Source organism: Pristis pectinata, chromosome 5 (assembly GCF_009764475.1).
Source record: "Pristis pectinata isolate sPriPec2 chromosome 5, sPriPec2.1.pri, whole genome shotgun sequence".
In the NCBI taxonomy this organism is placed as follows: domain Eukaryota; kingdom Metazoa; phylum Chordata; class Chondrichthyes; order Rhinopristiformes; family Pristidae; genus Pristis; species Pristis pectinata.
Genome location: NC_067409.1, coordinates 47,681,497 through 47,753,585, shown reverse-complemented (window position 1 = coordinate 47,753,585; position 72,089 = coordinate 47,681,497). Strand labels below are relative to the sequence as shown.

At 39.9% G+C, this 72,089-nt stretch overlaps 1 protein-coding gene across 1 annotated transcript; it reads right to left on the bottom strand.

Moving 5' to 3' along the window:
* Positions 1–32,273: 32,273 nt before the first annotated feature.
* Positions 32,274–71,328, bottom strand: LOC127570574 (receptor activity-modifying protein 3-like). The gene is made up of 4 exons (XM_052016248.1): positions 71,118–71,328; positions 70,381–70,410; positions 69,289–69,466; positions 32,274–39,031 (listed from the first exon to the last, which is right to left on the bottom strand). Exons 1-4 carry the CDS (start codon positions 71,167–71,169, stop codon positions 38,776–38,778), a joined length of 516 nt encoding a protein of 171 aa, XP_051872208.1. The 5' UTR covers positions 71,170–71,328; the 3' UTR covers positions 32,274–38,775.
* Positions 71,329–72,089: the final 761 nt, after the last annotated feature.

The following is a 72,089-nucleotide window of genomic DNA, read 5'->3' as shown; positions in this document are numbered from 1 at the left end:
AACCACCTATTTCCTTTCATTTTCTTTTCTTGTTAGTTCCAACTGAGACGTGCCCTTCCTGTGTCTGACAAAACTGGGAGGGTTTCCTTAAGGCAATATCCATAAGCACCATCCTGGGCATTCTCACTAACCAGGAGGCAAGGGAGGTCAACCTAGTGGATTCTCCCTTCAACAGGAAATGGGCTGAAATTGAGAGTTCAATAGGTTTGGTCATCAAAGCTGCATTTTACCATTCTGTGCCATCCTTTGATGGTTATCCAAGTGATCTTTTGAAAATAAAAGAGGATTCAAATTTGAAGTCTCAAGAAACAGACACAGAGATGAATATTGGACAAATAGCTGATAATGAGAAAAATGGTTGAACGATAAATGTATTGCAGAAATTTTTTATGTATCTGCTGCTCTCCATTAATTTACAGTAGTGTATCCTAGTACTTGACCTCTAGTATAAAACAGAAGTAGAAATGCCACCTTGTTTAAATGTACCATCCATAATTTGAATGTGCACAACTTGCATCTGCCAACGAGAAAGAAGGAAAATTAGACAGAAAACTGATCTCCACTCTTTTCATCACTGCCCTGGCCAGTAGTGACTGAAAAGCAGGCAATGTAAAGCAGAAACAATTGCCAGATGTCTCTGCCTCTGAGCCATTCAGATCAGATAACATCTTATGTTCAGTCTCCATTCTCTACCATGTCAACTAATTTAAGGTGGGATGGGATTAAGGATATTACAATTGGTTTCACCATTTTCAGATCAATGAAATTATCTATTTCTGAACCATGAAACTGTGACCCCTATTAGAAGTGCACTGAAAGGTACTGGGCAAAGAAGGAATCATTATTGATGGTATAAATACCGTCAAAACGTACTGTCAAGAATCACTGATGGAGAATGGATACCTTGGTGAGATGTTAGGAATACTCTGCAACCTTGTTTCTTATGCATTTCTTTTACCCTGTGTTCCTTGGAGTATGACATTATTGAAAAGGCTGTGTATACCTCTTCTGCACCTGTTATATCTAAGTATTGAATTTAATGTGATCCACAGAATGTTACCACAAGGAATCTGCAACTCTATTTCTGCACCAATGAACCATATACAGTACTGTTTGCTTCTTAGCAAATCTTCTATTGTTTTCTGGAAGGAGTCTGTGATAAAGTTCTGCTGTCATGAGATACAGTCCATTCCTTGAAGACATGGACCAAAATAGAAGTTACAAATCTAAATCTTCCCCACCAGTTTATGTTAGCATCTAGTGACTTGATAGAGGTGTACAAGATGATAAGAGGCATAGATCGAGTGGACAGTCAGAGACTTTTTCCCAGGGTGAAAATGGTTAACAAGAGGGGACATAATTTTAAGTTGGTTGGAGGAAGATATAAGGGGGATATCAGCGGTAAGCATTTTACACAGAGACTGGTGGGAGCGTGGAACACATTGCCTGCAGAGGTTGTGGGGGCAGATACATTAGGGACATTTAAAAGACTCTTAGATAGACACTTGAATGACAGAGAAATGGGGGGGCTATGTGGGAGGGAAGGGTTAGATAGATCTTAGAGCAGGATAAAATATCGGCACAACATTGTGGACCGAAGGTCCTGTACTGTGCTGTAATGTTCTATGTTCTATCATACATGTGAGAAGATACTTCTAATCCCTGCCTTATCTACTCTGTTCCCTCCTTTCACTATCCAAACCAACCTCAATCTCTTTCCACCTTTTTGAAGTGTGAAGGAGTGTTACTGCCCCTATATCGCATTTGCAAATACTGTATGTCCCTTCTTTATTGAGACCTCAACTACTTTCATCTATTCTGTCCTGTCCTTCCAGAATTTTAAATATCTTTCAAAATAACAAAAAAGATTTTATGCAATTCCACCTTCTCCTTGACCAGTATGTCCTGATACATTGATATCAATGTGTGAAATAAAGTAATTGAGTTCTTGCTTCAGATTGTTGTTTAGCTCTGTGTAGGGCACAGCTTTTCCACCTCAATCTGCTATCAGCCATTATTCACCCAATGTGAGCTAGGAAGCCATACATGATTGAATTGGTATGTTCTCATCATTAAGTGATATTTAAAAAGCCATTAGAAAGCAAACAAATATTGGTTCTTGTTTTCTCAATATGCAATTATCCTGAGTAATCCACTGAAGAAGTCTGGTGCACTAATAAACTAATGCACATTTACATAGAAACTCACTCACACATACAGAAAATAAAGTAGCATTTCATCCATTTTTTGTTCACTTTTAGATTCTTTGAAAATTGAATTACGAAAGGACAAATTCCAGGGAAAATAAGTACTCAGCTCTCAGTCGTCAATATTTTTACAGCACATTACTTGAAGAAGTAGAGCATTATCTTTTTTCCAATCTTCTCTATGATCATATAGCAACACATTGGGCTATTTTAAGTAGATTAAGATGGAAAATTGGCCTAGAGGAGAAAGAAAGTCTGTCACTGAAAGATTAAGAGGAAGAATGACATGTTTGTGTTTCTACTGCTGATATCTGTTGTTGATATTGTAAGATCAGCGTCATTCACTGAATTTGAACTATTTTCTATCAGATCAAAGCAATACAACTGATCCATTAAATTGCAAGTTCCCAAGGAGTAATTCCAAAAGGTAATCTATGCCAATACCAAAAATGGTAGTCATATCATGAAGAGGAAACCTATATTTAACAATATTAAATAACTGTTTTAATAGTTATTTTTATTTTTATTTTAAATTTCATAAAGCACAAAAGGAGGCCATTGGGCCCATTGGAACCAACTGCTGCCCCACTGTGCCACCCTATTAATGCTAATAGGAACCAGTAGTAATGATAGCCTTGGTGCTCAGTGCCTCAGTTACACTCCATGAAGTGCTAAAAGTTTAGCTGGATTTTAACTGAGCAGGTCTGATTGCATTGAATTCCACCACTATAAAAAGGCAAAAGGAGAGAAAAAAAACACACAGATTTCTGGTCAAATATCAAATTATGGAAAAGAGCTGGCAGTATAATCAACAGAAAATCAAGGTTTCAGAAATCATCAGGTACCACCCGCTGACATATTATGTTAACAGCGCAAATTTAACTTTTCCTCTTGCTGATGCCATACTACTGATTCAAATGAACCTAGGAACAAATGAACATATGAATAAATGAATATGAATTAAAAGCAGTAGGTCACTCAGCTCCTCAAGCCTGTTCTGCCATTTAATGAGATCGTGCTGAAATGATAATAACCTCAACTCCACATTCCCATCACTTGCAGTAACCTTTTATTTACCTCTACCATAAAAACAACACAAGTGGAGAGGGTGGTAAGGAAGGTGTATGGCGTGCTTGCCTTCATTCGTCGGGGCATTGGTTATAAAGTTGGGGAGTCATGTTGCAGCCGTATAAAACTTTGATTAGGTCACATTTGGGGTATTGTGTACAGTTGTGCTCACCACGTTTTAGGAAGGATGTAGAGGCTTTGGAGAGGGTGCAGAAGAGGTTCACCAGGATGCTGCCTGGATTGGAGCGTATAACCATGAAGAGGGGTCGGACAAACGTGGATTGTTTTCCCTGGAGCATCAGAGAGTGAGGGACAACCTGATAGAAGCATATAAAGTTATAATAAGCACAGGTAGAGTAGATTGTAGAATCTTTTTCCCAAAGTGAAAATGTTAAATAGTAGAGAGCATAGCTTTAAGGTGAGGGGGAAGGGTTAAAGGAGATTTGCGAGACAAGTTCTTTTTTTACACAGAGAGTGGTAGGTACCTGGAATGTGCTGCTGGAGAGATGGCGGAAGTAGATATGATAGCAACATTTCAGATAGGCACATGAATAGGCAGGGAATAGAAGGATACACACCATGTGTAGGCAGATGGGATTAGTTTAGATTGGCATCATGGTCAGTGCAGTTAAGGTGGGCCAAAGGGCCTTGCTCCTGTGCTGTACTATTCTATGTTCAATGTTCTAAAGACATTCAAAGGCTCCACTTTGACCACCCTATGAAGAAGAAGGTTACAAAGAAGCACAATATTCTGAAAGAAAAAAGTTCACCTCACCTGTGTTTAAAATGAATAACCCTTTATCTTAAAACAGTGACCCTAATTGTAAATTCTCTCAGAAGAGGAAACACCCTTTCCACATCCACCCTGTTAAGAATCTTTTGAAATATACAGTGTTATAACCAGATTAGACGTTAGTAATGTACAAAGGTTTGTACTGTACAATGCCAAATATGCAATATAGTGTGCAGCATTAATGATTCCCTTCTTAACATCTAGAGAATGAAAAATGATGCTGGACTCTCATTGCTTGAATATTTATTAGAAAGTACAATAAGGAACATCTAGGTGTTTTTCTTCTTACAAGCTAATCAGCTTTGTGGCTGGTCTAATTGTGGAATTTCTCTATGCATTGTGGGGTGTTCTACATCTACTTGAAAAGGCTTCTGAGTCCTCTGCTTCATAACTCAGCAGAATGAATGAAGCACTTTCTTACTACTTTGTTGAAGTATTATCTTAAATAACATGTTCTGGAGTGGAGCTTTATCTCAATGAACTGAATTCTACAGCTATTAATTAAATTTTGTAATAAACACTTTACACAGATTCAGCTTGACCTGCTGAGCGTTTCCAGTATTTTCTGTTTATATGTCAGATTTCCAAGATCTGCAGTTTCATTGATTTACATTTACATATGTCTGAAAATAACCTAATTATGTCTATGAGAAAAGCTTTGGCACGATTGTTGTGGAAAGCCTAAAGTTAAGCCATGCATTGTAACATGACAAAAGCTTTTCAACAATATGTCCTGGCAAAGGATGGCATTATTATTGATATTTGAACACTTCTGTGGATGTACTCTTGCTTAATAAATTTTGGCTCACAAAAGCATCATAAGTATCCGTTTTAACAGAGATTAGGCTCTGCAAATTATCATCGTCCTGTCAGAGCATGTTGGCTATGGAGATGCCATCCTTTCCAAAATATTTTGGATAAAGGACAAGTGATGGCATCCCCCTGGTGGCGGAAAAATGTTATAAGCTACATTTATCCAAAACACAACACATAATTAAGCTGCCAGCTATGGCATAAGCCTGCCTGGACATTATACATTTTGAGCTTGTAAAATACTTACCACATACCAGATACATTCAAATATCTCCTTGAAAGGTTGACAACATTTTCACTTTGAAGAAGATGGAAAGAGATCACCTGTCAGGGTGGGGGAGCCATAACAAGAACCTCAACCTGTCACAGGATGTTGCAGAACAAAAATGTAAAGAAAAATGCTTTACTCGTGTGCTTTAGAGTTTTCAGTAAGAAGGTTTTTTATTAATATTCTCAAGGAAGATCGAATGAAAGAGATTTCAGTAGGGATGCCCTGTCAAGTTTCTACTTGTCTCTGTAAAACTACTGGGAATGTTTTCCTTCAGTGAAGTCTTCAGCTCCTCGTCATCTAGTGAAGCTTGTCCTTCTCTGCTTCCAGTAAGAATGGAAGGGAGCTGCTACTCTTGCTGTTGTTCCTGTTTTACTTGTCAGACACCAGCCACTAGAAAGACAGACTCGCTGCTGAAGACATGGGGCTAAGAAGAGTACATTAGAACGCTATCTGCTCTTGATTAATTCATTGCTGCTTGCATTTTGAAATTCAATCAAGAATCATCATTGTTTTCTGTTATCTACATTGTCACAAGATGAAAGATGGGGAACACATTAATTGGAGCTGGGATCAAGATCATTACTTACTGAGCAGGCTTGAGGGGTCATAAGGCTTCTATTCCTGATTTTATGTTCATGATTTGTGACCTTACGCCATAAAGCCATGTTTACCCCAAACATATAATGCCTCTGGTGTAGATTGCAAGCATCTAGAGGAATAATGGACATGATTATCACCATGCAACAGTTTCTAAGAGCAATACAAGAAGTAACATCAATCACTATAGTTGACCTAATGCAAGCCAAAATCCTAACCAATGGGTTCACAACAGAACCAATCTCAATGCAGACTAATGTCAAGTAAGTCGGCATCATTGTCCCAACACTCTTCTCAATCTTTCTTGCCACAATGCTGCTCTGCATGTCCAACAAGCTTCCCACTGAAGTGGAACTAATGTACAGAACTAATGGGAAATTGTTCAATCTGTACCACCTCCATTCAAGAACCAAGGTCACCTTAATGTCAGTGGCTGAGCTGCAGTATGCAGATGGAAGCTGCGTTTATACAGATTTGGAGGCCTAGCTCCTAATCATTGCCAACTTATTCACTGAAGGGTATGAAAGATCAGATTTATGCTTAATGTTCACAAAACGCAGGTCCATAATCAATCTGCCCCCAATGTACAACATCGTCCTCCAACTATAAAGATTCATGACAAGACCCTGGAAAATGTGGACTACTTCCCATACCTCAGAGGAGGTAGACGTTGATGATGAAATACATCATTGTCCAGGATGCACTGGCATGGCGTTTGTCTGACTGAGGAAAAGGGTATTTGAAGATCAAGACCTCAGACGTGGAACAAAACTCAGAGGATCTACCAGACCTGCTTTCCTATATGCTCCTCAGAATTCAACTACTTAAGCAGGCAGGTTGACACACTGGAGAGATACCACCAATGCCGTCTCCACAAAATCCTCCAAATCCAGGATAAGTTAACCAACGTCAGCATCCTCTCTGAGGCTAGCATTGTCAACATTGGGCCCTAATTACATTTAGAAGGCTATGTTGGGCAGGCCACTTCATTCACATGCCCAACATTATACTCCTTCAACAGAGACTCTGTTCAGCGCTCTATCATGGAGAGAGATTACCAGGTTGGCAAAAGAAACAAAAAATCAGGGAGATTCTCAATGCAACATTCCCACTGACTTTTGGGTTTCCCTGGCCCACAAGCACTCAAAGTGAAGAAGGAGAATTCAGGATGGCATCAAGAACCTTGAGAACCATCAGGAGCATACAGAATAAACAATAGAATGAATGCATCACCTCACAAAACTACCCATCCACCCATTCCTTCAGTCATCTCCTTTCCCTCCTGTGGCAGAGTCTGACGGTCCCACATTGGCCTTATCAGTCACCTCAGGGTCCACAAAAGCAATTTGGAAGTGAGTCAACAACAACCCTAAGAAACTGCATAAGAGAAGCAAGAATATCTTGATTAACAAAACTTCATCAATCTCAGAAATAAGATTAAGAATTGAGCTATTTGAAACAGATTTAGAAGTTTAAGGCACACTTGAAAGTCATGACAACCAAAAATGAAGTGTATCTGTGTATACGTTACTGATTAATTTACTCCATGTCCAAAGCCACTTTGGTGGTATTCTTTGTAAAGGAAGAGCAGGGGTAAAGAAAAGATGCATCTTCACAGAGGACTTAATGTTCAAGTCTATTTGTAGCAACCATTCAAGCGGTTGTTAAATGCAACACTTTTTCAACAGTGAAAGACTAAAATGCCTGTTCTAGAAACTCCCAAATGAATCACACAATTCCATAGCTGCATTTTGTCAGATGGCTTTGGGACACTTCAAGATATCTAATATTATTTGTGGAATTTTTATAGATACAGCTAATCTGTGAAATCAATAGGAAATACAAGCTAATAGGAAATTCATATTCAAGTTTTCATTATGTATCATTTCTATCTTTACAAAAACAGTAAAGGAAATTACCAAACATAGTAATAAAAAACACACAAGACTTAATGTAAAAGATGAGGTACATTATTGTTCAGAATTTGATGGAACTATAAATTTACTTTCTCATTTAGTCACACTACTATTTTTAATCACTGGAAAGATGGTATAACTTAATATACTAATTTCAGTAAAAAGGGTCAGTGTGAAAGAAGGGGAGGAAGAGGTGGAGAGCAGCCAATAGTAAGCAAAGTGCTCATGATCATCAGATCAATGTCTGGGAAACCTGTCAGGATTCCAATCTCAGCAATTATGTTATAATCATAGTTGCTAATGCACACCACACTGACTCCTCCGAACAATGGAGGCCGAAAATAGACAGCATGAAATATACAGAAAGAGTGATGGAATAAAATGTGTGCTCCCTAGGTTACATTTGTTAACCACACTTTATGTGAAGACCACACTGACTCTCCAGGAACAATGTAACAGAATTTTGACAAAAAAATGTAGCATAACTTTACAGATATTTAAATAACTTGACCACAAAATCTTCCTCCTTTTGTAGCTTTGTCATTTTTTTAACTTCCTCTCATAAATTCTTACAATATATTCATAATAAGTACAAGGATTCAACTGATCTTTGGCGTAGGCCTAAATGGAAAGTAGCAGATCACCCGCCTGTTATCTATCCTGGCAGTTTTTCCTAATCATTTGTAGCAGTGGAAGATCAGGCAAGCTACAGAATCAGCAGCTACTTCAGTTCTGCCCATTTCCATACCTTCCCAGCCTATTTTGAATTTATCCCCCCTCCGTGCCTGTAAATAATCATGTCACAGTTAAATCCTACCACCTGTGGTGATACTCTCATTTATCAATTACGAGTCTCTCAGCTCAGCCTGTACTGCAAAGAAACTCCAAAGAATTAAACCTCTGCTTCCCAACCTGTTTTAAATTTCTCCTTAATATAATATAAATTACTGGCAACAGTGTAATCACATGAATGATTGCATCCCTTCCTGTTTTTTTCCTGCTTTAAAAGGAGAATTGAAATAAATATATTAATATCTCTTATAAATAATAAAATGAGGAACATCACAAACAGCAACTTCTGCTTTATTAGATTTTGGTTGTTTTAGTTTTAAGTTTTACACAAACTAGCCATGATGTGGGTGCCCGTGAAGGGTTGAGATGGAGCTTAGAACTAGAGCAGTAACATGAGAGAAAACCTGGATAAAAAGCCAGTAATGATAAGTTTGGAGCAAGGGGCTATCATGAGGAAGGTCAAAGCAGGAAACAGTTAATGCTCCACACTTCCACAATTAAGCCCTTCAAAAGAACCAGTGCCAAACCATGTCCAGATGCTGACACAACAAATTCACTTGGGACACTCTCATTAGTGAGAAGATTTCTCCATTCACTTAACATTTCAGCTCAGTTCCCAGCAAGGATCTATTTACAGCTATCACTTCATATTGCCACCCACAAAAATGGCATTACAGAAGGGTCATTTATGCTAAAAAGGAATAGAGGTACAAAGTAGAGGCACTGCTATCGAATCACCACTAAATGTTCATGAGAATGAGTATCTTTTTCTCAGTTACGCTGCCATTTTTGACTAAATGGAAATCCAGTTAGGTTAACAATCTGACTACCAAGCAGAATAAAGCAGGGTAGGTAAAGCTATTTATGGTCCTTACTTCAATTCTGTAACTGCTTTTTCAATGTGCTCAGTTAATCCAGTCAATCACCTTGCTTTTAAACTTACAGTGATTTTGCAGTTTTATTGAGCCACCAGGAATATTAAAATTAGTCACTCTCTATGGTCATGTACAAGAATACACATCTGGAGTTCCTTTGCCAATAAACGTAGTTGTAGCTCAGGACTCCCAATTATACATCACCTTTTACCAACATTAGTAGATGTCTGATGTAGCTATGTAACTGCAACCTTCAATACATCATTCTAAATTGATGGCATATTTTCTTTATTCTAATAAAATCATAAACAGATGTGAGTTTGCAGTTGCTGCCAACAGCAATGAAACAGTACTTCACATGTGAAATATTCATTTTTTGTTTCCCTTTAACAATTTTCATGTTGAATGTTGATAATGTGGTAAAATAAATGACCGTTCAATGTGACATACATTTGACCTTGATTCTGTTGCACATGTGTAAACAGAACTTTTTTTTATTTATTCATTTTTTCCAGGATCTGAGCACTGCCGGCAAGATCAACATTTATTGCCCATCCTTAATTGTTCTTGTGAACATAAAAACATTGGGAACAGAAGCAGGAGAAGTAAAATAGCAGAGAAACAAAGGACTGCTGATGCTGGAATCTAGACGAAAAACACGATGATGCTGGAGGAACTCAGCAGGCCAGGCAGCATCTGTGGAGAAAAACAGGCGGTCAACGTTTCAGGTCAGGACTGAAGATAAGAAAAGGGGAAGCCGAATATATAGGAAGGAAAAGCAGAGCAGTGATAGGTGGACAAAAGAGAGGAGGCTGGGTGGGCACAGGGTGGTGATGGATAAACACAGGTAAGAGATAGTAATAGGCAGGTGTGGGAGAGGAGGGGAGAGCAGACCCACTCGGGGATGGGCAAAGGGTAAGAAGAGAGAGAAAAAAAAGGAGGCTAGGAAAGGGAAGAAGAGAAGAAACATGGTGGGGGGGGGGAAGGAAGAGTTGTGGGGAAGGGGTTGGGGGGGTGGGGATTACCTAAAGTGGGAAAATTCAATATTCATGATATTAGGCTGCAAGGTAAAATAGCACTTTGAGCCTATTCCACCATTCAATAATATCATGGCTGATCCGATCTTGGCCTCAGCATCACCTTCCCATTCTTCCCTCTTGCTCCTTGACTACCTAGTAGTTCAAATGTCTGTCAGCCTCTGCCCAGAATATATTCAAAGCATCTGCCTCCAGAGGTTGAGAATTCCCAAGGGTCACAATACTCTGAGAGAAGAAATTACTCCTTATCCCTGTCTTAATTGAGCAACCCTTATTCTGAAGCTATAACCCCTGTTCTACATACCCTACCAAGAAAAACATCCTCTGATTGTCTACTCTGTCAATTGCCCTCAGAATCTCATACATTTCAATAAGAGCACCTCACGTTCTTCTATCTTTCAATGATGAATTTCTGAACTCTTTATAAGAGAGGTATATCCTCCATTAAACATTGACACCAAATCTGAGCACAGTACTACAGGTGCAGCCCTATCAGTGCCCTGCAAATGCAACAGAACCTCCCTATGTTTAAACTGTATACTCCACACTCCTTGTAATAAAGGTCAGGATTCCATTAGTCTTCTTAATTACTTGCTGTTCCTGCATGTCAACCTTTTGTGTTTCATGTGCTACAACTCCCAGATGTCTTTGTACTGCATCATTTTACAGTCAAGTTAGCCAACAAAATTAGTGTAGGTAGGCAAGAAGCTTTGCTTGGAAGTGATGGGCAGAAGATCCCATTTCTGTGCTGTACAACTCTATGATTCTATGAGCCTGACAGGGTTTGTTGGTGACGAGCTGCCTTCTGGTGAAGGTGCTCCTGACAGGGAGGGAATTCCAAGATTATACCCAGCAAGGATATAGTTGCAGATCAGGATGGTGTGGAGGGAATGCTGCCGGTGATTGTGTTCCCAAATGCCTGCTGTCCTTGTCCATCTAGGATGTAGATGTGGCCAGTTGCGAAGTGCTGCCAGAGAAGGCTGGGTAACTGCAGTGCATTTTGGAGATGGTACACACTGCAGTCACTGTGAGACAGTGGTGTGGGGAGTGAATGTTTACATGGTGAATGAAGTTCCAATCAAGCAGGTTGCTATCACCAGGATGGTGTTGAAATGTTCTGACTGAACATGGTTGCAAATGTTTCAGCCTTGTCTTTAGCACTCGTGTGCCAGGCCCAACCACCATTGAGAATAGGATGTTCTTGGGGCCTTCTCCTCCTGTTAGCTGTTTAATTGTTCACCACTGAATGTTACCAAACTGCAGATCTTTGATCTGATTCACTGATTGTGATATTGGTTAATTCGATCTAATGCATGTAGCACTGTGTTACAGCTTCACTCAGATGGCACCTCATCATTTTAGGTTTGGCTAGTACTGAACACAGCTTTCTCTACAGCATTGCTCGTGGAACCAGGGTTGATCCTTCGGTTTGATAGTAAAGGCAGAGGGAGGGAATACGCCAGGGCATGAGGTTACAGATTATGGTAGTGTACATTTTTGCTGCTGATGATGGTCCACAGTGCCTCATGAATGCCTGTTTCTGAGCTGCCATATTGGTTATGAGTCCATCCCAATTAGCATGTCTTGTAACACCACACAACACAGTGGAGAGTGTCCTCAGTGTGAAAATGGGACTTTATCTCCATGAGAATAATGGAGTGATTACTTCTACAATATTATCATGGACGGGTACATCTGTCACAGGTATACTAGTGAGGAACAGGTCACGTGGGTTCATTCTTATTATAGGCTCATTTATTACCATACCATTTAGATAGTTACATACTTCAGCACATGTGAGATGCTGAGGGGAAAACACAGCGTGAACAGTGAGAAAATGATTCCCCTGGTGGGGTGTGTAGAATCACGGGTTACATTTATTTTCGATTCCTCCCTCTTCCTCTAACTTACATATGCTAGCACTGTTGTCATAGCACTAGCATATGCAAATTAGAGTGAAAGGTTCTGAAGCTTATTTTGCATTCACTTCAATTTTACTTGAACTTTGCAGCTTAGATGCCAGTATAAACCAAAGTTCCACATCAAGTCTTGATCTCTAACACAACAGCAGCTCTTTTAGTGACCAGAATGTAACTATTATTGAACTACTCCTTCATAAAACAGCTGTGGGCTTGAAATGACCTACAAAGAGAACAAGGAATTATCACCAATATTAAAAAGGGCAGCATAGCAAACAACTCCTGTTCCTTCAATGTAACTTTCAAACATATATTCAAATAAATTCAAAACAATTCCAAGAATGAAAAGAAATATGAACCATCAAAGCATGTAGTGATTTTATGTGTCAGTGTCATTTTTTCACTTAAGATAATGTTGTGAAAAGTTATGTATTTTTAATTCCTGGTGCAAAAAAGCAGATGACAGAACTGCAACTTGAAACAATAAAACACTTCACAATTTGAGAACCATCAGTACAAAACCACAACATTTCACACTAACTGCATACCTGCTTTTTGAATACTTGCAGGCACATTGGAAATCATAGCAATTGATGCTTAAATTAATTTCATTTTTTTAATCAAATATGTTTAGAGTTTATTTCAGAACCAACAAAGTAAAAGTAAGTGTACTAGGATGAAATTTCTTTGGCTACCAGAGATATGCATATTCAGGGTGTAAAGCAAATATCTCTGCATAAAGATTGAGCAACAGACGAAAAATTGAATTGTGCACATGATTACATCAAACTCAAGTTGTCTCAATATTTTGTGCCTGTCTTTCATTCTCTTCAAATGTGTCTGTGCTCATTATAATGCTTCTACTCCAGTCTAAAGAGCCTTGAATGCAAATTATACCAGATCAAATGGATGTAAAATTCTACCCAAGATTATAGGTGCAGCAGGAAACAATGTCCTTTTCCCTGGTATTTCATTGCAATTTTCAAAGCATTTTCTTTTATCTTTACTGAAGTCTGTGCAGTACTTACTGTAGATTTTAAGACAGCTTCATTTTAAGTCACATTAAAAATTGAAATGCCTCTATATTTGCAGGTACTTAAATATGTTGTGTCTAATGTGCATGAATGATGGTTAAGTGGCTTGAAACTTTAATTTTCATATTTAAATATGGAATATATGATATAATCTGGTGCTTTCCATGGCCTCTAATAGCTTACATCAAACTGAATAGGCTGGATATTTAAGAATACATTGTTATTGGCAAAATGGACACATGGAAAAGCATAATTTGAGAATTTGATTATAACTTGACAGGACAGTCAACCATAAAAAAATTAAATAGAAGAGTCCTCTCTGATTTCTATTTCACTGATACTTCAGTTGGTCAAGCTGTTTCTGCCAGAAGCAGTGTATTCATTTAAGTTGGAACCCTCAAAGGTTGGAAGATTGATCTGAGAGTCAAATGAACTGAGGCAATGCATAATTATTTATTTAAAACCTGAGCTTTCTCATATTTTCCTTACAGCACAGGAGGTTATTCAGCCCATCAAGTTTATGCCGGCTCTCAGAGCAATCCCATCAAGGCCACTCCACCACGTATCTCCCTGTAACCTATTCTCTCTCATGTTCCCATCAACTCCCCACTGATTCTCCTACCACTCACATTAGGGACAATTTACATTGGCCAATTGATCCACCAACCAGCCTGTATTTCAGATGTGACAGGAAACCAGAGCACCCAGAGGAAACTCATGCAGTCACAGGGAGAACCTACAATCTCCACACAGCACCAGAGATCAGGGTCAAGCCCAGGCTGCTGGAGCTGTGAGGCAGCAGCACTATCTGCAGTGCCACAGTGCTATAGTGAAAGCAACAAAACAGCAAAAGCAGCAGGAAATGTTAAAATAAACCCAGTAAAGGTATCTACAAGTTCTTCACTCTTCTTTAGCAGTCCTTTGTTATTAAGGATGAGTGTTTTCCACTCTAATTCTAAGCAGTGGAAGGTACCTGTACATGAATTATTTTACCACAGAGTTGCATTGCACAGCAGCCACCACAGCAGTCTTGACAAATCGAGGTCTTGGCCCAATGACAAGGAGATCTGAGATCATTTGGAGACCAGGCTCTGTTGCACAGACCTCACACATATATGTATATCAATGGACACATTAACACACACACAAAGACACACACACACACACACACACACACACACACAGAAAAACACACAGATAGACAGACAGATATAGGCAAGACACAAATACTTTTGTCTAATCCCTCTTCCTCAGCCCCTTTCATTTGCCAGCTTTCATTCCCCCTTTTTCTAACTGCCTCCCACAAACCCTCTTCATCTCTATTCCCCCTTCAATCAACCTCATTTTTAGCACCCTTCCCTTCCCTTCCCTTCCCTTACCTTACCTTCACTTACCTTCCCTGTCCTTCAGTTTCCTTTCCTTCACTTATCTCTGCCTTTGGTCTGTCATCCTCATTCAACCAGATCTGACTAATGAGTCAGATTCACCAGATTATCGGAGACAGCAAGAGTTCTGCCAGTTTAGTCCTCAGTCCACAGTCTGTTATGAAAGGATTACCAGTTCATTCTCAAAGCCCACATTACACCATTAAAAAACCACATAATGAAGGCTCCTCAGGAATTCAGATAATACAATCCAATCTGAATTTTGCTGGGTTACAAATAAAATCCTAAGGATCTAAAGAATTTGCAATTTCACTCATTTTTTATGTAAAGTTTCTGGACCATTTGTAACATTTAAAAGCAAAATCATGGTCCATACAAATTGTTCTGAATGTTGCTTAAATATTTGATGTTGTGCATACAGCTAATTTCCCTTCACCCAGAAAGAGTAGCATGTTTTTAAAAGTCTAATTCGCTTCTGCATGAGCTCCAGACTTTTGTGAAGGCTCTCGTGTTTTTCTTATTAAAGCATAAGAAACAGAAGCGGCAATAAGGTGTATGGCCCTTCAGGTCCCTCAGATAGCCCATATTCAATAAGATTATAGCTAATCCTATATCTCACCCACTTAATATCTCAGTCCCCACATTCTTTGATTAGTGTTTAAACATCTCAACCTTGACCCATTGGCTGAGCATCCATAATCTTTCCAGGGGAAAACTTAAAAGATTTAAAGCTCTGTGAGGAAACAATATCCCCCGACTTAGTTGACAATGTCTGACCTGTTACACTGAGACTATGTGCTCTAGTTCTAGACTCTCTAGCAGGAGAAAACAGCTTTACTGTATCTTCCCAGTCAATCCCTAGAAAAATCTTTAATATTCCACTGAGATCCTCTCTCATTCTTCTAAACCCCATTGAAAGTAGGCCAATTCCACACAATGGCAACCCCCAACTAACGGGATTCAATGTAGTAGAATTATACTGTCTCTCTCTCTCTTTCTCCTCCCCAGATATGTTTTCTTTTTTACCTTTTTAAAATCCTTGTTGTTACCTATTGCCTTCTGTGAATCCTACCTCAGCCTGCATGTTGTGATATCCTGCCTCATTCTCTACACCTACAATCAAGTATTCAGTTATTTGAGCAACAGTCCATCAAATATCATTCCACATCATTCTCCTCTGCTAAAACCATCCATTATCATCCAGAAGAGCAAAGATAACTCACAGCTTCAGTTAGTGCTAATCAAGAATCAGTCGTTAGTAGTCTCAACTCTGAGTCGCAAGGTTGCAAATTTATATCCCACTCCATTATAGATGTACACATAAAAATTTAGGCTGACACTTCATTGCAGTACTGGGAAAATGCTACACAGTCAGAAACCCTGAGCTTTTGGTTTTGGTATTCAACCAAGGTCACGACTTCTATCTTGGATGGACATAACAGATGCAATGAAACTGTTTCTAAGAAGAAAATGGGGCTTCTGCCAGTGTTCTAAGTGACGTTAATCACTCTAACAACATCACAAAAAACACAGATATCACATTGTTGTTTGGGGCAGCTTGCTTTATGCAAATAGAGTACCATGCTTTTTACTTTAACACCATGATTACTTCAAGAGCACTTAATTCACTGTAAAATCTTTGAGACAACCTAAAATTGTGAAAGTAGCTATAGAAATTTAAGACCTTTTTTCAACCTCCATTTCTAAAATGTTGCCACACCTGAAAAATATGTCAAGCTCTTTGCACTAACTGTGTACCAGAGTCTTGAACTGCCTGTTATCAACAAGATAATTTTTTAAAGGTAAATATGCTTGCCTGAGTGTGGAACCAGAAGGAGCAGGCAACTCCAATTTATTGAGCATGGACGTTACCATTCCCCTTCCATTATATCATATTAGTATGAGATGCTTTAATTAGTTTCCATACTGATGAAAAACTATCAGTTTCTTTAAAAGCTTCCTGCTCTTTACAACTTTTTACACAAGTTTCTACAGATTCTAGATTTGCCCTGTTCCCACTCCTCTCCTATGCCCTCAGTTTCTAATTTCTTCAATCCTCCAGAACTCTAAGTATCTGTGCACAGCCTCAATCCTGCTGGACCTCTTTCTACCTATCCCTCCATCACCCCACACACTCTGTGTCCTTCACTCCTTAGTATTGTCAATGCACTAGAAGCAGTGCAAGCTTCATTGATCTTTCCACAGGTGATTATTCATGCACATCATCCACATTGATTGATCAAGGCGACCAGTATCAAGGCTTCCTTGGTCACTCTGTTCAGCCAGACCAACTATACTCTGTGCGGACAATTTTTACTGTGTGGGCAATTTTTATGTATCAGGAGACGATTATGAACCTATTTTTCTTCTAAAGCTAAGGTGCAATATTTTTGTACTTGTTTTTCTGCTCTGAATACTGTGTTAAAAATTTCCATGAAAGAACAATACAATTAAATGTCTTGACATTTGTCAAATAAGATTAACATGTCTGTGTTAGTCTCTGTAAACAACCTATGAATCATGAATGAGGCTTGTTTGGGTGCATTAGCACATACCTAATATGTGACCTGAAAGAAGTCAGAGAAATTAGGAAATGGATTGAACAGCAGAACTTAAATGATAATAATTTAACAATCGTTCCCAGTGTCACATCCAGTGAACCAAGAATATTAAGATAAGGGAGGTAAACATGTGGCTGAAGAAATAATGGAAGAGGGAAGAGTTAAGTTGTTGGTAACAATGGACAAACTCTAGAATCGGAAGACTTATACAGATGCTTGGGCTTCATTCAAGAAACGTCGGGTGCAATGTCCTTTATTATGGCAGAGTTTAAACCAACATGGCTGCGGAGAGACACAAAAACTGAAGGAGTAGAAATGATAATGGCTTGAGAGAAATGACAAAGAAGTGAAAGGAAATAAATTCAAATACAAGTAGAGGCACGTTTGGGTTGTGTATGAAATGTATTTTGAATAATGGAGCCTGGAAGCATAAATTGCTAATGAGTGCAATATAACAGAGACATGGGTGGGGCAGAATTAGAGGCTTTGTGTTCCTGGTTACAAAATATTCAGGAGAGCTAGAGCAGTGGGAAGAAAAGGCTTCTGAGTATTAACTAAAGAAACTCACCTTGTAATATACTGCAAAATGGGTGAAACTCAAAAGGCTACTTGTTTTCATAGATTTGTTTTTCGTTATTGTTAATGGAAAACTAATTCAGATGGAATGTAAAATAAACTCCCGATTTTTTATTTCCTATTCTGTGCCAACACTCAAGGTGAGTTTCACCCAAAATATGAATCCGTTGGGTTTGAGAGAAGGGATGAGAATGTAACCCTTACTATTAGGAGTTTGTTACAGTATGATGAACAATGGAAGTGAAATGATAAGAGAAGATACTGTATCTTTATTAGTCACATGTACATCGAAACACACAGTGAAATGCATCTTTTGCATTGAGTGTTCTGGGGGCAGCCTGCAAGTGTCGCCACGCTTCCGGCGCCAACATAGCAAGCCCACAACTTCCTAACCCCTACGTCTTTGGAATGTGGGAGGAAACCGGAGCACCTGGAGGAAACCCACACAGACTCAGGGAGAACGAACAAACTCCTTACAGACAGTGGCCAGAATTGAACCCAGTAATAGCATTACATTAACTGCTATAGTACCGTGCCTGCCAATTAAAAGAGTGTGGTGATATTACCACAAGATCATAACATATAGGAGCAAAACTAGGCTGCTTGGCCCATCGAGTCTGCTCCTCCATTCCATCGTGGCTTTTTTCTCAACCCCGTTCTCCTGCCTTCTCCCTGTAACCCTTAACCTCCTTACCAGTAAGAACCTATTAATCTATTCCTTAAATACACCTAATGACTTGGCCTTCACAACCCTGCATGGCAAAGATTTCTACTGATTCACCACTCTCTGGCTGAAGAAATTCCTTCTCATCTCAGTTTTAAAGAGACATCCCTTTATTCTGGGACTGTGCCCTTGAAATCTCCTACTAATGGAAACATCTTCTCCACGTCCACTCTATCCAGGCCTTCAAGTATTTGATTCAGTATTAATTGAAATAACATCCAGTACAGGTGATGCCCACTTTATGGTGGTGAGGTGGGGTGTGGGGGAAATGGTGGGGGCGATGATTGTGGGGGGGGGGAGAAACATGTAAATAATTTCTTGAATTATGCATTCAGTCAGAATGCATTCTGAATTAGTATGCATTCAGTCTGAATTGCAGTCAGAAAAATGGGTGCCATTAATCAAGATGAACTGCCTAAAAGGAAGGACAGTGTTCCCTAATGCATCCAGGACTACTTTCTGGATTGTAACCTAGTCAGACTTAGTTCTAGGTAATGGAATGAGGCCTGAGGATGATACAAAGATAGTGGAACATATGGGAAACATTAACTGTGACATAACTGGAAAGGCAAATTGGCAAATAAGGCTGTGAAGAAATAATGTAAGCCTTTCAAATAACAGAATTAGGGTACAAAGTCAGCCTAAATTCGAAAAAAAAACAAGGAAGCATAGATAAAGAAATTATAAATGAAATTAGCTTGAATACGCAGAATTTAACAGATCTTGAAGGCTAGAATTATAAACAAAAGAGATTGGGTGACCTGAAGATGGTGTGAAGAAAGTGGCTGCTAAAATAGATGCAGAGAATTGTAGAACATTTACATTGCTGAAGGGGGCCATTCAATCTTCCATGTCCTTGCCCGTTGAAAGAGAACTACTTAGACTAATCCCACCATCCAGCATCAAGTCCATAGCTCCACAGCTCACTGCCCTCCCAGCGTAGATCAAGCACTTTTTAGATAAAGAACTACTTAGACTAATCCCACCATCCAGCATCAAGTCCATAGCTCCACAGCTCACTGCCCTCCCAGCGTAGATCAAGCACTTTTTAGATATTCTGAGGGTTTCTGCCTCTATCATCCTTTTTGTGCAGTGAGTTCCCAGAACCCTTCCATCCTCGGGCTGGAGAAACAGTTCCTCATTTCCCCTCCAATCCTTCGAACAATTACTTTAAATAGTTTTGACCCCTCTGCTACAGGAAACAAGTCCTTTCATTTTACTCCATCCAGAGCCTAATAAAACAAAATAGTAAAGGAATTGTGCAATTCTATAAATGTAAAAAAAAACATAAAAACAAAATAAATTCTTACATGGACAATGACGAAATGGCAGCATAATCAAATGAAAAGTTTGGGATTAATTTTAGAACAAATTCTCAAATGTGAAGGGCAACTGTGAAATTCCCTCATGGCACTGAGTTGAACCCTGAGCTATCTTAACTTCAGGGCTTCACCTACATATCACTGGTCAGCCAAAGGTTGAAACCAGGTGGAAAGCTGAGGCAGAGAGTGATAAGGAAGTGAGGTTATAAAGTACAAGTAGGCAGAGACCACCAGTTGGTGCTAGGGAAAGACTCACCCATGATCAGGTAACCAGTAGGCAAGGCGTCAGGTCACCCTCAACACAATCACCAGCATGGGACTTACAGGCAAATCATATTGCCTTGATTAGCATAATGTTTCCTACATTGTAACAGTATTTTACACTCAAAAAAATATAGTTCACTGTGTGAAGCATCCTGGAACATCCTGAGATCTGTGAAAAGTGTTAAGGGCAACACGAAATGGACAATAATTGTTAGCCTTTGCACCCAATGTCAGTCCTAAGAAATTGTTTTTTAAATTTTTTTTATATTCTGTGTTCCAGGATGACTGATAAAATGAGCTGCCCTCGCATTACTGCACAGGTCAGCAGGAAGCAACAACTCTAGTGTCAGAGCACTAGGAACTGATTAACAGGCCTCAACTTCCTGTGCTGCTGAAGCCAGAAGGCACTATCATTTGGAAGACGATAACAGGCTACTGTTAGTTTGGAGCGTTTGGAGCAGCACAAATAACCTTCCACCAGCTAGGGCCATGATTACTATTCTGTTTAGTGAACCAATTAGACTATTCACATTCCAGGCTTTCTTAAACTCATAATTGTTATTAAATTAAACTCATGGAAAACCACCATCATTGACAACAGCCAATAATAAGCAAAATGCTGTAAATAATCTTCCACAAATATGAACAATTAATTATTTTAGCTGCTAATGATGGCACAGTGCTAAAATGAAATGATCCTGGGGGATTGGAGCAGTGTATGGCAAATCTCCACGTTTCCAAGAAAGATCAACTATCATTCCTGTACTTGTAACAATCTTTGGATAGATAGAAAAACTCTGAGGGGAATCTACATTATACATAAATGTTGTGTGATTACAATTCAATCAAAATGGGACAATTGCAGTATTGTATTTTCCCAGCTCTACTCCATGTTTCATTTGACACTCTTGCCATTCAAATTCAGAAGCTCACAGTTTTTATGCTTAAAATGCAGCTGGACTATTTGATTGTTTTTTTTAATCTCAGAGGTCTTAGCTGGAACAACTCCAAAAAAATAAACTGCCCTTGTGGAAATTTAAACCTATGGATCTGTCAGGGACTACTTAAGTTGAATGCCTAGGAAGAATTTAGGAGCCTTCTTAGGAATTAAAAACCCAATGGGACTTGTTCTCATTTTTCCAGAGTGACTGAACGCCATGGAATGAATGGATAAGGCTGACTACCTAGACTCATCCCTTCCCTCTTCCACCCCCATATTCATTCACATCCAAGCTAGCCTGGTACAGATGTTTGGGTTCTGGGCCTTCTCAATTCCAGAAACACTGAAACATGCCAGTGTTTCTGGGAATGGGGGGCCCAGGACCCATACATCTGGATCCAGTGTATTATTGACACACTGTCCGTGCAATCTTCTGGGGGCTCTTGCCAAGTAAGACAGGGGGCAGAACTCACCTACCCAAAGATGTGATGCTTTGTAAGAGCTGTTAAATGTCTCTGACATTCAGAGACATTGAAAAATCATTAACATTTCTAAAAATTATCAAAAATAAAAGAATCAAAATCACATTAAAAATGTAATAAATATTGTAAAGTATTAAGATAATTAAAACAAATACAAAAAACATATCATTTTTTTCCTTAATCTCCTGTTCAGGAATCTCCATTCAGATGAATGGGGATTCTAATCCTACACCAGGTTTAGTCTGTGAAGTGCCAGGGGATCACAGGACGTCAGGGCGCCAGGGAGTCCAACAGTGGAGTCAATTGACAGATTTACGGTAGGGCTGTGTAATTAAATAACTGACTGCAAGTGGTTGAAGGCTGGTGGTTCACTTTGGAGCCGTTGGCACAGAGATTAATCCAGTTCAATTTCACCAGGACATGAATATTTTGTACAAAAGCAAATTACTGTAGAGGGTGTAAGTCTGAAATAATAAGAGAGAATGCTGAAAATATTCAATCTGACAGCACCTATGAAAAAAGGAACAGAGTTAATGTTTCAAATCAGTGATCTTTCCTCAGAAATTTTTGATAAGAATATTATAGAGTCATAGAGTCATAAAGTCATAGAAACACACAGAACAGAAACAGATTCCGTGGCCCAACCCTTCCACGCTGACCAAGTGGCCTATCTGAGCTGGTCCCACTTGCCTGCATTCGGCCCGTATCACTCTAAACTTTTCCTATCCACGTACCTGTCCAAATGTCCCTTAAACATCGTAGTTGCACCTGCCTCTACCACTTCTTCTGGAAGCTTGTTCCACATACTGGCCACCCTTTGAAAAAGATTCCCCTCAAATCCCTTTTAAATATTTCCCCTCACACCTTAAACCTACGTCCTTTAGTCTTAGACTCCCCTACCCTGGGAAAAAGACTGACCGTTCATCTTATTTATGCCCCTCATAATTTTATGTACCTCTATCAGGTCACCCCTTAACGTTTTATGCTAGAGGGACAAAAGCGCCAGCCTATCCAATGTTTCCTTATATTTCAAGCCCTCATGTCCTGGTAACATCCTTGTGAAGCTTTTCTGCACCCTGTCCAGCTTAATGACATCCTTCCTATAGCTGGGTGGCCAGAACTCCAAACCTACATGCAGTTATGTAGAACACAAATCCTCGTGTTAAAATCGGGCAAACATTTTATTGAAAATATAACTTTTAAATATACTTTTACCAGCTATTAAGGACCAGTAAATTGTTTCCATTTAGATGAATCCTATTGTCAGACTTACTTTGGAATCTTCCAAAAACTTCCTTAAAGTAATAGATTTTGAAATTCTTTAATACAGGGACCCATAGAATATCAGCCTATGTTGGGAATGAAAAATATTTATAAGTGAACAATGGAGGCACTGACACGGCAAATCACATCCCTTTTAGCCAATGAAGTACTTTAAAGAGGAGCCACTGCTGCAATAAAAGAAATGGCACTACTAATATTTGCAAAGCCATCTCCCACAAATACAATGCAGTAATGACCAGATAATTTGTTTTAACACTGTATGCTCAGGGTTAAAACCTGAAATATTCCAATTATATTATTCTGACAATTATTCCTGAGTTTTGGTGTAGAAGAAACAAATCAGCAACCTGTAGTTTGATGTGAACACTATATGTAAATAAGTACAATGTCACTGCATGAGGTATTGATCATGATTATTCGTATCTAGCTTAATCACATCCTTCCTATAGTGTGAGGACCAGAAATGTACACAGTATTCCAACTGTGGTCGAACCAACATTTTGTATAACTGTAACATGACGTCCCAACTCTTGTATTCAATGGCACGGCTGATGAAAGCAAGCATGGCATATGCCTTCTTCACCACTGTGTCTACCTGTGTTACCACTTTCAGGGAACTATGCACTTGTACCTCTTGGTTTCTCTGTTCAACAACACTCCCCTAAACCATTCTAGTCTGGTTTAATTTCCCAAAATGCAATTGGTGATGAGAAATGATTAAATAAGAATTGGGGCATCAAGTGGCTGAATAGATGTGGGGAAGGGAGGGAGGGAGGGAGAGAGGTCAGGATAGAAAAGGGCTGAAGCAGTTCAAGAAGGTGACACACCACCACCTTTTCAAAGGTAATTAGGGATATTTTCTTACACATCATGAGGTGAGAGGAGACCATTCAGCCTATTGAGTCCATGCCAACTCCCAGGAAGCAATCCCATTAATTCCACTCCCCTTTCTTTATTGCCATGTGCTCCTAAAAGGTCCTCCATTGAACAAAAAGCATTCAGACACAGATCAGCAAGAGGCAATAGAGAACAGTCATAGTGATCATGGATCCATACTCCAAATTACCTTCAGATGAGGAGTAAAAAGGTAACTTGTTCAAGTACAGTTGACATTGATCACTCAGATGTAATGCACATGGTCTGTAAAACTTTGCATTAATTCTAAATAAAAGCAAAAAGTCTTGGTAATACTCAGCAGTTCAGGCAGCAATTATGGAGAAAAAAATAGAGTTAACATTTCAGGACAATGATCTTTGACCTGAAACATTAACTCTGTATGATAATTGTGTTTTTTTGTTTATGTGGTTTTTTTCTTGGTTTGTGTGATGATTAATGCATTTGAGGATGATTCCAACATTGGCAGTCTGATTAATTGTGAGAAAAAGAGACTAATCTGCAGGGAGGTAATAACAGACTGACTTTATAGACTGAGGCATAGAATATAAAAGCAGAAAGGAAGGCTGGAAATGTACAAAACAATAATTAAGCCATATATTGAGTCCTGTGCAGTGTTCTGGCAATACAACTAAGTTTGTGACATCACTGGAGAGGGTGCTGAGGTGATTCATAAGGATGGAGAATTATAATTAGAGAATTGATTAACCTGGGTTGTTTTCTCTGGAACAAGTGAGACGGAGGGAAAACTTAATCAACTTGATCAAGTTACATACGATTATGAGAGTCTTAGACATGGTGAACAGGGCAATCTTCTTCCTTCAACAGGGAGGTCAATATGACAGAGACAAACTTAAGTCATTGGTTGAAGGGGTGGAGAGGAGTTGAGGAAAGCAAAATGTGGGTCTGAAACTCCATGCTTGAAAAGGCAGTGGAGGCATAAATGCTCTTCACATTTACTGTAAGAGATACTTGAATGAGCACTTGAAGTGCATAACCAAAAGGCTATGAACTGAGAGCTGGGGAGTGAGATTTTTGGTTGACATGGACACAAGGGGCTGAAGTGCCCATTCATGTGCCATAAGTATCTGGCTCTATGATTATATTGTCTATTTGCTTTATATTTATAACTTATTTGAATTAATTCTTTACATAAAATGTCTGAATAATCTCAGGCCCACATATTGAGCAGCCAAGGCACTCTGATAATTCGGACACATGAAGTGGCCACTGTTTCTCATTTGACAGATGCTGCCTGACCTGCTGAATGTTTTCTGTTTCACCCCAAACACCACAGGTACACACAGTCACAACTAAAGTCACTTGCATTAACCTCCTTCCACCCTAAAGGCTGACACTCAGAAGACACCAACCTCACTTCTTCCTCCCACTCAGGTTATGGTTATAGGTGATTTGGTTAAGAATTTTAAAAAAAAGACATGTTGTGCACATTTATTATAGGGAAGCACTGGGACAAAACATATCCTTACATGCCATCCAAAATGGGTGTAAACTCCAGAGCTGTTGCACTGGATGCCCCAGTGACTACACCAAAAATCTCAAGTCCTTTTTCCTCTGGCCATTTGTGGAAGGGTGAAAGATCATCATGCATTATGTTAAACTGTCCAGCAGCTCTGGTTGGATGGGAGGCAGCAACAGAAGGAGTAAGCAAGAGCCAGCAGAGGGTTGCATTATTTGTGTCAATCCAATAGTAGCACTCCAAATGAAAAGAGATCATTAAAGCCTTTGTGGTGTGGTCACCATTGAAAGTGACATCTGATCACCTGGTAGACCAAAAGGCAATCACAGGCCCACATGATTTTCCACTGTTTAATTCCATACTCTCACCTGAAAATTGGGGAGTTGAAAAGTCTCCCACTGAACACACTAAATGGGCTGACCATTCTTCAAGTTTCCAATGCTGAGGTAATTGAGAGGAACAGCTTTTTGTCTACGGTTGAAATCAATGGAGATCTATTTTTGGCAAGCGATCTGATACACATGAAGGAAGGAAATTAAGTTATGAAGAGGTAAGTAGAAGACAAAGGGATATAGGCACATTATGTGAGTGGGCAAAGAGCTAGCAAATGGAGTGTAGTGCAGGAAAAAGTGAAATTGTCCATTTTGGAAGGTTTTTTTAAAAAGCAAAATTGTGAAAGTTTGCACTACTCTGAAATGCAGAAGGATCTGGATATCCAATTGTATGATTACAAATGGCCAGTTTGCAGAAACAGGAAGTAACTGAGAAAATTAAAAGAACATTGGTGTTTATTGTTAGTGGAATCAAATACAAAATTAGGGAAGTCATGCTGCAGTTACAGAGGGAAATGACAAAACCACATCTAGAGTACTGTGTACACTGTTGGTCTCTGTATTTAAGAAAGGATCTTACTGAGGTGCAAGCAGTGCAGAAAAGATTTATTAGACTAATACCTGGAATGGGCAGGTTGTCTTCGGAGGAAAGGCTGAACAGGCTAGGTTTGTACCTGTTGGAGTTTAGGAGAGTGAGAGAGGACTTGATTGAAACACAAACAATCCTGAGAGGTCTAAACAGAGTGGATGTAGAGAAGTTGTTTCCCCTTGTAGCAAAATCTAAAACTGTTTAAAAATAAGGGGCCACATGTTTAAGACAGAGATGGGGCAATTGTTTTAGTTTTCTCCCAGAGGATCATGAATCATCAGAACTCTTCCACAGAAGGTAGTGGAAGCATTCCTTAAATATTTTAAAGTCAGATATAGATAGATTTTTGATAAGGAGATGAACGGTTACCATGTGTGGGTGGGAATGCAGAGTTAGGGTTAAAATCTCACCATCTAGATGATATGCTTACATTTGAGAAATCCTTTGAAATTCTTTGAGGTTGCAACTAGCAGAATAAAGAAAGACAAACTGATTGAGTTGATGTATTTGTATTTTCAGGAGGCTTTCCATAAGGCGTCCTAGAAGAGATTAGTAGAAAGAGTTGGGTATAATATAGAGGTGCAGGTTGAGGATTGGTTAATGGATAGATAACAGAGAGTAGAAACAAATGTAGTTTTTTTGGGTTGGGAAGCTGCGACCTCTGGACCGCCAAAAGGATCGATTTTGTAGCCCCAGCTGCTCATAATCGACGTCAATATTTTAGCTGAGGGAATCAGGTGTAATACATCCAAGTTTGCTGATGATACAATGATGGGCTGTGAGAAGAATGCTGAAAGGCTTCGGAGGGATAGCAACAGGTTTAGCAAAAGGGCACAAACATGTCCTGATAGAATATAATGTGGAAAAATGCAAAGTTATCAGTGACAGAAAAAAATAGAAAGGCATCATACTTTTAAAACGGTGAGAGATTGGAAGGTATTGGTGTTCACAAAGCAATGAAAGTTAATGTGCAGATACAGCCAGCAATTAGGAAGGCAAAGGATGTGCTGCCCCTTAGTGCAAGAGGACTTGATGACAAGAATATAAATAACTTACTTCAACTTACAGGGGACCTGGTGAGACTGCATCTGGAATATTGTAAACAAGTCTGATCGTATACTTGCTATCAAGAGACTGCTGTGAAAGCTCTCCATATTAGTTCTTGGATGGGAGAAGAGATTAAACAAACCAGGCCTGCACCCTTGAGTTTATAGAAATGAGAGAAGACCTCATTGAAAGTTTCAGAATGGCTTGACGTGGTAGGTGCAGAGTCGATATTTATTTCCACTGGTGTGTCTTGAACAGAGATCACTGTCTCAAAATAAGGGGTCAGACATTCAGGACAGAGAAGAAACTTCTTCACCAAGATGGAATTCACTACCAAGAGGGCTGTAGATGATCAACTGCTGAGTATATTCAAGACAGAGACCCAACAGACTTTTAGTATTAAAGGAAATCAAAGGATATTAGGTTAGTGCGGGAAAGAAGCACTTAAGTAAAAGATCAGCATGACCTTATTAAATGGTAGAACAGGCACAAGGGACTGAATGCCACACCCCTACTTCTATTTCTAATGTTTGTATGATTCTTGAATAAACAGCTGTTTCCTTGGACACCCAAATCTTCTGCCTCCTGCATTGCTGTTGTTTTCTACTTTCTCCTAAAGCTTCACCGCAAGGTCATTTTATAGGGCAAAATATTGTAGCAACTAATAATGACAATGGATGCCTTGGTTAGCTGAATTTTTTTGCTTCTCTAATCCCCTCCTTCACAAGCAGTGGACCATTAGGATAATGGCAGGTTCTAATTTGGACCATGGACATCGCAGTTGCCTTAGCTAATGTGGACAAATTGCTGATGGAGTACAGCTGCAAGGAGGTGTTAATAGCTGGAATAACAAAAAGAAGAAATAACAATGCCGTTATTTGGCCAATGTACAACACAATAAAACCAGTTTAAGGAACAGAAACTTATATGGCCAAGTCGGCTGATTACATCATCAATGGCATCATTTATTGAATTTTGTCTAAGGGCCTCCTTAACTACCTTTGAGCCTTTTGTAAGGTTAATGAATTCATGGTCTGCAGTGCACTATGTGAAACAGATGCTGAGCAACGTTCTGTCATAGGTACTTGATTATCTGGATTGCCGGCACGCAATGCAGACTGTTTGTCCAGAGCATTTTATTATTGGCATCAATTGTGTACTCCTTCTTCCAAAGTGAACACAGCAACACATTCACAAAACTCTAATGGTCCATGTTTATACCTGCAGCAGAATTATGCTAACCTGGCTATTATTACTCATTATGATGCATTAGACAATATCTACATCTAGTTAAGTCTGTACCTAATAGCAGCACTCATGATCAGATGGATAATTCACCCATCAATCATCCCAAGAGCTTGCACTGTAGTAATTGGCTGAATTTATTTTATGCATGTAATTTATATAATGTAACAGTTCACTCATTTCATTTTGTTGCAGAAATCATTTCATGGTAGACCATTGAAGCTTTGGTCATAAGTTCTGTCTGGAGCAGAAAATAAACTGCTGGAAGAACTCAGCAGGTCAACCAGTGTCTGTGTAGGACCATCCCTTTGCCTCTACAGATACTGCTTGACCAACTAAGTTCCTCCAGCAGTTTATTTTTTGCTCCAGATTCCAGTATCTGCAACCTCTTGTGTCTCCATAAGTTCTGTCTGCTTTAACAGGCAGCCTCTCTTTAAAAAGATTCTGCATGTTAATAGGTATGCAAAATGGCACTGGATGCAGAAAACAAAACGTTGGAAGAACTTAGTGGGTCAAGCAGTATCTGTGGAGGCAAAAGTTGTAAGTTGATGTTTAAGGTTGAAACCGTGCATCAGAACTGAGAGAGGAGAGGAGAGGAAAGATTGCCAGTAAATAGCAGTACGAGGAAGGTGCAGGACAGAGGCTGGTAGGTGGGACCAAATGAGGAGGGGAGGGGGAACTGATGTGCAGATGGAACCAGCTGGGGGATGGAGATGGGGGACGGGATAGGAGATGCAAACAAAGGGAGAAGACACCTAGGTGGATGGGTGAGTGTGTCTGGGAGAAGAAAAGTAGGGGCGTGAATTACCTGAAATTGGAAAATTCAGTGTTCATACCATTGGATTGTAGGCTATCCAAATGGAATACGAGGTCTTGTTCTTCCAGTTTGTGTTTGGTCTCTCTACGGTAGTGGAGAAGGCCACGGATAGACAAATCAGTGTGGAAAGGAGAGTTAAAATGACATGCAGCCAGAAGCTCGAGATGGCTGCTGTGGACAGAGCACAGGTGCTCCTCAAAATGTTCGCATAGTCTATGCTTGGCTTCTCCAATGTAGAGGAGGCCACATGGTGAGCACCGAATGCAGTAGATCAAATGCAAGAAGTGCAGGTGAACGTCTGCTTCACTTGGAAGGAATGTTTAGGTCAGTGATGAGAGAGGAGGCGAAGGGACAGGTGTTACACCTCCTACGGTTGCGGGGGAAAGTGCCAGGGGATGGGAGCGGTGAGTGGGAAGGGACAAGCAGACAAGGGAGTCATTAAGCCAGTTGTCCCTGTGAAAAGCAGGAAGGGTTGGGGGGGGGGGGGGGTGGAGGTAGTGGGAGAAGGGAAGGTGTGACTGGTGGCGGGGTCTCATTGGAGCTGGCAGAAATGGTGAAGGATGTTGCTTTGGATGTGGAAGACAATGGGGTGAAAGGCAAGGACCAAGGGAACTCTATCACTGTTCTGTTGGGGCAGTGGGTGGGTGGGAGCAGATATGCAGGAAATGGAGGAAGAGCATGTGAGGGCTCCATCAAACATGGCAAAGGGGAAAGCCATGTTTCAGGAAGAAGGACATCTCAGAAGACCTAGAGCTGAAGGCCTCGTCTTGAGAACAGGTGCGGAAGACAGAGATGTTGAGAAAAAGGGATGGCATCCTTACAGGAAGCAGGGTGGGAAGAGGTATCATTGAGATAGCTGTGGGAATTGGTGGGTTTCTGGAAAATGTCAGTGTGAGTCTATCTCCTGAGATGGAGGCTGAGAATTCCAGAAAAGGAAGAGATGTGTCAGAGATAGTCCAGGTGAATTTCAGGGCAGGGTTGAATTTGGTGGCTAAGGTGATGAAATTGATGAGTTCCAGGAAGCAGCACCGATGCAGTTGTTGATGTAATAGATAAAGAGTTGGGGGGGCGGGCTTGTGCCAGAATAGTCTTGGATCAAAGACTGTTCCACGAAGCCAACAAAAAGACAGGTGCAGCTAGGGCCGATGTGAGTGCTGATGTCTACCCCTCTGATCTTAGAAGGTAGGAGTCAAAGGGGAAGTTGTCAAAGGCAAGGACAAGCTCTACCAAGCAGATGAAAGTGTTAGTGGAGGCAAACCTTTTGGATCTTTGTTCAAGAAAGAAACAGAGGGCCCTAAGACCTTCCTGATGGGGAATGGAGGTGCGTAGAGACCGGATATCCATGGTAAAGATGAGCCAGATGGGATCAGGGAATTGGAAGGTATCAAAATGGTAGAGGGCATGTGAGGTTCCCAGATATAAGTGGGAAGGAATTGGACAAGGGGAGACAGGATGGAGTCTGGGTATGAAGACACGAGTTCAGTGCGGGCAAGAGTAGACAATGAGCCTACCAGGGCAGCCCTGTTTATGTTTCTTATGCAGGAGGAAGAAGAGGGCAATGCAGAGTTGCAGTACCATGAATTGGAGGGTGTAGAGGGGAGATCTCCTAATGTGATGAGATCTGTAATGGTCTGGGAGTCGGTGACCTAGTGCTCGTATGTGGGATCATGGTCCAGAGGGAGATGAGGTGGCAGAAAACTGGCATCTGGCCCTGCAAGGTAGAGATCAGTGCACCAGACTACAAAGGTACCCCTCTTGTCTGCAGGTTTGATGATGAGGTTGGGTCTGGTCTGAAGTGATTGGAGTGCTGCACATTCGGAGGGGGTAAGGTTGGAGTGGGTGAAGGGAGTGCAGAAGTGAAGGAGAGCAATGTAAATAATTAGAAATGCAAAGATCAAGAGAGGGTAAAAGGTCAGAAGGGAGAGTACAAGTGGAGGGGGAGTGCTACAAATGGAAGGAAGGATCATCAGTGGGGTGGGAGGGGGGGAGGCAGTGAAGATTCCTTGCTGAAAAAATAGCAGAAGAGTTCAACATTGTGTTAGGCCTGGAACTTATTGAGGTGCAACTATAGGGGTACAAAGGTGAGGCCCTGGCTGCGGACAGACCGCTCAAAGCGTTGGAGAGAGGATGTTGTTGTATGGTGAAGAATCAGCAGGGTTGGAGCTGGGGTGAGGTGTGGGGTCAGAGGAGGGGGAGTGAAGAGGCGGCTCAGGGAGGGTATTGGAGTGGGGATGAGAGGTGGTGAAAGGAGAGTGGGGAGGGGTCGGGGTAGTGCTGGGGCTCGGGTGAGTTATGGGATCAGCAGAGGATGGGACAATCAAGGTGAGATCAATGGGGCACAAAGGGAGGTGAGGTGAGGTGGAGTCAGAGAGTTGGGCAGGAGAGAGAGGAGGCCCTCACTGAGCATCAGAAGCCTGGAGCCAGGCAAGTTTTCGATCCTTAGTGCCCAACGGGAACCCAAAGACCACAAAGAATTCGATGCAGGTGGATAAGTGAATGGTAACGTATTTTCCATCCAGCCCTTCTGAAGAAAATGAAGTAGATGGAAAATGGATTAACATTTCACGGGAGGATACATATGCACTCATTGATGGACCGAATCTGAACTATATGTCTAATAGCCCTCGACCACCTTGACACAGGAGCTGCCTTTGTTATAGTAATGATAGCAGTATAATACTATTTACATGGTCAAGGGAGTAAGTAATTACATACTTCTCAGAACAATGTAGTACTTTACTGCTTGAACATGTTTCAATATAAACACAGTTGGAAACAAAATATGTGAACAGTTGGAAAGATATCCTATTTCACAATATATTGAATGGCAAGTTGTGCAACTGGGGAAAAAAACAATACCCCTCTCGACGTGAAATTTGGGTACTATTTCTTCTTAAAAATATCATACTTGGAATATTTATAACACTTTAAAACCACTTGAAATGAAAAATGCAAAATCTTTCATGTTTTCAACAATTCACATTTTATTCCAAAATTCCATTTTAAATAATAAAAAGCTGAACCAAGCCAAAGCTAGATTTTCACCATTCCATTGGACTACTTAAATTTGGGCAGTACTTTGAAATATTGAATATTAAGGATGCACAGCATCTCTTTTTACATTGTCCAGCTTTCTTATTAATTGCCAAATGCTAGGCTTCATTTCTGACCATTTATTATTTTACATACACAGAAGATAATATATACATAGATAATTTTCAAGCTTTCTTTTTAAGTTTTAATATGTTATGACCTTGAACATAATGTGCACTGTTTACACTTTATCACTTACTGGTGGTTTGTTTTGTGAACAGCGTTGTAATATATCTGAAAAATACTACTTTAATGATAATTACAAATAGACTTTTCCAAACTCTGCAAGTGGAGCAAAGCACCAGATGTTCCTGTGCTCTTTCTGAGGCAGGGGTGGAATTAAGAGATAAAGCAATGAAAATATCTTCAGCAATTTCTTGTTTTCAGGCAACTCATCATATTGTTGACACAAGAGACTGCAGATGCTGGAATTTGGAGCAACGCACAAAATGCTGGAGGAACTCAGTGGGTTAGGACTGTCGAGGGGAATGGAGAGTTGATGTTTCAGGTCGAGACCCTTCATCAGGACTGATAATTAAGGGTAAGCCACAAGTTCTGCCAGTCAAAGGAGGTTGTTAGTAAAGGAGAACAGGTTAGGTCTGGGTTTCAGAAAGAAACTGAGAGCCCCAAGGCCTTCCCGCCAGGGTATGCAAGGGTATAGGGCTGGACATCCATGGTGAAAATGAGACAGTGAGGGCCAGGGAACTGAAAGTTGTTGAAGTCACGAGGAGCATGCGAGTTGTCCCGGATGTAGGTGGGAAGTGACTGGACTGGGGGGACAAGATGGAGTCAAGGTATCAGGGGATGAGTTCAGTAGGGCAAGAGCAGGCAGAAACAATGGTCATACCAGTGCAGTCTTGTTTATGAACCTTAGGTTGGAGATAGAAACGGGCAGTGCGGGGTTGGGGAAATATCAGGTTGGAGGCTGTGGAGGGTGATCTCCAGAAGTAATGAGATCTGTGATGGTATTAGAGGCAGTGGTCTGATGATCATGGGTGGGGTCCTGGTCCAGGGGTAGATAAGCGGAGGTGTCCGCGAGCTGCCGTCTGGCCTCTGCAAAGTAGAGGTAAGTCTGCCAGACTACAACAGCACTGCCCTTGTCTGGGGGTTTGATAGCGAGGTTGGGATTGGTACGGAGAGAGGGGAGAGCAGTGCATTCAGAGGGGGTGAAGTTGGAGCGGGTGAGGGGAGTGGAAATGTCAGGACAGTTGATATTACATCGGCAGTTGGAAACAAAATGGTTGAGAGAGGGCAAAAGGTCAGAAGGAGGTGTCCAGGAGGAGGAGGGTTTGAGATGGGGGAAAGGGTCATAAGTGGGGGGGGGTGGAGAATGCTTGCCGGAAAAACAGGCATGGAGGCGGAGACAATGGAAGAAGGGCTCCACGTCATGGCAGGACATCAGAGGGGATGGTGAAAACATGGAAGGGGTTAGAGCTGGGCTCAGGTGTGGGATCAGAGAAGGACAGTGGGGTAGCGGGCTGAGGGGAGGTGAGGTGGTAGGAAGAAGGGGGCTCAGAGGAGCGAGGGGAGGAGCAAGGGAAGGGAGTAGTAGCATGATAAGAGTTGGGGGAAGAGCAGCAGGACCCAGCGGCAGCCTGGAGGCGGGTGAGCTTGCGATCCTTCGCGTACGCAAGGAAAGAACTGCCGGCTAAACACGTGAATCCAGCAGAGGACTAAGTGGAGGAGAGGTCCACGGCAAGTATTGGAAAAAGAGGCCTTGAGCTGTGGGAGAGAAAAAGGTACCAACTCATGACCGAGAGGGTAGCACATAGGATGCAGAGGGAGAAATATAGGGAGAAACAATGGATGGGGCAGAAATTCCTGAGATCCTGGCTGGGACTGACCTGGGCAGCCTGGGAAGGACAAGATAGTGGTGGAGACAAGTACTGAGGAAGGACACATGGTGCAGCACTGAGTCTGGGTGAGCACGTGGTCAAAGAGCAGGAGAGCAGCAGAAATCACAGCGGGGGAGCAGTGAGAAAGGGTCTCACAGAACCCCCATCAAACAGTGGGTGAAAATTTCTTCAAAGTGGGCATACCTTGAAGAGACTTCGCAGTGAAGCAGCAAAATGGAGCCACAAGGGACTGCAGATGAAGGTTCTCGACCCGAACATCATCTGTCCATTTCCCTCCATAGATGCTTCCTGACCCGCTGAGTTCCTCTGGCATTTTGTGTGTTCATCATGTTGTTGAGTCTATTGACAAAATTGAGGCTGGGAAGACCACTTCCAGTAGCTTTTTGGATTTTCATATTTCCTTACAACATAGATGCATTGAGTCTACAATGTATCTCACAGCAATCCTATCAGTCCCATTGTCCTACTTATTTCCCTGTAACCCATTCTTTCACACCAGATAAAGGGTCTTGATCCAAAATGTCGACTGTCCATTTCCCTCCACAGATATGGCCTGACCTGCTGAGTTCCTCCAGCAGCTTGTTTTTTTTTTGTCCCATTAATTCCCTGCTGATTCTCCCATCAGTTACCTACACCGGGGGTAGTTTACAGTAGCCAATTAACCTAACAACCAGTATGTTTTGCGGATGTGGGAGGAAACCAACACACCTGTGGAAACCCATGCAATTACATGGAGAACATGCAAACTCCAAACATGCATGACATTAAGTTGCGTAGACGATGAGAACACAAGGTTCGACTCTGCCTGTGCTGTGTTAGTTGATTTCAATCATTGCAGAGATCTGGGTGACCTCATCAGCCTCAATTCCCATGGATAAGAAATGGAAGAATCAGCCACTGTTCTTGGTCCTGGTTGCTATCCACTATTTTCTGTCAGGGTATTGTCCCATCATCAGTTAAGGGCAAAAGTGATCTAAGCTGTGATGTTTCCCTTGTGAGTTGCCATCTGATGCTCATTCTCTAAATGGGTATATGAAGAAATACCAATTGGATGAGAAACTGGTGGACTGATGACAGTTCTGGAACTATACATTGCCTTCAGATATATATAAAAAAAATAAAAAATAAGAGCTTGATGGTGATAGATTGAACTTGATTGTGCCACAGGAACAAGCTTGTTGAGTATAAACTGATTGTAGCAACAAATAATGGAATCTGGTGTGGGTTCTGACCTCAGACATGCCATAACGAAAGGATTTTGGATATAGCTTAGATGTTTCATGTAGAGGAGGTTGACTGCAAATGGCAATCATGAGCTTGACTATACGTATATGGCTTCTTATGGTCAACTACAGGTGAACCTTACTAAAGACCTGTTCTTTTTTGTTTCCAAGCATCCTGCATTTAGATTGTACATAAAATGGAAATGGTGAAGATACCAACACTCATCAGTATATACATTTAGTGAAATGAGTCCATCACCACTTAGCAGTGTTATTCTGTTAAAGACTACCTCAAAAGCTCTTTTATTGTCAGCCACAAGGAAGGATTGAAGTCAGCACAGCCCACCCTCTCCCAAATGGAACTCCTCTTCCCCTTGAAAGTATCAAGTCAGTTCTGCCTCTGACAAAATATTTTATGTCAAGATTGAAGTGGATTTTATCCCACTACTATCTTTGGGACTTCTACAGTAATGTGATACATTTACATTTTCTTGTTTGCAATGAAAGAGAGGCCAGAACCCAGCAATGGAGGAATGCATAACCACTGCAGAATTCGTAGATACATTACAATGTTGTTCATGCTGTGGATTCAAACTACTGTCAACAGCCATCATCAATCTCTGTTGAATTGAAACTTAACATTCTCATTCAGGAACAATAGAAATATTCTCAAGCATAATTTCAGTAGAGACTGGAGTACCACCAGCAGAGGTCCAGAAACAGGTGATTTATGAAGGGGATGAAGTGAGGGTCAACTAATAAAGGATAGGGAAGAAATAATTTTAGTCATGGAGGACACACAGAAGTCTCTTTCCAACTTCTCCACGACTATAACTTAAGTGAGAGTCATAAAGATGGCTGTTGTCAAATTCCCTTACCAAGTCAAGAAAATATATCTTTAACAATAATACATGCAACATATTTTGCTGTTGCCAAGATCAGAAAGTAGCACTGAATTATAATGGTAGTCCAATGTCATACATCATCTTGTTCTGTGCAACTTGGATAATTAGACATAGAAGCCAGTCAGTCCATTCTCCATGGTCAGTGAGAATTTAAAATAGTTGTTTCTTTAAAATAGAAAATAAGCTAATTCTGTTTTCGATATTTAAGGATTTCTAATCCAATATGGACTGAAGTATATTTAAATAATATTATAATGAATATTAAAAATATATTATTCTTAGGTATATTATGTTGATCTAATCTGTGGGTATTACTTTTTGAAGAAGGGAGCTTTTTGCCAAACTATGTCTTTGGAGTGGAGCACGAGAGACTCTGGCCTTCCTTCTTAATAAACCTCTGTGTCCTACTCCAAGTCAGCACAGATGGGAAAATCAAATAAAACTTAATTAATATGTCCTCACAAATAGGTATAAATGTTATTTTCCACCATTACGGATACATTTTATGACCCAAATGGTTTAAAATTTGGGACAAAAACATATAAGACCTCTTCAAAATTTTGTAAGCAGCAACCAATTTTCTCACTCATAGGACATGCATTTTTGTTTTACATGGAAGTTAGAAGCATCAAAAACCCTTGGCCCTTTGATGAAATTCCATTGCAATCATGATAGCAAGTTCAGCAGGAAATTGAAAATTAGGTGAAGTCCTTGATATTTGGGGTTCTAACCATTCCCTGATGTTTCTTATAGTCTTTATGGGATGGTAGTTCCTCCTGTTGTCTTAAACAGGAATACTGATGTAGTAGGGTAGGACCAGAGTCAGACCAGGGACTCCTTCATTGGAAGAATTCCTACATCCCAGCTGTTGTGTAAGATCCATCACTGGCAGGTCCTATCTTCTGAATGGCAGCAGTGCAGCTTGGATTATGAGAAATCTCAGTCTCCTTACAAAGGATCTGGCTGTTTGTGCAGCAATACGCAGCCTCCATTAGAAGGCAAGTACCCAAGAAGCACTCGAATGGCAGATATGTCCAATCAGAGCCATTTAAATTGGGTAACCTCTTTTATATATAATGAAGAAATCAACAGCAAAAATTACAGGTGGGTGGATTGAGAAACACTTCCTTGGTGGGTACTGATGATTTCTTTTTACAATCTTTTCCAAAGATGTCCATTCTATCTTGTTCACATGTGTTCCTTGTAACTTGCCATAATGGAGATTTTAGTAAGTTACAGATTTCGTTCATTAGACTCCTTGAGGTTCAGCTTTTTGTGTTGTTTCTACAGTAGGGTCCACAATTTCAACACACTTCTGCTGTCAGCCAATGACTTGAGTAACTAAGATCATTGAACCATAGTTTTCCGGGCAAATGCTGTTCATAAAAAAAAGCCTTACAAGTTGTTATGGTAATCACTAAACATGTCAACTCACTTGTTTTGAAGTTGCGTGAAGTTTGGGTGTCAGGGACTTGCCAAAAAGGCGTGTTTTAGCTTTAAGTGGAACACACTAATTTCCTGCCATTGTTTGACGAGGTCATCTGTTTAAAATATATACAAACTGGTGTATGTCATTTCAGACAGAAAATAGGACATCACTCAGCAACCTTCACATCTACTTGTATCACAGCGATCTCAGACTGGGCTGAAGCTATTGTATTCTGACAATTGTTCATTTTATGGTAACAATTATCCAGTTTGTAATGTCTGTTTAATACAAAGTTCCTAGTGGCATCACAATTTATTCTTGATCATTTTTCTTCCACACAAAATACACTGGGAGGGGATGAGCAGCATATTTAGTTTTAAGTCATAAAAAAGAGTTTAGGAAATGCAGAGGTCTAGTCTGTTCCCGTACCACTCCTGATGAAATTATAGTCGTCGCATTTCCTTTCATTCTTCTCCTTTGCAGGAAGCACTCTCAACATCCTTCCTGGTGCTTGCTCCACACCCAGTAACTCCAAGAAGTTATCCTATGGTGGATTGGGAAAGGTTTCTTCAACAAGTGCTAGAAACTTCTTCATACAATTATCTCAAAAAAATGTTCCTCCTGACTTGTTTACTGTAATGGAGATCTCAGCTAATTACGAGTGTCATTCATGATGCTGACTAGAGAATGTAATTTGTTGGACTGTGAGTCACTTGAATGTGCACAATGCCTGAAGCATGTACACGGGAGTCTATGGTGGAGGGGGTGGGTCAATTCTTGATTTTTCTGTAAACCAGACACAGTTGATTCCCCAGTAGGGTTCATAGTTTTAACACATATTTGTTGCAGGCCAATGATTTTATAGTTCTGTGATCATCACTGGCCCTTGTCCTCTTCCAAATGTAGTTAATGAATATTGATCGACACATTGTCAGTGCAATCGACTTAAATCACATTAACGTAAAGTAACAGCTTCGTATTGCAGTGCAATATTCTTCCTTAAGTCTACACCAGTATATCACTCCTCTTACTGCACCACACCACCACAGCTATCATTACAATAGTTAGACAGATAGGTACTGTAATGAGGATAAAGAGAATGTCGTCAGGTGGGTCCTGAAAAATTATAATTTCCGAAGTACAGTTTGAAAAAAATAATTTGTGAATATTAATTACATATTTTTCCACTTGTGGATTCGGCCAGTAGCAATAAACACTTTCTGTTGAAAACTCCGTGCAGAACGAGAATGTACTGTAATAGCTGAAAAAGTAAACACAGAGTTAATTAACATACATAGTTTGCAAAGTAACATGTTGAACAAGTTAGCTTTTTTAAGCTTTATTATGATTTAATAGAAGCTAAACAGCCATCTACACTGAATGGGCAATAATTATACCTATTATATAGCCCAGTTGATTACAGAATGGAACTCAAGTGAGTTTGAGAACAGGCAAGATATATATTCCACTCACATATATGCAGTGAAAATGAAAATTAAATTCCAGCTTAAAATTAACATTTTTGAATTGCTTTTGACCCTAACACATTCTCAAAACATGGGAATTTCTTTTTCAGCCTTTATATTTCTATCATCCCAGAATCTATTCATTTTTAAATTCTAGGCTTGACATTGCCTAACCTCACTTTACTAGGACCAAGAAATGTGATCACATAGCACTGTTTATTCAGCATTATACAACTGAAAATTGACTTTACCTGAAGTGAAATAGAATACAGGCAAGCCCCACATTACAGCCGTTCGGGTAACGGAAGTTTGCTCCAATGGAAGTCTCAAATCACTACCCAAATACAGAATAATATTCACTCTTACAGAGTTTATGTGAAAAAAATAAACTTTTTTTCAATTTGTTTATCTTGATGCATGTGCAGATGATGTGGCTTTGCATTATGGAAAATTGCGATATGGACCATTTTCTAGGAATGGAACCCCCCTCATAATGTGGGGGTTGCCTGTAACAATGTTCCTGGTCACATTGCACTATTCCTGAAATTCAACAGGTACTTCTTAAAATGATTCATACATGTAAATCTGACATGATTTCCTTGTCAGTTACACACAAGTTGACATAATTCCCCTTGCAAAACTCCTTTTTTAAGAGCTGGGGGAGAAAATGTCCCAGTAGTGATCACAATCGTGCAATCTTGTAACAATTAGTTTCTAATACTGCAGATAACATAACTGGCACATGACCCCACTATTTTTAGAAATCAACAAACTGCAGATGCTGGAAATCTAAAATGACAACAGGAAATGCTGGAAAACACTCAGCCAGTGCAGGCAGCATCTGAGTAAAGAGAAAGGAATTGTAACATTTCAGACTGTATCAAATACCTGAATGTTGCAGTTCGATGGAAGGGACTTTGGCCTGAAACATTAACTATTTCTCTTTCCACTAATGCTGTCTGGCCCACTGAGTGTTTTCAGCATTTCCTGGTCTTAATACCTCCTTTTGCATTCAATTTCCCCAAGCAATAAATGGCAACATTCTAAAGTTAGCTTTCCCACTTACTCGCTGAGCCTATATTATAGTCTTTTGTCAATTGTGTACAGATCCCACCCCCCCCCCCAGCTTACAAACACCTGATTTATGTACAGCCCGTACATATAAACAAGCATTGGGAGACAGGCAGGATGGATTTGCCGGCTACTGCCGGTCTGCAGACATCTTCTGCCGCGTGAGAACTCAGCTCACAGTTCTGACTTTCGAACTGTTCAGGTTACGAACAGTTCACAGGAACAGAACCCTGCCGTAACCTGGGGACAGCCTGTACTAAGAAAACCAGATCCCTTTGCTTCTCAGAACTCTACCATCTCTTGCTATTTAGAAATTCTTTTTATATTTCCTGTCAAAATGGACAATTTCGTATTTTCCCACATTAGCTTCCAGTTGCCAGAAGGAAGAGGAGGCTGAAAAGTTACAGCGGTGGAATGTAGTTACAGGTCTTCCCACTGAAGGTGTCAGAGCTGCACAGCAACCTCCTTGATAAGCTAGGCACCGTTGAGGCACCGAGGGATGAGCCCACAGTAAGCCTGAACTTGTAGACATGCTCAGGTAATTGAGCTCCCTGGCATTTGTTCCCTTTAGCATGCTTTCTTTGAAGCCTACTCATTCACAATTTACTACATTATTAGAAAATATTTTCTACATTTCTAGTGTACATTGCTGGATCTGGGATTTTAGGGCTTAGTGCATTTACATATTTACAGTAAATATTAAAGTTTGGAAAAAATATATAATGAAGATTAAAAAATAAATGTAGGGCAGATTTTGGGAAAAATGTTCCCCTTTCTGTCAAATGTAGAAAATGCACTTCTGTCTCCAGTTCTTTCATCTGTTGTGTCTTACTCCTTCCATGTCATTCTGCCCCTCCCTTCCCCCCATGTATCTTCTGTGACTACTTTCTCCCTACATTTGTATAAGAGGTTCTTTTATTGATATGCATTGTGGAGTAGACATCAGGAAAGGAAGCAATGCATACCACATTGAAGTGAATATCTGGGATTGGAAGCAAGAAGAGATCATGAGATAATGTGACACAAAAAGGAACTCTGAATCAAACTGTGAAGATGATGTGTTGAGGGGACTCTGTCGACAAGAACTGAGGAAGTGTTTTCTAAGAGCAGAGGGGGTTGGAAGCTTCTGGTTTGGAGGAGTACATAGTGCTGCCTGTAGGGTTATAGGGAGTTGGGAGCAGAGAATATAACTGAAGGTTTAGGTGCAGTTGAGTGTTCTGGAAGAGAGGAACATTAATATCTGTGGTCAAGAACTTGGAATGTGGAATTCTGGAATATTGACAGATCACTGGGGGAGTCTGGGAATATGTGGCTTGTGGTTAGGGTGCAGTGGTGGGTCTAAGACTGACTTGGTGCACAGTAGAAATGCTGTCTGCACTAAACCGTAATTCTGGATCTGGTCCACCAAAGGAGAGAAAGGACTACAGGTGATGTGATTGCAAGCACTTGGGAGGTGGTTTATACAGAGTGGAGAACTAAGACTTTATCTGGGTAGGCTCCAGTGATCTCAGTCAAAGCAGGCCAAAGCTGTTGATTACAAATGCCATCAGAAAAAGCTAAAGGAGCAAGCCAACAGGAGGCTTTTCAAGCAAGGCAGAGGTTTCATCTTTGAGCAGGATATGACACCAGAAAGACTCTTTCAGGTACATGGATAGGAAAGGTTTAGTGGGATATGGGCTAAATGCTGGCAAATGGGACTAGCTCAGGTAGGCACCTTGCTCAGCATGACAAGTTGGGCCTAAGGGGCTGTTTCCATGCTGTATGATTCTGTGACTCCATGACTCTATAGAACAAAGCATGAAGAACATGTACTTATTGCTATTTTTACAGTTCATGGAAGTAGTTGACAAGCTTTTAGGGTCTGTGTAGTTTTGATTGATAAGTGCAAAGATGGGATCAAAAGGCATGGAAAAATTCCATTTTGGTCTATAGACTTCCTGTTGCAACCAAATGTGTGTGCTAATGACTGCCTCATGCAGAAGAACATAAGAAAATAGGAGCAGGACTTCCCCCTACCGCCATTCAATATGATTATGGCTGCTCTGCCCCAAGCCTCTACTCCTCTTCTGTGCCAGTTCCCCATGATCTTCACTTCCCTGAACTTTCAAAGAGCTGTCTAGCTCTTATTTAAATATCCCAAAAGATCTAGCCTCCACAACAGCAGAGAATTCCAGAGATTCAACACTCTCTGAGTGTTCTGCGAGAAGAAGTTCCGCGCACCTCACTTTTAAAAATTGCCCCCTTATGGATATTTGATGCAAATGGAGAGATATTTGATTGAAATATAAAAGACCCTGAGAGATCTTGACAGGGTAGATCAGAAAAGGATGTTTCCACCGGTCAATGTTTAAAAATAATAGGTGGTCAATGTTTAAAAATAATAGGTGGTCAATGTTTAAAAATAATAGGTGGCCCATTTAAAACAGAGTTGAAGTATTTTCTCTCAGAGGATTCTGAGTGTTTGGAACTCTTTTTCTCAAAAGAAGGTAGGAGGGTACTTGAATATTTTTAAGGTAGAGGTAGATAGGTAAGCAGGGCTTGAAAGGTTACTTGAAGGAGGTAGAAATGTGAGGTTGAGGTTACAATCAGATCAACTATGATCTTATTAAATAGGGGAGCAGGCTTGAAATATTGGGTGGCCTACTCCTGTTTCTAATTCACATGTTTATGTTTTCACCACAATGCCACATAACATTTTGAAACCTATTTGATCATCAAAAGAGATGTGGAGATACTAGTCCTTTCTTATTCTTAAAATGTGCAGGTTTTATTCATATGGCTGTCCAGGCAACTGACTCCACACCCCTTCTGACTAATGTTTCCTCATTGTTTCCTGCACTATCCAGGAGTTTCGATATTGATTCCAAACATGTTGCTCTGGATGCACACCACAAAAATTCTCTTACGCAGTGGAATCTACAATTAACCTTTATTAAAATAAAATCTTGTTCCACCAGTGACACCCTTCCAAAACTTCTGGGGTCTCTATGCACTTGACAGAAAATTGCTGGAATCTTAGCTGGTTCTTTTAATTTATTCAGCCAGATGCACTGGGTATTTAGTGCAAAGACACTCTATTGAACATCCAGATGATTCTTCCCTCAAGATGTACCCACTGGACCAAATTTGTCTTGCTTCTTGCAGCACTACAGGTGGAGAGGCAGGTGTCATTTCAGGAAGACAGAAGAGGTGGCATACGCTTGAATCTGGAGCAAAAACAAACTGCTGGAGGAACTCGGTGGGTCGAGCAGCAGTGGGGGGGAGGAATTGTTGACGTTTCAGATCGAGACCCTGCATCAGATCACATCAACAATCCCTCTCCCCACACAGATGCTGCTCAACCCACTGAGTTCCTCCAGCAGTTTGTTTCTTAAGTCACAGGAAGCCTTCATAGTGGAGTAGTGGTTTATGTCTGTAAACAGCTTTCCTTCAGTCCCATCGGAAATGAGTTCAATACAGTCTTTAACTTGAATTTTCAGACACTTTGTAATCATTATTATGATAAGATGACATAAAGGAAAACCTTACAAGTATATTTTCAATAATTTACCTATAGATGCATTTCCAGTTAGATTACTTAATTATATAATTTCAGTATATCACAATGTTCAGAATTTAAAATGTTCTGCTCCTCAATGTAAAATATTAAAAGGCTCAAAAAACTGCATGATTTTGAATACTCTGCAAGATTACAATGTAAAGATATTTAATACATTATTACCACCTTATCTTTTTATATTATTTAATAAAGATAAAAATGTGTAATCAATTTCCTTCATCATAAAGTCATTTATCCCGGCATATGGTCTGCCAAGTAAAATTTTCCATGTCACTGCAAATGTACAAATTTAATATTAGGCATGAAAGTAAAAGAAGTAAAAAGCAGCTGCAGCTGTGCTCCAAAATTTCATCCCTGTTCCTACTGGATCCCATAAACAGTTATATTAGGGGTGAAAGCTTTACTAGATCCTAAGTCTAAACACAATGGGAATGTGCAAGTGTACAGTTGGGTGAATGTTCTGGTGTGCACAATAATGTCAGCCTCATACATTAATCTCTGAGCATGTGTGTGAATCCAGCCCAAAGGGCTGTATTGTAATCATTTCTCATTGCCTCTGAAGGATATAAATAGACAAATTGGCAAATATCTGGCAAATGGAGTGTAGTATGGGAAAATGTAAAATTGTCCATTTTGCTGGAAAAATAAAAAAAGGATTTTAAAATGATGAATGTTTGCAGAGCTCTGAGATGCAGAAGGATCTGGGTGTTCTACAGCAAGATTCTCAATAGACGAATGCAGGTTCAGCAAATAATTAGGAAAGCTAACAGAATGTTATCATCCATTGCTTAGGGAATTGAATACAAAAATAGGGTGACTTTGCTTCATATACATAAGGCATTGATGAAATCACGTCTGGAGTGATGTATGCAGCATTGGTCTCCTTATTTAAGGAAGCTTGTTAATATGCTGGAAGCAGTTTACAGAAGGCTCACTAGACTAATATCTAAAATGAGTGGATCGGCTTATGATGAGACAGTTTAAGAGAGTGAGAAGGGATGATTGAAACATGCAAGATCCTGAGGAATCTTTTCAGGGTGGATGTGGAGAGAATGTTTCCTCATGTGAGAGAATCTAGACCTAGGAGTTCCTGTTTAAAAATAAGGGGTCGCCCATTTATTGATATTGGTTTATATTGTCACTTGTACAGAGGTACAGTGAAAAACTTGTCTTGCATACCGATTGTACAGATCAATTCATTACATAGTGCAGTTACATTGAGTTAGTACAGAGTGCATTGAGGTAGTACAGGTAAAACAATAACAGTACAGAAAAAAGTGTCACAGCAACAGAGAAAGTGCAGTGCAGGTAGACAATAAGGTGCAAGGTCACAACAAGGTAGATTGTGAGGTCAAGAGTCCATCTCATCATATAAGGGAACCGTCCAATAGTCTTATCACAGTGGGACAAAAAAATTCTTGGAATATCATGAAACTTTGGTATACTCTGTATCCATGGGAAGTGGAAGCATAGTTTTTGAATATTTTGAAGGCAAAGACAGATGGATGCTTGAAAAGTTAACCATGGGTAGACTGGAGTGCAGAACTGAGTTTACAATCAGAACAGCCGTGATCTTATTAAATGGCAGAGCAGGTTTGACGAGCCGAGTTGCCTCTTTCTGCTCCAAATTGTATGTTCAAGTGATCTCCATCATATTTTGCAGACTAAATTACACATTTAGGTAAAGATAATAATGACTGTTAAAAACTACAGGCAGGAATTAATGTCATATTATTAACTAATATTTCAAAAATTTAACACAGAGGAATTTCAACAGATCTATTTGCTTTATGGCTTCTACAGTATGTAATGAGTTTATGTGGTTATGCTTTGCATCTATCTGAATCACAAGATGTCCATAATTTAGCCCAATTTTTTATGGCACTATATTGGCATATCACTCAAAATAGCCACAAAAAGAGTGGTGTGAAAGGGAAGATGTTATGCTGGAGCAGTACAGAGTGGTATTCTGAAGTAATGATTCAAGTACAGTGGATCAAAAAATCCAAAGGCACATGCGCCTACGTAAACAGGCTATCCCTACCCTGGGCTTCAGTCACTAATCTGCAAAAGAGATTCCTTGATTTGTGCGGCACAGTAGTGTAGTGGTTAGCGTAACACTATTACAGCGCCAGCGACCTGGGTTCAATTCCCACCGCTGTCTGTAAGGAGTTTGTACGTTTTCCCCGTGTTTCTGTGTGGGTTTCTTCCAGGTGCTCCGGTTTCCTCCCACGTTCCAAAGACATACAAGAAAATTCAACACTGAGATTTTTTGACTACAAGGGATGCAGGTTATGGAGACTAGGCAAGAAAATGTGGAGGCCAAAGTTCAGCTCAGTCATGTTCTTACTGAATGGCGATACAGGCTTGAGGGGCAATTGTCTGCTCCTAAACCTGTATCATCTTATGAGCCAGTATACTTGGTCTCAACTGACACACCACATGTGCATGTACCAGGAACATGGGAATTCCCAACATCAGGAAACTCCAGCCCAATAAGCCCACATGAAATTCAAAGCTTGGGCCAAGGCCAGACATACTCATGGTCAAGCCTTTATTTATAGATTTTCTGCCTCAATGCATTAGGGGACAGCAGTTTTCAAACTCCCATCTTAAGATAAAGATGGCTGAGATACTCCCAACCATCTTTATCTTCATCAGTGTGGCTCTATCAGCAACAATTGTATCTCTCAGGCAAAAGGTAGTTTGAGACCTGCAGCAGGGAACTGAACACATAAACTAAGATAACCATAAGCCCATAAAACCATAAGGTATAGGAGCAGAATTAGACTATTCAGCCCATCAAGTCTGCTCCGCCATTCGATCATGGCTGATTTTTTTGTTCTCAGTCTTCAGTGTTGAGAGAACTAACACTACCGCTAAACACTAACACTTCAGTGGAATTCTGAAAAGGGCATACATCATTAAGATGCCATCCTCTGCCAGTTCCAACAGGTATCAAAGATTCCAGAGAGCTATTCACAGACCAGAAAACAAATGTGTGTCACCACTCAAAATTTGGTCACAAGACCCAAAGTTATTGTGCACTCTGAGAAGGAATTTAATCAAGAATACAATTAAGTACGGCTATACAGGTTGCTGAGGACTACATTTGTTCTAGGTCCTCCCTGCGCATGATGTACATGCACAAAGGCGTCTAAAAATTCACAATGACGCTACTGGGACAAGTCACCCACCATTGGCAAGGGCCATTCAAATACATAAAGGGTGAGGTCTGTTCCTGAACTACTTACAGAGGATCTGTCTAATCTGGTCCATGACCACTGAGTCCTGTGCGAGGCAAGGATCTTCCTTCTAGTATGTCAACTGTAAGATTTTACTTACCCCTTGCTCCTGCCACGTGCTTTTGCCATAACTGTTATCCCAGTTCCCCACTACTTCACCCAGCACATTCGCAAACAGCTACCAATCTACCACCACAGGCTAATGTGACCTCAACTCCCCAATGCATCCCTGCCAAAAGTCAAGCATCTTTCCTGATGCCCACACCTGATCCTCAAAATCCTGATGCCTCTTGAATCAATGTCTGACCCTTCTTAAATCTCCCACCACCCCTGTCTCTCAACCACACCACCTGCAAACTATGATCCATGAGCTCCCACTTTTCCACAGCTGCTCTGCTACTTCCATCACCAAAGCTACTGTGGAAGTGCAAGTCAAATGTACTGTGTATGATACTGTGGGCCATATGTGTGGTACAGTACAGTTGTTGGGCACTTCTCAAAGCACTTTATGAGGAACAGAGCAATTTCCAGGCCAAGATCTTCATTGCAGCAAGCACCCCTTTAAAGCCAATAGTATAGATATAGGCCCTCTAGGGAAAACAGCAATGACCATACATTTCATGTGTGGGCCAGTGCTGGGAAACCTTAACTAACTGTGCACAAAACCCTCTTCTCTGCATTGTGATGCTTTAAAAGAAGTCCTGGTCACCAATCATGATGGTGGGTGCAAGGGGGAGGTTGCAGGAGAGAGAGGGGGAGAGAGAGAGAGAGTGAGAGAGAGAGATGAGGTGTGTAGGGGGAAGGACCAAGTGTCAGGGAGCAGAGGAAAATGAGGATCTTGAGAATCAGATCTGGGCATTAGGACAGTTTAAGTCAAGATCTGGCTGAGGTGGTTTTTGGGATTAAGGTCAGGTCAGTGTATAATGTTAATGGGCCCAAGGAAGATCCCAAGCAACAGGCAAGTACAGAACTTAATGGGGAGTTCATTCCAAGTGCCAGAGTTCATGGCCTCAGATCTACTCTGCTTCAGGAGTCAGTTTTCACATTCTAAACAAGAGAAGCAGTCAGTTTTCACATTTGTAGTCCTGTGTGAGTGCCCCAAATTTACAACAGACCACATGTATGTGACTGGATTTAGCTGCTGAGACACCCAAATATGCAATGTGTGCTAAAATACATTAAGCGCCAGTTGTTTTCAACAGTTCGCTTTAGAATTAAAATCTTGGTGTACATAAACATGGTATGGTGTAGTGGAATTTCTAGGCTAGTTACTTTTGATCATTTCCGCATTAAAAATGTATTTTCATTATAAAAGGATGCCCATAATGTTATGCCTCTTCTATTTTTTAAGTTGCGCAAAATCGTCATCCCTAAATACATAGACACACAAAAGACTGCAGATGCTGGAATCTGGAGCAATGCACAAGATGCTGGAAGAACTCAGTGGGTCAGGCAGCATCTGCAGAAGGAAATGGACAGTCGACATTTTGGGTCAAGACCTTTCATCCAGTCCAGATTAAGTTGACTGTCCATTTCCCTCCATAGATGCTGCCTGACCCACTGAGTTCCTCCAGCATCTTGCGTGTTTTTTCCCCAAGTACCTCTCTTCATCTATTATCAGTACTGCTTCATGATAGGCTGATAAAATACGCATTTAGAGTTTTAGTTTCCTGAGTGGAAGTGTTCTGCCACAGTAAGGCACCTCCTTCAATAGCTCAAGTGTCAATTACAGAAAGTTCCATCTCACCAGCAACTGGAAATGCTGTGTGTAAAATAGACAGTTCCAAATCTTGGTGGAAATTTTATTTTGCACTGTGTCTGTTTTTTGAGTGAAGAATGGTTGGAAAATTAACTGGTTTAGCAGTGGGATGGTGAGTACCCAGTCTATGTGCAAAATGGTTCCACTTCCCATGTTTTGGATGACTGGGCAGCTACTTAAAACTAGTATTAGTCCCTTCAGGGCAGTAATGAGAGGCATAATGCCTATTGAAGGATTGGTCGACAGAATTATTTAACGACGAACATAGTTAGTGTCAGGCCTTCCCCATGCAGAGTGCTTCAGTAGCCCTCAGCCAGAAAACCTCTCTGTGAAATCAGGAAAAGGAACGTCCTGCCAGATTGCTTTCCAGTGATTGGGTCTCCACACGGCACCTGCATTAAAACCCCTCTCACAAGTCAGCAAGCAACCACCAGCATGAAGCGAGGGGTATAAAATTGCGATGAGGATACCATGGAAGGTCAACTGGTGATGGCAGCTCTCCTCTCATTACTGCCCTGAAGTAATAATGAAGTCAGAGCACCAAGTCATGATATCATCATGGCTCAAGCAACACTGGAACTGACACAGTATGGCAGGGTGGTACAGATGGTAAATCAGCTGCCTCATCGCACCATTAACCAGGGTTCAATCCTGACCTTTGGAGTTTTCACTTTCTTCCTGTGACTGTGCATGGGCTTCCTCTGGGTGCGCTGGTTTCCAACCACATCACAAGGAAGTGAGGGTCTGGTAGATTAAGTGGCCATTGTAAGTTATCTCTAGTGTGCAGGTGAGTGGGAGAACCTGGAGAGGAGTTGATGACAATGTGGGGACTAGGTAACAGGAAAGATCAGCCGGGGGGGGGGGGGGGAATGGGGTTGCTCTATGAGCTAGTGTGGACTCAGTGGGCTGAATGTCCTCCATCCATGCCGTAATGAAACATGGAAACAGTGGAAGGTACCATAGAAGTATAGGCTGACCACATGAGTGGGAGAAGGCTGCTTAATTCCCTGTCCAAAACATCTTAAAGAAAGACAAAAGCATTGTTTACAACTGAATGCAGATTTAATCTCCAATTCTGGTGCAATAATTATAGCAAAAGAGGGAAACTTCCCAAACAAAATGCCTTCTCTTTGCAGACAAGTGATGATGCCAGATCATCACCTCCCCCTCCCCCAGGTTTTACTGAATCAGGAAAGCCAGTACGAGTAAGAATAGAATTGCAAAAGCATGTGGCCAAAGTGCTTACTTCTCCCTAGTTTTATGAAGAAGGAAGTAGCTGTTCTATTTTTAGGGGAAACATCCTGGTGCAGGATAAACTAATAGGAACGTGAGAAACTCTCCCCCCTTCAGATGTTTGTTAACAGGTCACAGAATAAAAGCAGAATCATTTTTGATGAAGATATTGTTTTTACTGAAGCAAAACTCTGCGAGCACTTTATCACTTGTTGCCTCATGCAAGTGCATATTCTTTGTTCAAACATACCTAGCTGAAATGTTAGATGGCTATTTGATTAGGAAGACTATCCTGTGCAAGCCCATTTCTGCCCTTGCCTGAAATTTACTTAGAAATTTTACAATACAAATTAGTCAGGAAAATAAATCAGAAACAGGGATCCCATCAAGATCTTAACTTTGTTTCCTTGGAATAAAGCTCAGACGTCAATAGTGCATGTCCCACTCCTGTCTGTGCTAAAATCGACTCACTCATCATAACAGATAAATGAATCTAAAAGGTTTTGAGCCAATCCACACAGCGCATTTGCCATTAGGAAATTTACGATATACTTCTAATTTCAATTTTTCTCTGTTTTTTGAAGGGTAAAATTTACCCCAAGCTACAGTTTCAGTGAAACCACCAGCCAACTATTCCATTCCAGAGCTGGATAATGTGCATTCACAGGTTTTGAATTTTGGAGGCAAAGGTCTTAGAATCACAGAAAAGCACTGCACAGAAGGAAGACACGGGCTTTTTTGACAAATAATCCAGTTAATCTCTTTCCCCCACTCTTTAGCAGTATCTCTGCAACCTTTTTGCCATCATACAAATTAAGCATAACTCATGCTCTCCCACACTTCAGCACATTTGACTTTCAGTAGAATGACCTGGTTACAACACCTGATGATTTTACCACTGAGAAACTATAAATGGAGAGTAGATTACTTCTGGTTCACAAAAAAGCAGGACAAATCCTACTTTTTAGATACATTTAAAAAACATTTGGATATGTGTATGGATAGGAAAGGTTTAGAGGGATATGGGCCCACGGAATTCAGCATGAGAGCAGAAAGGGTCGTCAATGGGTTCTTAGACTCTTGGGATTTCTGCCACACCCAAAAATGGCTCCAGACCCACAATAATGAGATTGACTCCTAATTATCCTTTACAATGACCCAGCAAGGTACTCAGTTACATCATGACTGTTATGTTGAAACAGCATAAAGGATAAAACCAGAAAGACCACCCAGTATCAATCTAGGCACTGAATTCAGACCAGGTCAAGTTGCTCCCAGCACAGTCAATTTGCAAAGTATTCTTCATAAGCATATGGGGACTAAGGTCTAAATTGAGAGAGTTACCTCACTAGCCAGTCAGGCAAGTAACCTGACCTAGTCATACTCACCACCTTACAGACTCTCCCTCCATCACAAATTGGCAGATAGGGTAAAGAAGAATCCTAAGAGATTCTGTAAGTATATTAAAAGCAAAAGGGTAACTTGGTGAAATGACAGTACCTGTCCTTGATATCAAGGCAGCATTTGATTCAGTCATACAACAACAAGTCAGGCACTTTATCCCATCAATTCCAGCCAACCCTTCAAGCTCCCATTTACACTCATCCTACACTAATCCCATTTTATTCCTTCCACAATTCCATCAGCTCCCCCCAAATTCTACCCACTCACTTACACGAGGGGCAAATTACAATGGCCAATTACTGTACTAATCCAAATGCCTTTGAGACATGGGAGCAAACTGGAGCACCTGGAGAAAACCTACACAGCCACAGGGACAATGTGCAAACTCCACACAGCCAAAACCAAAAGTCAGGATTAAACCCAGGATTCTGGAGCTCTGAGGCAGCAGCTGCACCACTGTGGCATCCCTAAGGAACCCTGGTAAAACTGGTGGCCATGTGCATCAGAGGGAAAACAAGCCAATGGTTGGAGATGATTGCAGTTATGGGAGATCTATCATCCCACCCCAGGACACGACTGCAGTAGTTTCTCAGAGCAATGCCTTAGGTGGTAGCATCTTCAGCTGGTTTATCAATGATCTTCCTATCATTATCAGGTCAGGAGTGCCAATGCTCACTGATGATTGCATGATGTTCAATTCCATTCACAACTCCTCAGGAAATGAAGCAGTCCCTGTCTGCATGCAGCAAGGCCCTGACAACCTTCAGGCATGGGCAGGTGAGTGGCAAGTAATATTCATGCCACAGACTTGCCAGACAACGACCACCTCCAACAAGCGAGAGACTAACTGTCTATTCTTGCTATTCAATGGCGTTATCATCATCGAGTGCCCTGACATCAACGTTCTGAGGATGTCACCATTCAGCAGGTACCCAATGATATAAATATAATGACTACAAGAGAAGGCATAGGAGACTGACATCCTGATACCCCAACACCTTCCCACCGGCTACAAAGCACAAGTCAGGGGACTGATGGAATCCTCTCCGCTTGCCTGGATGAGTACAATACTAAGAACTCTCAAACAGCTCGGCCCTGGATAAAACAGCTGCCTACCTTACACCTAATCTACTGCCCTAAACATTCACGTCCTTCACCATCTGCACACCTTGACTACTATGTCTATCTTCTACAAAATGCACTGGAGTTACTTGCCAAGGCTACTCCAACAGCACCTCCCAAACACCCAATCTCTACCATCAAGATGGGGAAGAGTATGCCAACTATGGGTTCCCCTCCAAGCTGTACATCATACTGAACTGCAAATTAATCATCGTTCCTTCATGACTGCTGAGTTTTAATCCTGCAATTCCCTATCCAACAGCATTGTGGGAATACCTTCATGAAAATCACTGCAGCAGTTGCAGACGATAGCTCACCATTATCACAAGGGTTGTCAGGGTCAGGCAATGAATGCTTGCTCAGATCCTGAGAAATGCACTCCATTAGTTAACATAGCATGGTCTTGATTGTCACTAGCTGTGTACTATCTAGGTTAGAACATTGTAAATCCAACATCACCACAAAGTATTTGTGCACATGTTACAAAGGGAGCTGGTGGATGTAAAGTGCCAAACAAAATTCCACCTTGTTTTTCAACTTGGAGGGGACCCCATAGGTGGCATATTCTTCTCCTTCTTCTAAAAAGCAATGATACAGGGCAAATCTGAATGGGAACAATGCAGCACTTCAATGGCAAATGGCAGAAGGTTTTTTTTTTAAAAGCACACGAACATTAATCTAAAGAATCCTGATAGTCACAGGGTACAGACTCACTTTTAAATTTCTGCAGAGGTGTGCTGTGTAGAAAACTGGAAGTTAGTGAGAAACCACAGCCTGATCAGCTGCCAAGAGCATGCTTCTTTGTAGACACAACTGCACAACTGACACAAAAGAAGTGCTGTCTGCCTCAACCCTTCAAAAGTCTAGATTCTGTATGAACTTGAAGCTTACTAATGAATTTAGCTGTCCCACCATCAGCTAAAATATTCTTAACCTGATTCTGATTTTTTTGAATAAGATATGAAATTTCTTTAAAATATGTTATCTAATGAATCATGTGACTGATTTTTGAAATACAAAAGTGATTTATTTTTCTTATCCTTAGAGCTGATACATGTTACTTGATAATGATTGCATGTTACTTGTACAAAACATTGGTTAGGCTGCACTTGAAATACTGCGTGCATTTCTGGTTGCCATTCTACAGGAAAAATCTGAATAAGATACAGAGGGTGCAGAAGAGATTCATAAGGACATTGTCTGGATTGGAGGGCTTGAGTCATAAGGAAAGATTGATAGGCTGGGACTGTTTTCCCTGGAGCAAAGCAAGTTGAGAGGTAACATGATAGAGGTATATAAAATTATGAGAGGATAGGGTAGATAGCCAGAGTCTGTTTCCCACGGTAACAGTGCCTAAAACTAGAGGGCTTAGATTTAAGGTGAGAGGGAGGAGGTTTAAAGTGGATCTGAGGGGTGAATTTTTCACATAAAGAGGTCTGGTATCTGGAATGCTGCCAGTGAAGGTGGTAGAGGCAGGAACAGCATCAACATTTGACAGGCACCTGGACAGGTACCTCAATGAGCAAGGCATAGAGGGATATGGAATTAATGCAGGTAAATGGGATTAGTATAGATAGGCATGATGGTCGGCATAGGTGTGGTTGGCCGAAGGGCATGCTTCTATGCTGCACAACTCTATGACTCGAAATATCACAGAGAAAATTGAAACATTAAACTGGAAGAAATTTTCAAATTGTTGCTAGAATGCAGAACTAACATTTTCTCTTACTTACTAAGTGCCTTGCAAGAGATTTGCCGTCATTCATTCCAGCAAAAATACAACTATAACCTAAAAGGTCATATTTCTTTCTTAATTATGCTTTTGAAAAATATAAGGTGCATTACTGGATATGAGCAAGGTATAGAGGAATCTGGAATTAATGCACGCATGTGAGATTAGTCTAGATAGGCAGGATGGCCAGCATAAACACAGTACACCGAAGGGCCTGTTTCTATGCTGAACAACTCTTTGACTCCAGATTCTATAATGTGGGAAAAATTGATGGCTATGCCCCCTATGTCTTTGCATTTAGTTTTCGGGCTGTGCAGTATCTAATTTGGAATGGATCATGTTCTTCAAGTGTGTAACGGAGAAGGATGTTCAATTTTCCATTAGGTTACCCTGGCTTTAAAAATCACAATCCCTAAAATTATCCAAGCAATTCCTAAATAAATCCCAATGGGATTAAAATCTTTCTCCCATATGTAAATATTCTGACACATAATTAGTATTCTCTTTGGCTGTCTCTTCCAACTCCGCTCAAGGTAATTTTGCTCTTTGGTCATATTGTAAACCAAGCAATATGAAACCAGATGCTTATTATAACTCTCTTCTGATTTTAATTTCAAGTGATTTTAAGATGAAACAGTAACCTCTCTGTGTGAGTGCACCACAATCTAAAAATACGGGTTGCAATGTGGTTGCAAATGTAGGCAAATCGGAACCTATATTTCATATACCTTATCCATTGTAATAAGACCCCTCAAAAGAATCCCCATTTTGAGCAGCCAAAAATAATGAAATACAGATGAATGGGACATAAATAGTGGTAGGGAAAGGGAATGGCAGAGGAGAGGGAGGAATGAGTAGAGGGGTGAGAGAAAAGGACAACCAAAATGACCAATTAAAAATACGAGCAAACTGCAGCAAACCTTAACTGCAATTTCCATTCTTTTTCAGAAACCTAATATGCAATTTCCTTCTAAAAAGCCTTCTTCGGTCATCTGAGTTCGGAATTTCTCATGTTCCTATTTTGTTTCAGTGAAAACTTTGGTATGGGCGGGGACCATTCCAGTTTAAAGAGTTGGCAGTGAATCTAACTGCAATAATTGTTCACTTTGTATGCGACTTGGACAAGCACAAACTCGTATGTAGTAAAGGTTTTTGTACAATAAATTAATATCTCCAAAATCATACACGTACACACCACCAAGGTAACACTAATGGAGCCTATCAAAACATATGTCTCATCTCTCTGGGTCTGGCTTCTCTCTCAATGGGTGCAAGCCAATGTCCAACATCAGATTTCGTCTTCTTCAGCCCTTTGTCACTTCCACCTATCATCTCCCAGCTACTTACATCATTCCCACTCCCCTCTCCCCCATCTGCCTATCTTCCCCCTCTCACCTGGATTCACCCATCACCCACCAGCTCTCGCTCTAGCCCCTTCACCCTTTTATACTGGCGCCCCTCTTTCTTTCCAGTCCTGAGGAAGAATCATGGCCTGAAACATCAACAGTCCATTTCCCTCCACAGATGCTGCCTGACCCGCTGAGGTCCTCCAGCTCCAGATTTTCAGCCTTACAGATGCTGAAGTCTCTCTTGTGACTCCAGTGTCCAATTTTTCAGTTAAGGCTTTGTTACAGGCATAATCAAAGCTTACACAAGCATACCGCCACCAATTGAATTTGAGTACATCACTATTTTTTATTTTTGCAACATGGAGCAAAATAGACCAGAAAGGAACTCAAAAAGGTCACATGTGAAACAAATGCACTTTTCATGGCGTAAGGCTATGTTTCACAAAGAAATATTTTACCAAATGAGTACTTCTGAATAAAGTTTAGTCTGGAAATATGAAAATTTCAAACTCTGTTACTGTTGTTCATTACTCAGTTCACAAAGTATCCCTACTGGTTGATACCTCTGGCAAAAAAATGAAAAGTCATGTTGAATAATTTTAGCAATCCAACTTTAATCGGAAATTCCATTCTCCCACTTAATAACTGCATTCCTACTCCAAACAAAGATGTTTTACACCCAGGACCAATTTTTTTTGGATCTTTTATAGATATGTGCCCAAAACAATGGTATTAATTACCAATGTTCACACAAATATGTAACACAATACCAGAAATGATTAGCAGGTCCATCAATCCTTTCTAGTCCCAACACGGTAACTTCCACAAATATCACTCCTAGTCCCTACACAGTTATTTATTCCACTGGAAACTGTTAAACAGAATAAAACTGGAACTAATTAAGAAAAATCTTCTGAGAAACACATCTCCAGCCCACTGAACACAAGTTTATATCAGAACAATGACAACTGTACTGATGCGTAAATCAAAGATTCTTGTCCATAGTTATTCCTAACCTGCTGAGACTCCAGTTCAGAAAACCACTTTACATACAAACAAAAAGTTCCAAGTTATAATCTTGCACAAATCGGCTGAAACTAGATTGTATATTTTTCCCCTTGGAGGTCCCCAATCCTGATAGGTGCATTGAGATTACACTAACCACTGAATTCCAACCATGTGAAAGTCAGTGGGATCAGAGGAAGAATTTCCAAGAGTCGTTTTCCATGGTGTGGGACCACATCTGCTATGATCTCTTATCTGAGATCTGCTGGATCTGTTAGGTTAAATCCTAAATTACCCTACTACATGCTCTTTCAAAGATAGCTCTTTTAAAAATTAAAGTAAAATTCCAAATGTTACAATTCTTTCTCAGCATCCTACACCACCTTAACCCTCACATTTTCATCATAATCATTCTTCAGAAGTCAGGCCCTAGCATTACCTAAACTCACAATAAATCCAATATCAGACGGTTTCAGCTTTTATATGTCTGATACTATGCCAAATCCTGTCTAAACTGCTGAAGAGTGTGATCTCACATTGATGGTTTTGTAAGGTTAAGCAGAGTATTCATCCCAAAACAATTATCCTTAAATCACTAGCTTATAGCAAGACCTCAACAAATCTGGACCCCATATGATTTTCTGGCCTTACCAACAGACTTCCATCCTAACTTCTCAGAGTTCACCAAACAAACAAATTTTAAGGGTATTGAATGTAATTGTTATGTCAATGCCAGTACTTAATACCAAAGAAAAGCTAAGTCTCATTTTGATTATTATTGAGTAATTATGTAGCCTTATTTCCCAAATGTACTCCCAGATTTATAACCTACCCCCTCAGAAACAAGTATCAAGTATGTTTATCAAAATTAACTTTGTCCCTTAAGATAATAAATCATTTCTAAGTTGGCAAGAATTCTGATGAACTCACAGTTTTTAGTTCAATATTAGAGACGTTTGTTCAATGTTCAGAATTGCATAAAATGCATCTTAAAAATAATAATCAGCATAATAGTATTTTACCACATATACATCCAGCTATTATATCATCAAATAGTTCTTCTATGTTATTACTATAATAAATGTACATTATATAACTAATCATTACACCAACTAATACAGGTGTTATATTTATATTTTAAAACATTAAAGGCCATAATATTTCAGTGGAGGTTAACATTTTCAGAGTATAAGTTCATGCTCTATGGTACATGCTAAATGCCTGTTATAAAGTGTGACTATGGAAGTGCCATTCTGAAATTCAGCGCTATCAAAGTCAATAGAAACAAAATTTAAGATGCAGAGTTCGACATAACAGAGGATTAAATTATGCTCCATTTTTGTACTCCAGGCAGAGATTTTTCAATTTGTACAAACATTACATAAAGATCATTTGCAATGGTAAATAGAAAGCATAAATGAACATCAGGATAGTTATGGATCAACAACTAAAACAGCAATCATTACACATACAAGTGAATGCTCAGGAGACATCAAGCGCTGAATTTCAGTTAAGTATAAATAAAAAAAACCTGAACAACATCTGCAATTCAAAAGCACTCTTAAATTCAAATAAATTCAAAGCTGAATCATTGTTTCATCATTCCAGGGAGATGTGAATATAAAAAGGCAGAAGATTAGCACATTCATCTCTGGTTGGTGGTGTTAAACGTGCTATGTAGCCATGTCAGCACATTGTGCTCTGCCTTCAAAATTGATGCCATTGAAAAGTCAATCAAATAAATTTTGGAATTACAGTACAATATGCTGACGTGGCAATACAGCACATTTAGTGCTATTAACCAGAGGCAAATTCCCAGGCAACAATTCTTATGTCTTGAAGTAGTCTACTTATATTGGTTATAAGCAAGCAGCAACAAAGGACCAAGAGCATGAGGCAATATATCAAACAAATCTAGTTGACAGGATTAAGATAAGATGTCCACAAAATTTTTAATATAATCAACAATGCAGTTGATAGATTGCCTGTACAGAGAATAAGTACTCTTGAAATGGCAATAGTGCAAGTATTCATCTGAGACTGTGGCCCAAGAACACTGTTGCAGAACAATAGTAGGGGTTGTTGTGGTCTTAAGCCATAGTGACTTATCATGACTGTTGTTGACATTGTACCATTTACCTTAGATAAGATGCAGAGACTGGTTCTAATCAGGTTTAAAGAACTGCATGTCTGCCCTCATTATTATGTTACTATACAAATAAGCAAGAAGGAAATATTGTACAACCACAACAAAAGTAAAAATTAAGGTACTTGAATGAATGATATTTGGAACTAAAGGAGTATAACAGTAAATGATATATTAAATATTACATGTTATATTTTATTCACACCTACTAGCTGAAGGACAAATAAAGAGAATGAAAACTTCTGCATATTCTTTTAAATCCCCTACAAAAGTAAAATTCCAGAAAGTGAGCTCTTGAAAATGATTCTACAGGTTCCTAGAGCACCTAATTAGAGATATTTAACTGATTTGCTAATTGACTTCTAATCTACGGTAAAAAAACATTGTTTTCTTGGCCGCAACTTTAAGGACAATAGGAATGCAGGATAGATGGACTCTCCAGCTCTTGGAATTCTCTGCAGACCAGAAGTTGCTAGAACTGAGCATCTCACACTGAGCACAATCAACTAATTTTTTTTTAACCTTACCTCTCAGGTCATATTACTTGTGAGCAGAAAGTTGCCACAAAAGCCAAGTAGTAATAGCATGGAGCCTTCAACAGGGCATCATGACAGCTTGGTGGAATGGTCCGCCAAAGAGAGCTATGATACAGATAGATGAAAGCAGATGGTGTCAACTCAGTTAAGGGGTGGAACTGAAAAGTGAGTGACCTGCAATGTTTAAAATGGCCTTGCCCTAGTTCATCAGCATCCCCGCTCCCCAATTTTGACTAACAGATCATGCCTTTGTCATATAACTTTGTCTAGTTTTGAAGAATGTTAATAATATCAACAAGACCCTTTTAGAATTATTGTCGCAGATAAAGCCTATGACTACACTTGGTGAGGTCATACCTGGACTATCAGGTGCAGTTTTGTTCCCTTTACCTCAGAAAGGATATATTTGTCATAGAGGGTGGTTAACAAAGGTTTACCAGTCCAATTCCTGGGATGGTGGTACTGCCATATGAGCAGAACTGAAGTGTGTATTCACGAGAGCTTAGAGGGATCAGAGGGGATATAATTGAAACTTACAGAATTCTGACATAGCCAGATCGGCTTTGTGGGGAGGATGCTTCCTCTAGCTGGGGGGTCCAGTACAAGAAGTCACATGATTTAGGACTTAGATGAGGGGAAATTTCGTCACTCAGAAGGTGAGGAACCTGCGGAATGTGCTACCATAGGGGGCTGAGGACGCTAAGGCACTGATCATGTTTAAGAAATTAGATACATTTCCAGATGCAAAACCTACCAAGGGATATGGGGAAAGAGCAGAAATATGGTATTGGGATCAATGATAAGCCATGATCGGATTGAACAGTGGAGCAGACTGCAAGTGCCGAATCCAGCTCCTATTTTCTGTACTCCTTATTGAAGAGTTGTGCCTTCTGACAACTTTATAAAAAAGGCATCCTTGATTTGTAGACTCTCTGCAGGGAGGGAAGCAATAAATTATCCTAATCAACTTCTGGCCATGTTGTATGACCAACCATGCCTGTTCCTTGTGTTCCTTTCCCAAATCATCCATCATCAGTAGAAACTGTGATAGACTATGAGAAAAGGTTTTTTTCAAAAGTCAAAAGAGTTCCTCAAGTGCAGCTGTTAGCAGTGTTTGAGCAGCCTTAAAGAAAATAAATTTCAGAATCTCATTCTGAAGAGACAATTAGTTTTCAGAGATTTTTGCAGGCACAGCTGTGCCCTTGGATCCTAGACCCTCCTACTAATGGAAACATCCTCCCTACATCCAGTCTATCCGGGCCTTTCAATATCTGGTAGGTTTCAATGAGATTCCCCCCTCATCCTTCTGAACTCCATTGAGTACAGTCTCAGAGACATCAAACGCTCCTCATACATCAAGCCTTTCAATCCTCGGATCATTCCTGTGAACCTCCTCTGGACCCCCTCCAAAGCCAGCACATCTTTCCTTCGATACGGGGCCCAAGATTGTTCACAATACATGCTTTGGGGATGGAGAAGGAAATTGAACACCCAGGTGAAACCCATGCAGTCGCACAGAGAACATGCAAATTTCACGTAGTACCAGAGATCTGGAATGAACTCTGGTCATAAGCTGTGAGGCAGCAGTAGTACTAGTTGTGCCACTGTGCCACCCCTGAATGCTCTCTGTGCAGCTCCAGTACTGTGAGAATTGTCAAATTGCGCCATCACAAGATGAACAGTCCTAAAAAGATAATTCTTTTGATTACAGACAACAAACAGAAAATGCTTAATATTAAAACATTGAACTTAATTTGAGAAAGCAGAGTGATAATGAAAAATAAACTGTAATCAGAATTATTCATACAGTTAGATATTAGGAAGTATTGAAGAATACAATAGATTTGCTCTACTTAAGGAGAAGACAACTAAAGCAAGCCAGCACCAGCTTTCCACATCCTAAGTTCCTTACTTTTAAAAAGGATCATTAAATTTCAAATGCAACAAGGCCAATAAAGTTCAAAATATCTGAAAGCAAACTGTTGCAAATGCCAGGAGCTTAAAAATGGTGCACTGGCAATACTCAGTGGCTCAACCAGAGTCTGTGGAGAGAAAAACAGAATAAACTTTTCAGATTGATGATAAGTCTGTTTCTCTCTTCACAAATGCTGCTTGACCAGCTGAGTATTTCCAGAAATACTAGCCAAAAATTAACTCTTCCACCTAGTTGAGGGGCCATGTTAATAGCAGTAGTCACATTTAAAAGATTAAGAGGCAGAGGAAAGCACAAATTACTTTGATTCTTTCTAAATGGGGTTCTTTTAAAGAAATGTTGAAATTTGAAAACAAAAAATGCGTCTGATTATCAGCTATGCTTGCAGCGAATTATGTAAACATTTTAAATTGCTTAAATCTGTAACTTGGAGATAGAACTATTACGGAAACCAAGCGCTAAATTTAATATAGCGCCATGCTCTCAAATTAAATCTATTGGAATGCTATTTGCTGGAGTATAAAACTTCATGTTCTGAGTTTGAAATCAGGCTCAGTTTTACTAGATTGAGAAAAAAATAGAAATTCATCTGCATTAATGTCAAAGTGGCTAGCAAATCTTTTTCCTTAACTTTAATGATTATGGTTCCAAAAAAAATGAAATCCATTAGACTAAACTTAAGACTGAATGTTAACCTCCATTTTATGGCTTATTGGAATGATTAGAATGGAGGTTTAAATTTTCAGAGGATTTCCTTTTCTTTTGAGGATATTGTGCTTCAGTTAAAATATGATTTCCAATGCCTCTACATCTTGTCAATATTTATCCAATACATGCTTAAACAGTTTCTAAAAAAACTGGTACAGCATTGGATTTTTTTCCTGAGTATGCATATAGCTTGATGAAATTTTATCCACCTACAGACATTTACTAGTAATCAGCATTTATGTGGAATGAAAAGTGCTGAAAATATCAGATGAGCAAGAAAATCATTGATCCAAAATGTAACAAGGGCAGACAGTATTAAGGAGCTTCAATCTAGCTCTGCCTATGACGTAATGAATTATGGTGAGTGCTAAAATTAAACCTCCTTATAATATTCTCAGGTTATTGACATAATGGCAAAATCCTTCAGAAGTGATATTGTAAAGAGTCACATCGTTTTCTTTGATGGATAGAATTTAATTACCTTAGCAAGTGTAGAGGTGGGTATAAAACATGGCATTTTTAAGGAATAATGGGATGTTCAACCAGAATCCTGACCAACTTTTATCCTTGACCCAACACCACCAAAAATATATTATCTTGTCATTTACCTCATTGGGTCAAATCAAACTGACTGACAGCCAGGGACAGTTATCAGCCTTTCACAGTTAATCTTGTCTCAGATGTCTATACAAGCTTGTACAAAATGCACATGCCCAAAATGACCTGGAAGGCAGATAGCCACACACCTAATCTTCTGCTCTGCCATTGGACTCAATGGTGACATGACAGAGAGAGGAGCCAGATGCACTTTGCATCTGACCCCTCAGTTTTATAATAAAATTGGTTAGTGCACAAATGGAATAGGGTCATAGACTCTTTATAACTATTTTAAATGTTTTCAAATATTTGTCAGCATTTATAGTGTTTATGATTAAATATTTTATTTTGTTTTATTCTTTAATTTTATGATGAGTTTTTAAATGTCTCTATATATTAAACCCTCTGGAGATACATCACCTGAGGCCAAATTGTTGCCAAGAGTTCCATGTGCCTTATGGAATATCTCATGGGAGTGGAAGGTCAGACTGCTTTGCCTCCACAAGCAACGTATCAAGACACAGTGAGTCCAGGCACCAGGCTGGGTCTAGTATGATCCAGTCTATTCCTATTTGTTGAACCCCATTATAAAGTAATACTGAAAGGAATGGTGAGGCCAATTAGCTGACCGAGCAAATCAATATTTTAAAATTACAAAAGAAAGAGATAAAATTAATGTTAGAGGAGCAAAAGGTATCAATCTTGGTTAGGAAAATAAATTAAAAGGAGAGGTGTTAAATAAGTTAGCTTACAAGTTATCTTGAACAGATGAATATGTCCAATTTGTTGAGGGGAGCAAGGGATAGAGGAGTAGGGGAGCTAAAGAAAACTCTAGCAATCTTCCTTGCATGTTGATTTACTTACAAACAAGTAGGGGGTTATAAATGTTATATCCTATTGAAAAAAGGAAGAGGAATAAACCCAGTCGGATGAGTCTAACATCAGTGGTGGTAAAACTACTAGAGAGCGTTGTCAAGGACAAAATAATTCTTACTCAGGGAACCATAGATTAATAAGAGACAACTAGACTGATTTGTAAAAGTCTATGCCTAATTAAGCTGATTAGAATATTTCAGTGAATAAAAGAGATTTATTCTTTATTCACTGAAATAGTAGATACTGCTATGGGTATTTTATATGGACTTTTACAAAGCAATTGATAAAGCACACGTAACAGATTTAATGATAAATTAGAAGCGTGTGCTAATAAAGAAACACTGGCAATTTGCCTATGCCATTGGCTAAAGAATAGGAGACAGGGCAATGAATGGCTTTTCTCTCTGGTGAGAAGTATGCAGTGGAATTGCCAGGAATCAGTATTAGACCATTTATTTCTCTCATCATATATAAGTGGTCTGCAATTTGAAGAAAGGAGTACAATTTTTGAAGTTGGGTAGGTGAAATTAAACTTGGCTACGTACAGGGCTGAAGATAACTTCAATTTCTTATAGTGCAGTTGCATGGCTAAAATTGCCCATTTAACCCATTGGTTTGCTTTGGCCACTTTCTGTATCAGTCTGTAGCAGCTTACATTCAGCACCAGCTACACAGAAAGAAGCAGGTCAGATAATAGCAGTCTTCAGGAGGATACACCAGAATGACAACATGGGCATATTTATAACAGAAGCATTTTAATGCAAGTAAGTGTGAACTGATGCAGTTTAGGAAGAAAATGGAAAGAATCTGAAGACAACGCTCTTGAAGATATAAAAGCACTAGGGCAAAGTACTCAAATAATTTTGAAGCTGGCACTGCAAGTTGATAAAATAGTTATCAAAGTTAATGGGATACTTGACTTTGTAAATGGAGGTCCAGAATAACAGGAAACCTTTGTAAATCACTGATTAGGCATCAGTTAGAGTACTATGTGAGTTAGGGTTACCTTTGTTTTTTTAATAACATTTAAAAATTCTGCAGTTTTGGATTTTCTCTACAGATAGTTGCATGACTTCTGTTAGTTTCTCTCAGACTAAAGAAGTTAACATCATAATTCAGCAATCCTTGTTTCTAGTGCTGCAGCAGAGCACAATCGTGGTCTCCTGTACTGTTTTACTTTTAATCAATCTAAAATACCAAAATTGATCTACAGTAATCCAACAAGTGAAAACATATTTAAATGAATAAGAAATGTATAACTTTCTGTGTAACACAATATGAGAGGCATATTAACCATCCATAATTCAAAGGTTCTATTTATTTTACTGCTTGAACCTGACCATATTGCTATCCTTAAAAAGGATTGGCAAAGCAATTGTATCCAACTTCCTACTTTTGTTACAGTATCTGAACACTTTCTTGGCACAGGATACATTGCATTTGAATTGGGAACATTCATTTTGGGGGAAATCTAATGCAAGGAGTCAGTTTTTAAATAGACTGCCTATTAATAGTCAAAATTTAAAAAAAAATTAACATCAGTGAAAGCAAAATGTTAGTTTGACAATATTACTGCACAGAATACTGCCCAACCGAGAGTTCACTTCCGAATATTAATAATTTAGAATCTGATGTTGAGAACTTGATAGTTATGAGAAATTTATGAACCACTGAAAGGAAGGAAATTCACCAGCTATGTGCTATTATGCATGTTTACAAGACATCAGCACAAGGTATTAAAATTAGATTTTATTTTCAACCCAATGCTACTAATGATACAGCTATTGTTAAATGGCATATCAACTTGTAATTTCCTTCTCTTCATTGACAAAACAGACAGTTACAGCCCTGCTTAGGGTTGCAAATATACATCACTAAATAGGATACTCCTTTGAGAATACAAATACTAATCTTCTATTTATCACAGAAGCAATGCACATCTGTACAGATGAGGACTGAATAGAATTCCAATCTGCTGATTCCCATGAAAATATGTGGGGACTGCTCTAAGACAAATCACTACTCTTGCCCTAAGTGAAATAAAAATTCATGGTCACAGGGAAAGAGAAGTCACAGGAAAACAGAGATTACTGTCCTCTCTAACTGAACAAACAGCCAAGGTGGGAGAAATTCCTTCTTATAATACTAGTTGCCCAGGCAGAAGATGGAGGTATCATAATTAATTTAAGGACAGTGCATCATGTATCTCAAGGACCCCAGTCATATTTCATACACAGCATTGGATCAGGGCAATAGGTGTCTATGGGCCCATCTGAGACATCCCCAAATAGTCATTCATCATCCCCACTTTCTTCTTTGAATCCCATTCCAAAATCTCTCAATCACCCCAACCCTTCCCACCCAAACCATAATCCCAGTCCCTGTGCAATGCTATATTTCACAATGGACTCAACCATTACTTTGGATAAAAGTGTAGCTTAATGCTACTTCTGCAACATGCATAAATGCCTTATGTTATAGCACAAGACGAAGATGAATGTTCATAAATTCACCATATAATCTGAAAATGTTTTCAATAAATCTGTTAATTTATGGGACAACACTACAAAATTGATCACAAAGAGCTATTCCTGAGGATGAACCACAATCTGATCAAAAACAGTGCCATAAGCAGTAGAATCTAATATATGAATTCTGTTGTACCATGTCCTACTTAACATAACTGAATTTTGGAATTTACCGCAATCCAAGAGAAAAAGCAACCTTGTTTCTTTTTTCAGTAACCCAAAACAATATTCTAACCTGTATATCCATCAACTTCAAAAGCATTGTAACTGAAACCCAATACAATGACTAGCTTCATTAATTTTAGTATCTGTATTTAGATGATTTCGTAGAAAAAAAATGCAATCAATTGCAACATAACAGTGGGTAGAAAATAAGCAACACCCAAGAAATGCTGTAAAGAGAAAAATATTCATTGAAAATATGCCAGAATCGGCTGCCTATATTTTTTGTGTGAGTGGCAGTGCAAAAATAAAATTGTTAAAGATGGATAAAAATGGAAGCATTTCTCCTGAGATGTTAATAAGAGAAAAAAATTCAAGTAATATGTACTATTGTATTGTCTGCAATATTTTTGAACAAGAGGCTTTAATCAAACGCTATCTGCCCAGGCTGACATAGGTTCATGACAATCCATGAATTTCCTGATTCAATCATAAAAGATATTAACGATTATTATTTTCCTCATGAATATCATGAAATAGAATAATAATGGGAGCTATAAAAGGCCTAAGTAGATCACAACATTTTTTAAAACTCTGATAGTTGCTCAATGAGCAACAATCAGTCTCGCCCAAGTCACTGATGGGCAAACCTTAAACTGTCAAAGATATGAATCATTCATGTACTGTTCCTTAATTTACACAACGTTATAAAATTGCCTTCAATAAATTATGTCCAATTATTTATCTCCAAGAGTGTTAACCAATCAGTTCCCAAAAGTCATTCTACAAACCACTAATGGATCAAATAAAGAATTTAAGAACAAATTCTTCACACAGAAAGTGGTTGGAATGCAAGACACTGCTACATGAAGTAGTTGCATACACTTCTTCTTAGCTAATCCCTTGGGATCAAGAATGACGTATTACCTTTCCACTTTGTGGGCTCTACAGTGGACAATGAGTTAATGTAGAAACCGCAGACTATTCCACAGATGGGGCAGCAGACAGCTGATGGGGCGTGCAGGTGGGTATTTCATAAGGTGTTGCACTCCTTCAGCCACTTACATAGCCTTCTGTTTGCTGTGAGAACCTTTGGTTCCCAATATCATCTTGAATGTTCCTTTTCCATTTGGAGTGGTCAAGGGCCAGATATTCACAGGTGTCAGAGGAGACGTTGCATTTTGTCAAGAGCCTTTGAGCTCATCTGGAAACCTTTTCCTCCAATCCCAAGTACTCTCTTCCTACAATAGAGCTCAGAATACAGTGTCCGTTCTGGGAACTTGGTTTTGGGCATGAGAACGACATGAGCAATCCAGCATAGCCACTCAGTGTAACTAGTGCTACAGTTCTGGGATGTTAGCCTGGGAGAGGACACTGACATTGGTTTACTCATCCTTCCAGTGAATTTAGAGGACAGCACTAGTGCTATTTTTTTCAGTGCCTTGACGTGCCTACTGTAGGTAACCCAGGGTTCTATATAAATACTGCATTATCAGGAAGGAAGAATTGTCCATTTCCATGCAGCAGGTTTTATAAAAATTCTATGTAAAACCATTCTAGTTAACCAATTAAATTCCAGGGCCAGATGCAAACAAAACCTCTTACTCAGGAAACAAACAAACTTCACAAGCATCTGTGTAATTTCAATTTCATCAAGTTTCTAACTGAGCAAAGCACATCCTACTTAAATATTTGCTGAGGTCTACGGTTCTAAAAAGCTTCTTACCTACCCCACATACCCTAAATCCAATACAGGTAGACAAAAATAAATGAATAATAAATTCAGCAATTTAGAATAAGGGAACTGTGACTACCACCTCTTCCATCTCCAGTGCTCTTTGAGAAACAGCAATGCATTCCATTGGATCTTTTAATGTTAGATATATAGAGATATAGAGAGGTAAAGGCACAGAAACAGGCCATTCGGTCCATCAAATCTGCACCAACTACCCATCCCGAACGTCTCTCACACTTCTTGATCCTAACCTGACAAGGACATTCGTTATATTCAGAAAAAAAGAAAACAATTACCTACATTTATATAACATCTTGCAAGATTTCTGGATATCTCAATGAAATAGTTTTGATCGGTGGTCACTACTGTAATATAGGAAATTCAATATAAAGTGTACCTGAATGTAAAAAAAATTACAAGTCCAAGAACCAAGATTTCTGCATGGACTTGAGCACATCCTGAATAAGAGATAAACTTTCATTCCAAATGACAGAGCTTAAACATTGCAAAATGCACAAAACCTCTGATACTTCTTACAGATATTAAGAAGCAGGTTACAGAACAGCTTGTCATGTTTTACACTTGTCCGTTTTACACTTCTCCCTCCAGCATATATTTTCTGGATGCCCGAATCTGCTCTAATGTGCACCATCAAGGCACAGGATCATATGGGGATAGGACATATCCTCTCAATGGAGAGGCAATAAATGCAGGGAAAGTAGGTGTCATTGGTGTACAAAGTGAATGCATATTTTGAATGCAAGACCTAAACGTGATAGAATTTATATTCCTTTAACTGCAAATTATAATGTATTTTGCAGATTCAAGTTGCAAAAGTAATTAGCAATAAAGTCCAACATCCTGGTTGTTAATTTGGATCAGATCCATTAAGAATTGCTCTACTGGAAAAGCTTATAATTGCATCTTTTGTGGATTACCGTATTCCATTAATTATTTCTGAGTTCAACACTTTCATTTTTCCATGATCTTTCAGTTATTATTTCCTGACTTCATACAAATTAATTATAAACTGATAGCAACCTCCTACAAAGTAAATGAAGACACTCAATCCTTTTTATAAACTAGTACAATACAGGTTTCTGAAATCTCTCGTTATGTAGGCGAGGCTCTGAAAAACTAATTTATGTGCTTGAATTTAATTCTTCCAGAAAAATGACGCACATTTAATTATATCAAAAGATCTGTAGATTGATTAACAGCTTTTAACTGACTGAAAAAAAATTACATCAAACATCAAAAAACAATGTACATGCAACAATTATTCTTAATTTGTGCATCTGGTTTTACAAGTTTGAAATGGCAAATCAGAAAGGTATTTAAAAAGATCCTACCCAGCAATGAGTGTGAAGTTGCACCAGTCGCTGGAATTCATTTCATTAAGTTGGTTTTCAAACAGATATCCACACCAGTATACTTTTTCAAGCATAGCTGTTGCATTACAGATCCTTACAATTTTTTCATCTGATTGGTTTGATTGTAATTGATTATGCATGTTTGCAAGATCCTTGGCTGAAAACAAACAAGAAAATGTATTTGATTAAAGCATTTAAAACGTTTAAACTAACCTTTTTTTTCCAAGAAGTAAAATAGTTTTGATAACAAGACCTTACAGGTTTCAAATTAAAATTATGACTAATTATGTTATCTTTCCTGCAATTTGCAACCCATACTCAAACCAATTCCAACCCAACTTGCTGCTCAAGCCAATGATCCTCATTTTAGGTTATTTTTGTAATAAATTTCGATCAGAATATATAATGGCCATTTACAGTATTTCAGCAGGAAAAATTGGATACCCAGACTTGGGTTCAGCATACACTTGTTGCATCATTAATAAAAGTATTGGTACTGTGGAAATATTCAATTGATGGGAACAGAACTTCAAAGAAAAAGAGGGGTTCTGTAATAATTTTCAAACACTTAGCTCTTCTTTACATTGTGCCCATTAGGATAATCACCAATACTAATCACAGTTAATATATTTAATTTTAGTGAAGTGAGGACATTTACATTATTAAATGTCCATCAGAAATCTTGCTGTTTAATTTTGCACACAAAACAACTTTTGCCTCTTGACAGGAGTCTACATTCAAATGCATAGGTGAAGGAATCCCAGATGTAAATTGCTGCATCCTAAATTTTAGTTATTAACCAAATACTGGAAATGATGAATTTTGAAACTGACAATTTTTAATTCCAGCCCTTTCTGTTGCAGGAGTCAGTCATGTGAACATTTTGCAAGCTGTTACAAATATCGATGTTATATACAGAAGTAGCTGTAACATATTTTATGTAACAGCAAGTTACACACAATATTCAGGAATGAATCAAACAGGACAAAAACGAGCATTTGCAAAGCTAAAAAGGCGAGAACGCACATTAAGTGAAGTAGGTCAATGTCAACTTGTTGCGTTTCCTCTTACCTGCAAGGCCAGGTGTCAACAAACTATTACCTGCAAAACATACAAGAAAAACATTAGAAGATGAGACGAAGATACTACTTTACTGGAGTGTTTCGTTATTAAAACGAAACAAAAACGGAATACGAACGATGTTATACTTTGTGCCAATGTAAACATGACTATATTGTTGGTGGGGTCTCTTGTTCGGACAACACTGTATGTGTGTGACCCTCGTTCATTCCTCAGCGGGTCCCATCGCGTTCCCCGCCGTCACCGTCGCAATTCTGGGACACTCTCCGCCCGGAGACGAGGGCTGTTCACACTTAAGTACAATGAAACCAAGACGGGGAAGTCACAAAATAATATGATCGAATGGATGTATTTTTTAAAAAGTAGACGAAGAAAGAATAAGTGATTGTTTTTCTCTCAAAGAACGTGTGCACATTGGAAGAGGGACAAATGAAACTTATTTAATGAAGTGAGAGGAAAGGGCAAATAAAAAGAGATTGACCAGAATTGCAAAATATAAAGGTGGGATGGGGTTAAACAGCCGACAACATGTTGGGCCTCTCTCCAATACGGTGTTGTCTTGCTGTGGGACAACACAGGTATTGCAGTGAGTCGGTGGGAGCCTGAGAGGGGGAGAGGCAAGGGTTAAGTGCGCCGGTGCCCGCTTCTCAGTCAGCTGGCAACCTCGGGGTTGGTGCACGGTGTTTCTTTCTATGTTAAAGAGGGGGCAGAAGAGGTCTCCGCCTTACCCAAAACGGCGAAAGCCAGGAGCTGCACAAGAAGCACGGCATCTCTGTCCATCACGATGAGCCGGCTGCATTGAGCAGGGGGCAGGTCTGGTTTTCCTTCAGCACGTTCTCTCTCGCTCGGTCCACCTCACAGTCCCAGGCGGGTTGCCTGCGCTCTGGCAAGTTTGGCCCGAGTTCCAACACCAGCGTCTCCGCTCGCTGCCGGGGTGCAGCGAATTCCCCAACACACGGGCTCTGCGCTGCGAGTTTTTATTTGAATATAAAACCAAATCACACCGCGGCGGTGCCTTTTTTTTTGCGCTCGATGTCTGAGCTTCCTCTCCCCCCCACCCCCCCGCGTTTCTCGCTTCTCCAATCGATCTGCCTGGCGCAGGATCACATGGCCATTGTCAAAATAAAGCGAGCCATCCAGCCAGCGCTCTGCACCCCAGTTCATCACCGGGACGAGGATCGGATTTTATCCCAGGCGTTGCTGCTTCAGCAGTTTCCATCAGCTCAGCCGACACTTGGCTACCCGGCGTTAGGACAGTAGAAATTATTTCCACATTAATTGTTCACTTACTGCGAGGAGAAGCGGCTGAGCTGGCAAAACGTCGACTCTCAAGTCGCACTTATCTCAGTCACGATACAATCCCGATCCCGTTGCATCTACATTCTAGTTACAACCCGGGTCCCTTTGCATTTACAGTCCAGTTTACAACCCTGGTCCCTTTGCATTTACAGTCTAGTTACAACCTCAGGTCCCTTTGCATTTACAGTCCAGTTACAACCCCGGGTCCCTTTGCATTTCCAGTCCAGTTACAATCCCGGGTCCCTTTGCATTTACAGTCCAGTTACAACCCGGCTCCCTTTGCATTTACAGTTTTGTTACAATCCCGGGTGCTTTTGCATTTCCAGTCTAGTTACAATCCCGGGTCCCTTTGCAGTGTTGTTACAATCCCGGGTCCCTTTGCATTTCCAGTCTCGTTACAA

Excerpts from the sequence above, each read along its gene's own strand:
- LOC127570574 (XM_052016248.1), bottom strand. The coding sequence starts at position 71,169 with ATGGACAGAGATGCCGTGCTTCTTGTGCAGCTCCTGGCTTTCGCCGTT. Across the intron at positions 70,411-71,117 it reads CCTGGCTTTCGCCGTTTTGG|GTAATAGTTTGTTGACACCT; the intron begins GTAAGGCGGAGA and ends TATGTTTTGCAG. Across the intron at positions 39,032-69,288 it reads AACTTCACACTCATTGCTGG|CTATTACAGTACATTCTCGT; the intron begins GTAGGATCTTTT and ends TTACTTTTTCAG.